Here is a 53,709-nt window from a genome sequence, read left to right as displayed (position 1 = left end):
TTGGCACAATTTTAGCCCTCCATTCAAAATAGACGGTTGGATAAGGGGAGGTATATAAGTTTTATGTTGTAAGGGAAGCATAGAAAGCTTGCCCTTATCTATTATGGTAAAGCAACTTAGTTTATTAGTTAATCTTTTCCTTTCAAAATTATGAGAATATTTAAAATATAAAGCGTGTCTACTGTCAAGATTTAAATCTAAAGAATGCCCAAAATGACTCCAAATTACTATCTTTTACTTGCATTTAGATATAAAAGGAAACGTATACAGCACGACCGTTTATCTTTTGTATAAAGATGTCCCAATTACTTTTATCTGTTAGATTTGAAATTGGAGAGCTAAAAATGTTTCATTTACAAGCTCAAAGTCCATAAAAAATTTCTCGAACTTTACAACATCTTCTAAGCTCTCCGACCTGACTTTTTTTTGAATCGTTTCTGACCTTACCTTTGATAGATAGGATTGATTATTCCAATGATAAACGGTCTTATATTAGAGAATCCCAAATATAAAGCTGGTACATTTTCAAGCTTTAAATCTACAGCATATCCAAAATGTTTCTAAACTAACTTACATTTTAATGGGAAAATTTAGTAGTCTTCCCTAAAAATCAAAACAACCAAAAAATACTGACCTCAAATGATCTCTCTTCTTTGTGTTATCTTTCATTGTAGATGAACTTTAATATCATGAAATTTTTAACGAGATCATTTGTTTCTATTGATCATTTCAGGACTACTTGCTGAGATAATTGTGGAGCGCCTATTAATTTTGTTCAATTCGTTTTAACATTGCATTCTTATATGCTAACCTTTTTTTACAATGAAAGTTTATTTATCGCATCAGATTTGTCCATTCAATTGGACTCATTACGAAATTCCCAACAAAACAAAGCATAATCTAATTTCAGAAATATAAAAAAGTAAAAAATAAAGAAAAACATTTCCCAAAACTCAAAAAACATAGTATCAGGCATATAAATAGGGCAGTTGAGAGAGAGAGAGAGAGGTTATTGGGAGGAGAGTAGGGAAATATGTGACGCGTGATTCCATAAAATTTAGCTTTAGATTCAGATTCTTAGTGGAAAACATGGTGGGCCCAGCAAATATATCGTTTCCCACCGTACTGATATATGGATTGGGTGGGGTAAAGATGTCTTGTACGGCATGATTGAGAGTGGAATGCGGATTGTGTTGGCCACTGAGAGAGACAGAAGGTCCAAAAATATGGGTTGAGAGGGGGCATTTTCATTTTAAATTTTTTTTTTATTATTAGGAACAATTATTTCATGCGGGCTTGATCTCATTTATATATATGCTGTCCAGAGATCTAAAGCTTCCATCATAAGATGTAAACAGGTGCTTTATCTAATGGTCCAAATGTTTTTTTAATACAATTATTATTTATAATTTTTTTTTAAAAAAATCAAGATGTAAACAGGTGCTCTATCTAACGGTCCAAATGTTTTTTTAATATAATTATTATTTATAATTTTTTAAAAAATAAATCATATTCTTGATCTCCATGTTAAAGATTATATATACTCTAAAAATTAGGATCAAATTATATTTTAAAAATATATTTATTCTTAAGCCTGCGTTTCTAGTATATATGAGCTGGCCACATGCTAATCGCGTCCTTGATTTACTAATGTAGTTTAAAAAATATTCGGGATGGACACCTAGAAAGTTGGGTGGAGGGGGCCATCTACAAATTTTCATTTTGATTTTTGATTTTCTCTATATAAAACATCAAAAATAACCCGTGAACATGATTAGAACTAGCTGAGTCAGCTTGGTTCAACTGGTAACCAATTCGGCCCACTAGTTTAATTTTTAAAACAATCTTTTTTGGGTGGCTAATTGGAGCTGTTCCACCAACAGAGTGAGCTCTGTCTGACTTGAGCAAAGGTGGAACTTATGTCAAGAGTCCTATGATCACAATGAATGCGTGGTTTTTACTCGACTTTCCATAACAAAGTGCTCCTTCATATGTGGTCTGTAGGATATGCTGCCACATTTCATGAGGTTATCACCGTTTCTCCATCACGATGGTTGGTGATGGAGGGGAATTGCTCGGATATCTCAGTTCAATAAAAATTGATTGGTTACAGTACCATGACATGATATCGTAGTTCTATTCCTATCATAAGTAGGGAATCCCTTTCTTATTGATTCACCTATAAAGAAAATATAAGAATTTAGAGCCGTACTTTTTCTACCCAATGGGAAAGTGTTTTGTGTTGAGAGATAGAGAGAGAAGAATGAGAAAGAGAAAAAGAAAGAGAAAGAGAGAGGAAAAGGGAAATAAAGAAAATGGAAGAGAGAGAAGGAGAAGAAAAAAACAGAAAAAGAAAAAGAAAAAGAAAAAGAAAAAAGAGGAAAGATAGAAGAAAGAAGATGAAAAAAAAAAAAGGGGAGAGAAAAGAAGTGAGAGAAGAAGAGAAACCAGAAGAGAGTAAGAGAAAGGATAAAGACAGACCAAGTACCTAGGTACGTAAGGTATGGCCTCGAATCCGCCGGCTAGGTATGCTCCCAAAGTCTCTTGAGTGCTCTTGTGAGGCTTAGGTCATGTGGTCAAAGGCTAGGGTGAAGGCTAACTTACGTGGGCTAGGGTAAAGGTTAGCTTAGGTGGGCTATAGGGTATGGTTGAGGGGGTGAGTGGATAGACTAAGTACAGGATATGGTGTGGTGTAGGGAATATGGTATGATGTGCTGATCTAAGGAGTAGGGCATGGGGTGGTGTAAGGAGTAGGACATGGTGTGCTCTAGGGTTGAGTGGATTAGGATGGGTGATCTATGGTGTAGGGTATGGTGTGGTGTAGAGAGTATGGAATATGGGAGTAGGGAGTGGGAGGTTTGGAAGTCTAGGGCATTAAAGTTTGGGAGTCCAAGGGTATTCTTCTCAACGCAAAAATATTCTCTCTCCCTTCTCTTGAAGTAAAAAAGTAGTAAAAGCTCGAGCTCAAAGGAGCAAAGCTTATAAATTTCTATCAACTTTCTAACTTAGGGTACAAATGAGCATAAAGAACTTATATATGATCACCACAAAATAATGGGGGATGGTCAAAATACAACAAAATTGCTATAAAAAAAAAAAAAAACACTAAAATGAATAAATATAATCAATATCGTTTTTATAAAAAATTACCATTTTGCCCTTGGCCAGAATCTTGGAAATGATGAAATCATCCCCCTAAAAGGTGCCTCTTGCCATAGCCATGCCTCAGGGCTTTTTCTGATGCTTTACGACGGCTTTTTGGACGATCAAACACCATAAAAATGACAATCGTCTCGAGAACATCGATTTGATATCCATTATTAAGTTTGAATCGAACTTTTTAGGTTCATCTCAAAATCCGACCAAACCCATATTCTTAAAATTTTGGTTCTTCAAACTTGCTCGCTTCTCTATATTTTTTGTCGCTTTCTTTATCACAAATCGCAAAGGAGCTCGTTGTGATTGTTTTGCAATGAAAGCCCCTCGATTTGAGTGTTGATTGATCATGTTCTTATTTTGGGTGGTTGCCGAAACATGGAATTTCAACGCCGAAATATCGTACCTTCTTGCGAGCTAAAATAAAGTATTTTCCCGGCTTCAATCTTGAACAAAATTTACTTTAAATCGAAGCCCTTTAAGTCGCGATCGCAACGGGGACTTGAGGCTATCTGATATCGGGCCTTTGAGAAAATACCATGGGAGTGAGTGTATGTTTCTTTTAAAAAATTTACACGTTATGCATTTTTGCTCAACTTCTCTCTAAGATTTCTTATGTTTCAAGCATTGTCATGGGTTGTCATATATCAAAACGAGTGTCTTACTGAAACATACTACATATTGAAATTTGAGCATGATTGGACTCAGTATGAAAAAGTTATGGCCTCCCAAAGAATTCTCGTTTAAAAAAAAAAAATTACAATTTTCATAAATGGAAACTAGTCATTGAGGCTGCATGGGAATAGTGTAAAACTTACCCATTTTGGGTCAGTTGGCTCTAGAATAGTCTAGAAGTGTCCAAATGAGCTAAAACTTGATATTTGAGGGATTTTGGACCTTCTGAATCCAATGGTAGTAGTTTGGTATTAATCTGAGACCTTCACAATATAGCTCTAGTTATAAGAGACTATATAGTATGTTAGAGAAGGCATTACGAAATGTAATTTTCGTCCTAATCTACTTTATCTTGATAGAATTGGGACGAAACTTGACAGGTACTCTTAAAACATCAAATTTCACCCTCCCATGCGTTTTGGGACCAAGGGGAAACCTTTTCAAAATTGCTCAAGAATCAGGCTTATTGGCACGAGCTTCCCCAATCCACAGGTGTGACTGGCATCTAAGGGCCTGGATTGTAACCGCCTCCTCTATTATTCAACCCGGGGTGTTAGTGCATCAAAATACACTTGATCAATGGGACCAGAGATTATAATCAAACTAGATCCCTTGAGGAAACAAATAATAGAAATCCAATTTAACTTGCCATGACAGATTTCAATAATTTTATCTTATCCAATGCAATGATAAATCTTAATCTAATTGGGACAACATATACTTGGACTAATAATTCCTCAATGGCACCACAAATGTCATATATTGATAAAGTTATGATAGCACTTTAGTGGGAAGACTTATTTCCAAAGGTTATGGTTAAAGTATTGCCTCAATGGACCTCTTATCGCGTCCTTTTAATTCATATAGACGGTGACAGATTTGGCCCTATCCGATTTCCATTTGAACGAATATAATTAGATTTGAATACAATTATTTAGCCCAAGAAGTGAGATCTATTTGGCAAAACACACATATACATGGCTGGATAGGTTGTGATATCCAAAAAGCTTAAAATAATTGAAACATCGGGAAATGGGAGATTTGGAAATATTAGTAACCAAATACAGTGTGGCAAGGCAAATTGAAATGCTTAACCAAGTAGATTAATTAATTACTAGACTATTAGAAATGGAAAAGAAAGAGAGGGACTACCGGAGGGAGGTTATAGAAAAGTTGTTTCGATATGAGGAAATATTCTAGTGTCAAAGATTCAGATCTAGATGGATCAAGGAAGGAGATAATGACAAGTATTTTTATGCTATAGTAAATTCTGGAAAAAAAAAAAAAAAGAAGAAGAAGAAGAAGGGTCAGCAACATTTTCGGCCTAGTCATTTTGGGGGTGGAGGAAGATGACCAGGATGGGAAAGAAAATGCATTTGTGGATACTTCAGAAAGGCCTTTACTTCAAAATCTCGCAAGTCTTGTTCTTTGGAACATACACCCTTTAAAAGCTAAGTAATAGTAGTGTAGTGATTTTGGAATAAGAATTCTCAGTGGAAGAAATTAGAGATGCCATTTTTGAACTAGCAAGAGACAAGGCAACAAGACCCGATAGCCTTCTTTCAAAAAATTTGGGAGATTCCAAAGAAAGATCTCATTTCTTTTTGTAGACAATTTGATCATTATGGAGTAGCAAACAAGGCTTTAAATTCGACTTTCATAGCTTTGGTCTCTAAAATGCAGTCTCTTGAAAGTGCACATGACCTAATAGCCATTAGCCTATTATCGTCTATCTATAAGATTTTGGCAGAAGTCCTTGCAAAGAAACTTAAAAAGGTTAACCAAGAGGTAGCTAGAGGAGCACAAACAACACTCATAAAGGGAAACCAAATAATGGATGGAGTTCCTGTAGGATAGAGGAGCACAAACAACACTCATAAAGGGAAACCAAATAATGGATGGAGTTCCTGTAGGATAGGAAGTTATGCACAATACCGGGAAAAATGGAGTCAAAGGAAAACTATATAAATTAGATTTCGAGAAAGCTTATAATAGGGTGGAATGGGGCTACCTAAATGAAATCATGAAATTAATGGGTTTTGATAAAACATGCATAATATGGATTATGGGTTGTCTGACCTTGGCCGATTTCTCTATTTTAGTTAACGAAAAGGCTTGTGGCTATTTTCAAGCCTCTAATGGATTAAGACAAGGTGATTCTCTCTCCCTTCTTGTACACTTTGGTTGATGAAGCTTTCAACCTTATACTTAAGGAGGAAATCAATGGAGATATTTGAGGGCCTGGCTCACTTTTGAATCAGTAATCACAATCTCCTACCTACAATATGCAGATGATACTTTAATCATCAAAGATACAAACCATGAACAAGTGCGGAACTTGTGGCTTTTCCTCAAATGTTATGGAATAATTTCAAGGGCCAAGATCAACATGAAGAAAACTAAAATTATGAGGATAACTTGTATAGAAAATGAGTTATCTGGTTGGGTTGCTATTTACACTTGAATTAAAATTATGAGGATAACTTGTATAGAAAATGAGTTATCTGGTTGGGTTGCTATTTACACTTGAATTTGCGCTGATCTTTGAGCAAGATCAACTCAAATTTCTTGCAGTACAAGTTAATTTTAAAAATAAGTAGAGAGTGTGATTACTCAAATTATAGGATAAGGGGCATTACTGATCTTTATAGATCTGGTTCTCCTCTAAACCTACTGGCAGCGCCAACTCCATTATCCATTTATCAGACTTTAAAAGCTCTCTAATTTCTATTTATTTTAAGAAATAAAAAATAATAAGAAACTAAAGAATAAACAAACAAAATAAAAAGAAGAGAGAAAAATATCATATACTTGGAAAACCCGGAGTTGGGGCCCGTATCAAGACTACGGTTTGATTTACACCTTTGAATGTATTCTCTTGCTTTATTAAAGTATGACTTTAAGGTTTTGGATCTAGGAGAATTTGTTCCTAGACTTTGATCTTGATCTCATACAGATTTTGAGATGATTTAGGCTTAAGGGCTCTAACCAAATGTTTACTAGGGATTTTCTCTAATTTTCTAGAGCTTTTCCCTAATTTTCGAATTTTCCTAGGCATTTTAGATTAATTTCCTAATTTTCTAGGTTTTTTAGGATTTTTCCTAATTTTTTAGGGGTTCTCCTAATTTTTAGAATTTTTTGAAAATTTTATAATTATCTATGAATTCTTTTAAGGATTTTTGGACCATTTTTTTATGTGATTTTCTTGGGAATTTGAGGGGGTATTTATAAGTATAAGCTAGGGTTAGACTTGAAATTAATTGATCTAATCTCCTAGTCCTTTTTTGACTAGAAATAGGCAAATTTTCATATTTGTCTGAAATATTATAAACAAAAACTGCCTTAAAAACCTAATTGGAATATGAGTGGATCCATAGGTCCGCTTTGAGTGATTCTTAGACTGTTGGAAAGCTCTCATGGTCTACTACGGCTCGGGATAGGTTTTGGATGATTTTAGAAAAGTAAAACTGGGTCTAAGTTGATCATCACTCACTAGGGTTTGTGTAATCCTCGAGGTTTAAGGAATTCCTTAGCCATATTTTCGAGGTGGGTATCTATAGTTGCCCTTCTATGGCATTCACCTTTCTATGGCATTCACCTAGTATGCCAGGTGAATGGCAAAGTAATAGATAATCGAGACATGATGAAAAGAAATGAGTGATCATCCTTTTTAATTACCCGTACCCTTGGTAGGTCTTTTAACTATAGGAGCATAGAATTCAAAAGTCAAAAGATTTTATACCCTCGTGAGGATATAATGTTTATTTACTCCCACTAGTAAAACCGAATATGTGAGTCCTTTTAAGACTACAAATTTTAGGGATGTAGCCTCTTTAACCCATAGACTAACCTGAATAAAAAAAGAGGTCCTAATTGGACTCACTATGTACTAAAAAAAAAAAGTCTCAAGATTGAATAAACACCATCCAAGTTTTGAAAGACAAGATATAAATATAAAACAAAAAATCTCGAAAAATTAAATATTTTTTCTCTTGAAAATAATCATCTAGTGATTCTTAGATAGTTCCCAAACTTCCCAACCTAAAAAAAACCAAATAGGTCTTTTAACTGACGGGAGTGGATGCCAAGTATATGCTCTCACGGGGGCATAATATACATGTTGTTTCCAAAATGACTCCAGTTAGGGAAGCCCCCTGGATTAAAGTCGTACCTTTAAAACCTCCAGGCAATGGAAGAATCCACAATGGCCTCATGTTTAATTTTGGCGTCTCAATGTAAAATTTTTAATTTTAAAAATGGGAAAATGGATGGTCCAGATAATGTGCTATAATGTACACTCTTTTTAGAGTTTCAACTCCACTGTCTTAGATCAAAGGTCAAGATGATTAACTAATAGGTGTTAGAAGTACACTTTCAACAGGGTTTCACGTTGTGGCTTTACTTTTGAATCATAAGGTCTAGGGATACAAACTTTTTCTTTTGTACATAAAACCATGAGTTTTCAAAATGGCTGCATATAGTAGTTAGTGTACACGGTAGACTTTACAATAAAAGGCAAGGATGCGCATTACAATCCTACCACAAAATGCATTCTTCGCACCGGAAAAGTCTATAATGGTCTGAAAATCAATTTGACAGGTAACTATATTATTTGAAGCTTAAAAAACGGTGGAAACAAAATAAATCAGTGAATAATTGAGAGTCTAGATAACACATGTTCTAATATCCTTTAGGCCTTCAAATCTTATTCTTTGTAGAAAAAAGTTTATATAAGGTTGCAACAGAAAAATGTAGAATTAAAGATACACCTAAAATATCTATCGGAAAAGGTTGTTTTAATCTTGAAAAGCCCTCTAATTAGTTATCTCGACTTATAAATATGGAAAAAAAAAAAACGATTTTGAATCCTAGAAATAGTGTATCTTGCAACACATTATCTAAACCGTCCATTTTCAAGATTTTTATAGGTTTATAGATTTACTTGATTTCAACCATTTTTGGAGTTTAAAAATTTAGAAATAGATTTTGAGATACTCCTAAGAATTCATTGCTATGAAAAAATATGGAGGTGCACCTTAATTGGATTGTTTAAATTTGCGACCTTATACAAACCACACCCTTCTTTTTATATCCATAATTATTATCTGATCACTTTGAAGTTGTTTTTTTTTTTTTTTTGCATCATATCGGCCATTTCCTACAATTGTCCACGACTTCATCTATTATGGTAAAGCAAGGCTCTTAGTTTAGTTAACCTTCTCCTTTCAAAATTATTAGAATATTTAAAATATAAAGCATGTCTATTGCCAAGATTTAAATCTAAAGCATGCTACTCCAAATTTCTATCTTTTACTTGGATATAGGCATAAAAAGAAATATATACAACACGACCGTTTATCTTTTACTTGGATATAGGCATAAAAAAGAAATATATACAACACGACCGTTTACTTTTTGTATAAAGAGGTCACAATTAATTTTATATGTTAGATTTAAAATTGGATCAAAGTTCATAAAAAATAATTTCATAACTTTGCAACATCCTCTGACTTGACCTTTGATAGCTGCGATTGATTGCAACCTCTGTATTACAATGATAAACGGTTTTATAATAGACAATGCCAAATATAAAGCAGGTCCATTTTCAAGCTTTAAATCTACAGCATGTCCAAAATTTCTCTAAACTAACTTGCATTTTAGAAAGAAAATGTAGTAGTCTTCCCAAAAACTCAAAGCAACCAAAAATCCTGAGTGACCTCAAATGATCTCTCTTCTTTGCGTTATCTTTCATTGTAGATGAGCTTTAATATCATAAAATTTTTAACGAGATCATTTGTTTCTATCGATCATTTCAGGACTAACGCCTATTACTTTTGCTCAATTCCTGTGAACATTGCATTCATATATGCTAACATTTTTTCACAATAAAAGATTATTTATCTCATCAGATTTGTCTGTTCAATTGACCTCATTACGAAATTCCCAACAAAATAAATCATAATCGAATTTAGAACATATAAAAGAGTAAATTAATAAATAAAAACATTCCCAAAACTCAAAAACCATAGTATTAGGGCATATAATTAGGGCTGTTGAGAGAGGTTGAAGCAGTGTTCGTAAAATCGAACCGGAACGGTTAACCGGATATGGGTCTGGAAGCGGTTTAACCGGCCTAACTGGTAAACCAGCCGATTCAACCACTCTAACCGGGCAAGTCTCGGATGGTCAAAAAAGTGTTGAAAAAAATATAAAAATATAAAAAAAAATCTACTAAAATATGAAAAATATATAAATAATTATTAAAACAAAACACATTCAAATGAATTTGAAAATTAATCCATTTTATATTTTTCAAGGGCTAGGATTTTAACCTATTTTATATTTTTTAAGGGCTATTTTAAAATTTTTCTAAAAAAGATGGGAAAATATAAAAGTGAGAATGACCAAAACCATTTTTAATCTTTACCATATTGTAAAAATATTTAAAAATGCATTACAAATCAAAGTTTTTATTTTTTCGAATTTATATATTTTTTTTTTGAATTTTTTTTTTTTAAAATACCGATTGATCACCCTAACCGTCCAAAACCGAAATCAACCACAGACTGATTCCGATCTAACAGAACAGTTAGCAGTTAGATGAGATAATTTTGCGAACAATGGGTTGAAAAGAGAGCTATCAGGACATGCTCAGGGCAGTTGAGAAAAAGAGAGACAGCTATCAAGGCACATGATTGAGGTCGTTGAGAGAGAGAGCTATCACGGCAGTAGGGCACATGATTAGGGCAGTTGAGAGCGAAAGGAGAGAGGGATTATTGGTAGGAGCGTAGGGAAATATGTGATTTGTGATTCCATAAAACCTAGCCTCAGATTCAGATTCGTAGTGGATAACATAGCGGCCCCCGCAAATACGTTGTTCCTCGCCGTACGGATATATGCATTGAGTGGGGTAAAGATGTCTTGTTTGGTATAATTGAGAGTACAATACGGTTTGCGTTGGCCAGTGAGAGAGAGAGGAGCTCCAAAAATATGAGCTGAGAGGGGAGCATTTTCATAAGATACTTTTTTTCTTTTTCTAATTTATTTACGGGAAAAGTTTATATAGAGCCGAGGCTCTAAACAATCAAATTTGAACCCATCTCAAAAATTTCATTAGAAGAAGTTGTTTTGATGGTCAAATATCCTCAACATGATCATCTCGACATCAAGATGCATGGACATGAGAAAAAAATAGATTTCAAGTTTTGAAAATAGTTTATTTTGTAATGAATTTTTGGACTATCAATTTTTAATATTTTCAAGTTTTCATAAATGTGTCGATCTACACTATTTTTGAAGCTTTAAACTTTATAAATAGAGATGAAAATATATTTTAAAGCCATCACTAAGATTTCTAGTATTGAAACCACATTTCTTGATACTATTTAAAAGTAGGATCTAATTCGATTGTTTAGAGCCTAGGCTCTATACAAACCATACCCTTTATTTATTAGGATGTAGATGCTAAAAAAAAATTAGAAAAATAATGTAGGTTTACTGATGGTTTAAAAAATATTGGGGAAAAACATCTAGAAAGTTGGGTCAAAGGGGCCATCTACAATTTTCCATTTTGATTTTATTTTTTTATATATAAAAAATCTGAAATAACCAATGAACATTATTAGAATTAGCCGAGTCAGCTTGGTTCAAGTGGTAACCAATTCTGCCCGCTAATTTAATTTTTAAAACAAAATTTTTCCGGATGGCTAATTTGAGCTATTCCACCAACTGAGTGAGCTCTATTTGACTTGAGCAAAGGAACGGTTTATGAGAGGAGTGACTTTCCATAACAAAGTGCTCCTTCCTATGTGGTCCGTAGGATATGCTACCACATTTCATAGGGTTATCACCGATTCTCCATCATAATGGTTGGTGATGGAGGGGAGTAGCTCAATAGCTCAATTCAATATAAGGTTCGATTGGTTAGGTTAATAGGTGTTATGACATGACATTTTTAGTTCCATTTCTACCTTAAATAAAGTGACCCTTTCCCATTATTCCACCTACAAAAAAAAAAAATATAAGAATTCAAAGCACTACTTTCTCTACCGAATTGAAAAGTGTTTGTGGGTAGTTCCATTTTTCTCTTGTATGACATGTTGACATATCATTACACCTAAACACAAGTGTGTTTTGTATCTGTCTAAATTTTTCTAAAAAGGACACCATGTAATTGCCAAGCATATAGGATATGTCTACCATTTAGACACATTATATCTCTCATTTGTTATAACATATAATATGTACTCGCTGAGAATTGAGAATTGAACCCACAACCATTTGAAGCAATGCCCAAAATAGTAATCACTGTGTGATTCATTTTAATTATTTATTAAAGTGGGATATATCTATACTACATTATTGTGTGATTCATTTTAATTATTTATTAAAGTGGGATATAACTACACTACATTATTAAGCAGGTAAGAGGTTGGTGGACTCATGTCTATGTTAAGAGAGAAGATAGGGTAAGGAATCCTAGCGTTAGAGTATGGTACTTAAGAATGAAAAACAGAAAAAAATCTCCAATTTTCGAAATTCACATAGGAATGAGTTAGTAATTATATTTTAAAAAATCAAAATAATGAGAGAGATAGAGAGGTAGATGGAGAAAAATAGGAATATACTATAATTCCATTATTTTTGGAATTAGAAAAGGTGATAGATATTCTAAGTTTTAGAAATTTATAAAGGAATTACGTAACTAAAAAGAAGATAGAGAGAGATAGAGAGGTACATAATTATGAAGTGAAATACTAGGATTTTCATGATTTTTAAGAAACTTAGGGCCTGTTTGGGTACATGGATTCTAATGTATGGATTCCTAATATCTTGGATATTGTCAAAATCTACCGTTTGGATTGTTTAATGACTATGACACTTAAAATCAGGAAAATCAAATTCATGGAAATAAGACCTCCTTTTCCATGATGTCATTTCCACACTAAAACCGGTTTTTTTGCATTTCCAAGGCCCATGGATTTCATACATTGGCTCCCTTGACCCGAAACATAGGGAGCATTTGGTACGGATGAAAATTTTAGAGAGATAAAGTACCTAAATTTTTTTTTAAAAAAAACTATCTCAAAATTTTTAAAGAGAAAAACTATCTCAAATTTTAACTTTTAGAAAGAGAAAGTATGTTAAAATTTGAGAGAGTGAAAGAATGTTAAAATGTTAGAGAGAGAAAGTACCAAATTTTTTTAGAGAGATGAACTATCTCAAAATTTTAGAGAGAGAAACTATATCAAATTTTAACTTTTAGAAAGAGAAAGTATGTTAAAATTTTAGAGAGAGAAAGTATGTTAAAATTTTAGAGAGTGCAAGTACCAAAATAAATTATAGAGATAAATTACTTCAAAATTTTAGAGAGAGAATCTATCTCAAATTTTAAGTTTTAGAGAGAAACTATCATATTTTAGAGAGAGAAAGTACATACAAATTTTTAGAGAAAGAAACTATCTCAATTTTTTAGAGAGATAAATTATTTCAAAAATTTTAAAGAGAAAATTTCATATTTTAATTTTTAGATAGAGAAACTATATCAAATTTTAGAGAGAGTATCTAAAAATTTTTAGAACAAGAAACTATCTCAAAAAAATTTGGAGAGAGAAACTATATAAAATCTTAAGTTTTAGATAGAGAAAGGATTCGTAAAATTGTAGAGAGAGAAAGTATTATTAAACTTTTAGAGAAACTTTTATAAATTTTAGAAAGAGAAACCGCGAAAAAAAATTTAGAGAGAGAAACTATCTCGAATTTTTAATTTTAAAAAGAGAAATTATATTAAAATTTTAGAAATAGAAATCATATGAAATTTTAGAGTGATAAACTACCTAAGAAATTTTAGAGAGACAAAACTATCCCAAAATTTTTGGAGATAAACTATCACAAAATTTATGTTTTAGAGAGAAAAAGTATATTAAAATTTTTGAGAGATAAACTATATCAAATTTTAATTAAAGAAAGTACATGAAATTTTTAGATAGATAAACTAACTCAAAAAAATTAGAGAGAGAAACTATCTCAAAATTTAATTTTTAGAGAGAAAAAGTATCCCAAATTTTGAACTTCAGATGGAGAAAGTATATCAAAGTTTAGAGAGACACCATATCAAATTTTAAAGAGATAAACTATTTCAAAATTTTAGAGAGAGAGAAACTATCTCAAACTTGAAGTTTTAGAGAGAGAAAGTATCTTAAAATTTCAGAGAGTAACTATCTCAAATTTTAGAGAGAGAAAGTACATAAATTTTTTTATAAAAAAAAACTATTGCAAAATTTTTAGAGAGAAATTATCTCAAAATTTAACTTTTAGAAAGAGAAAGTATATTAAACTTTGAGAGAAAAACTATATTATATTTTAGAGGGAGAGGAACCACTTAAAATTGTTTAGAGAGAGAAACCATCTCAAAATTATTGAAGATGGGAACTATCTCAAGTTTTAAGTTTTAGAGAGAGTATCTTAAAATTTTAGAAGAGAAACTATGTTAAATTTTAGAGAGAGTAAAGCACCTAAAAATTTTAGAGAGAGAAATTATCTCAAAATTTTTAGATAGACAATTTCAAATTTTAAATTTTGGATAGAAAGTATATTAAATTTTAGAGAGACAAACCATATCAAATTTTAGAGATACACTATTCCAAACTTTGAGTTTTAGAGAGAGAAAGCATATAAAAATTTTAGAGAGAGAAATTGTTTCAAGTTTTGTTACCAAACAATGGATATAGAAGTGATTGCAAGGAATCCATAAATTTTGTATAGTTTATCCAAACAAGAGATTTGAGGATTTCATGAGAAAAATCATTGGTATTAAAAATCCATAAATTTTCCCTGGATTTCAAATATCTAAGATTCCTAATTTCCTCCTATGCGAACGGGCCCTTAGATAATATTGTGTTTCCTATTCTTTTTATCTTATTTGTAATTTTCATGGAAGTTTAGTAAACCTGATCCATCTTAATCACATAAAGGGGAGGCAAAGAAGGAACCGGTAGATAAGATGAGAGTGTGCTTCCCTATTCCTCGCTCTTGGTTCAGCTCTTACTGGGTTCAAGAGATTCAATTTTCCTGGATTCTTTTTGTTTGTTATCCCTACTTGATAATTCAAGGTTCCATAATTTGCATAATTAACAAATAACCGATGTAATGCATACTTTTTTTCAATGGTACAGTGGTAAAGATCATATGGCTTTTTATTGGAAGTGGTTTTTCAGGTTGTTATTTTATGTTAGTGTTGTAATTTCGATTAAATTTGATATGCTTTGAGTTAGGTACTCATTTGGGTAACGTTGGATAAGCAATCAGAGCCTAAATGGTAAAAGTAAGTTAGTTTTTTATTTTGAATAAATTCAATTAGTAAATTGTTTGATGTAGTAGAGCTATTTGTTAGGATAGTTTCCGTAGAAGCTATTAGCTGGATTTTAAGAAGATTTGATAGATATAGAAGGGGAGCAAAAAGTTGTACATAGAATCCAAAACAGTCAACGAAAAAAACACTCCTTGCTGTGAAATTGAGGTTACCCTCCTCGAATAGCGAATTGAACTGGTTTTCCTTATTATTTTCTGCAAAAAAGTTGCTTGATCATTATCATTTAGTATCAGAGTAGACTTTGAACCTGTGGTGAGAAATCACGCAAATGGAACTAGATAACAAGAAGCCAAGTGACTTGAAATGGAGATCAAACAAATCAAAGAGAACAATCAAAAAGCACGGTGAGGCTCTCTAGGAAATTCAGTAGTTGTTGCCTGGCATCAACCTCAAATATGAGCATCATCGGCTTCTCTAGCTAATCATCAACCTAAAATGGTGGACTTGAATGTGGCTACACCAGCGTGAATGATAACAACTGCTAGAATCGCTCCAACAAGGTATGCAAAAGTTGATTTTTAAAGTTTGATGGAGAGGAACCCTTGGGGTGGGTAGATAGAGTTGAACAATTTTTTTAATAAAGCACCCAAAAAGGGCAGAAAGTGGCCTTGGCCTCCATCCACCTAGAGAAGAAGGCACTCCAGTAGTAACATTGGTTCAAAATGGTCACCGGATTAGTACCATGGAGAGAGTTCGTCAGGGTTCTATGCACAAGGTTTGGGCCCACCCTTATGAAAATTTTGTTGGTACGCTTTGCAAGCTAAAACACACCTCACCTCCATTGTTAGCGCGTACCAAAAACAATTCGAGCATATCTGATGAGCAGGACAATGGGACTTCCTGATGACTTCAACGTCAATTGTTTTATCAGCGGAGTTAGGGAGGACTTTCGGTTAGGAGTGTAGATGTTTCGGCCTACAAATGTCACGCAAGCTATCAACTTAGCACGACTACAAGAAGAGCATGCTGATATTTTGAACCGGTGCAAATGGTTCGGAATGGCCAAAACTAATGCCCCATTGGCTAGCATCGGCATCTCAAAAGTGGCTATCATACTAGCTAAACCACATTGTACGACGGGGCTCCACTGATCAGACAGCTCTAACTAGTTGAGATGAAGGAGCAAAGGGATCGAGGGCTATGCTACAATTTTAATGAAAAGCATGCCCCAGGCCACCGTTGCAAAAGACAATATACTTGCTTGATGTCGCAGATGTTGAGATTGTCCATGGAAGTGGTGATGAGGCCGATGTCGAACAAGAAGACGTCCCCATTGACAACGAGAAGGACCCAATTGTTTCCGTGAATGCCATATCTGGGTCAACTTCAACCCAAACCATGAGAGTGCAAGGTTTTATCAAACGGCAACATATTGTTGTTCTTATAGATTCAAGAAGCATACATAATTTTCTAGACCCCGAAGTTGCTAAAAGAACCGGTTGTCTAGTCCAAGTTGCCTCGGCCTTGGATGTAGTTGTAGCTGACTGTGGAAAACTAATTAGAAATGTCGTCTGCAAGGATCTCAAATGGGTGATGCATGACACCACTTTCCAAGCTGATATGCGGCTGCTGCCACTCGGCAGATGTGATTTGGTCTTGGGAATACAATGGCTAGTTACATTTGGCACCATACTATGGGACTTCTCACGACTACAGATGGATTTTACCCTTGACGGAAATAAATACCCCTTACGCAACCCTACTGCACACCCAAGTTTCACTTAGACCTAGGGTGAGTTGTGTTATAAGGAACGACTCGTGCTAGAAACTAAGTCACCCCTAAAATTTTAAGTGTTACAATAATTTCACTCTAGCACAGAAGGAGGACATTCAAGAGTTCATAAGATACAACAGAGGGTGGCAAGATCATTTTATTGGTGAGTGATGCAGCACGATGTTTGCAAGTTTTTGCTGAGTGTGATACTTGTCAAAGGTACAGGGGGGAAACTGCGGCTACAGGTACAATGCAACCTTGCCCATTCCAGATCGAGTTTGGACATAAATCTCCCTAGATTTTATAGAAGGGTTGCGGGTCTCTTTTGGGAAGAGTGGAATTTATGTTGTGGTTGACCAATTGAGCAAATATGCACATTTCATTCCGTTGTCTCACTCGTATTCAACTATAACAGTAGCCCTAGCCTTTCTAGACAACAATTTCAAGTTACATAGGATGCCAAGGTCAATCATGAACGATGATGATCCTGTCTTCATTAGTCAATTTTGACAAGAATTCTTTCGATTGCAAGGGACACAACTACAAATGAACTTGTCTTATCATCTGTAAACTAACGATCAAATAGACTGTCAGTTGTTGTCTCGAGACATATTGGCGATGTGTCACTAGGGACAAACCTAAATATTGGGCCAAGCGGCAGCCATTAGCAAAGTGGTTGTACAACACTGCAACTCACATCTCCACCTAAATGTCTCCATATGAAGTGGTTTATGGCCAGCCACCTCCGGCAATGATACCGTATGTCGTAGGAGCTACTAATGGTAATGATGTGGATAGAAGTTTGATAAACTCAAGAGGTTGTTCTCCAACTTCTAAAACAGAATGTGGAAGGGACCCGAAACTGTATAAAGCAACAAGCAGATCGTCACCTTTTAGAACGCGAATTTGAGATTAGAGACCTAGTTTATCTTTGTTTACAGCCATATCGTCAATCTACGATGGCAGTTCGCCATGCCATGAAGTTATCGGTGAGCTATTAAGAAGGGAAATGGTTTGATAGGGCTACAACCCTATCAAAATAAATAAATATTTACATAATAACTCATCAAATATTGGAATTCCAGCATTAGAAAACCTTTATATCGATCATCTCAACTTGAACATTATAGTTGTGAAAAAAATTAGGACTTCAAACTCCAAAAAATAGGATATATACTAACAAATTATCTTAGACTGTCCATTTCACACTAAAAACAAGTGTTTAAAGATTTACAAGATCTATACAATTTTTTTAGTTTCAAATTTTATTGTCAGTCTTGAAGATCGATTTTAGAGCCATCATGGAGATTTTTGTTGCCGAAAGTGCTTTCTAGACGTGGATTTGAGGTGATGCTTTCCGTTATTATGACTATACTTGTCCTTCTCAGCATTAAGGAAGAAGAATTTATGCAAAGATTGGATACCAATTTTAAAAAATTTCATACGTATTTATTAATAAGATTATACTTTTCAAAATTATTAGTGGCCAATGCTTTAAAAGTTTTTATTAACAAAAGCTTCGTCTTGTTTAATGAATTTTGGTAAGGTTTGATTTATTATTTCTCAAATTTTATGAACTTTTTATTTATAATTACTATACTGCAAATTATTTTTAAAAGTTTTAAAGAAATTTCATATTTTGAATTACAAACTTTTATGATTTTAAATTTTATTTTAACTTTGCTAGAGACGATTGATATTAGTACTTCACAACCTCAATGAATTTTCCTATAATCTAATGCAAGTGAGTAATCATTGTGCCTATTTATATGGTTTGTAATTTTTTATATTTTTCAATGGGAAAATATCTTCCTAACCCCTATTTTGAGGTTCCATTTCTCAAGAAACCCAAGAATTTAAACTATTTCTTGTGGCATAAAGTCTCTATCTTTTCTATCTTCCTACCCCCTAGACCCTTTTGACCATACATTATTGACCTAAACATTTTGTAAAATGACACCATCTCTATCTCTGTCAAAATATGTATCTCTCCCCTCTCTCTCTCTCAAACTTTGTCTCTCACCTCTCTCATCCTCTCTTTCTTTCTGTTATTTAGACAAGAGGAGCAAGTAATCTTTTTCAATAAAAAACTAACCAACACCAAACCTTACTTCCAATTCAATCCATTCTCTCTCTCCTGACCCACTATTTTTTTCTCTCTTTCTCTACAACATCCATAAGCCCACTTTGAGGTGCATGGGGCCTCTGTTATTTGGGCAAGAGGAGCAAGTAATCTTCTTCAATAAAAAACTAACCAGCACCAAACGTTACTTTCAATTCAATCTATTCTCTCTCTCCTGACCCGCTACTCTTTTTTTTCTCTCTTTCTCTGCAAAGCCCACTCTATTATTTTATTTTATTTTTTTCTCCCTTTCTCTACAACATCCATAAGCCCACTATGAGGTGGATGGCGCCTGAAAATTCAAGGAGGAGGGAGCATGTCACCGCCTCTGATAGATCAGAGAGAAATTAGGAGGAAACAGGTCACGACCTCTGATATATCAGAGAGAAATTTCAGAGGTCGTGACCTGTTCCCTCCTTACTTTTTTTTCTCTCCTTTTCTCTGCAACATCCACTTCTCTGCAACATCCACAAGCTCACTTTGATGGCTCCTAAATATTTAAAAAGAGGGAGCAGGTCACTACCTCTGATCGATCAGAGAGAAATTAAGAGGGAACAGGTCACCGCCTCTAATCTATCAGAGAGAAATTGCAAAGGTCGTGACCTGTTTCCTCCTTTCAAAAATTTCAGGCGCCATCCACCTCAAAATTTTTAAAAAGAGGGAGCAGGTCACCACCTCTGATAGATCATAGAGAAATTAGGAGGGAATAGGTCACGACGGCTATATATCAAAGAGAAATTGCAAAGTCCGTGACCTATTCCCTCCTTTTAAAAATTTCAAACGCCTTCCACCTCAAAATTTTTAAAAAGAGGGAGCAAGTCACCGCCTCTGATAGATTAGAGAGAAATTAGGACCCAATAGGTCACAGACTCTGATATATTAGAGAGAAATTGCAGCGACCGTGACCTGTTCCCTCCTTTCAAAAATTTCAGGCACTATCCACCTCAAAGTGGGCTTATGAATGTTGCAGATAAAGAGAGAGAAAAATGACTTTATAACCAAGAGACCATATATCAGAGTCCGTGACCTGTTAAAAATTTCAGGCGCCATCCACCTCAAAGTGGGCTTGTGGATCTTACAGAGAAAGAGAGAAAAAAACGATTGTACAACCAATAGACCATATATCAAAGGCCGTGACCTGTTCCCTCCTTTTAAAAATTTCAGGCACCATCCACCTCAACGTAGGCTTATGGATGTTGCAGAAAAACAGAGAGAGAGAGAGAGAGAAAAAAAAAAATAGTAGGTCAGGAGAAAGAATGGATTGAATTGGAAGTAAGGTTTGGTGCTAGTTAGTTTTGTATTCAAGAAGATTACTTACTCCTCTTGCCCAAATAACAGAGAGAAAGAGAGGATGACACAGGTGAGAGAGATTTTTTAGAGAGAGAAAGACGGAGTTTTCAAAGAGAGGGAGTTTTCAGAGAGAGAGGAGGGAGAGATACGGAGTTTTAAGAGAGATAGAGATGATGTCATTTTACAAAATGTTTAGGTCAATAATGTATAATCAAAGGGGTCTAGGGGGTAAGAAGATAGAAAAGATAGAGACTTTATGCCGTAAGAAATAGTTTAAATTCTTGGATCTCTTGAGAAATGGAAGCCAAAAATAAAGGATAGGGAGATATTTTCCCTTTTTCAATCTAGAGAGTTCTTTTTTATAGTTGGTGCTTTTGATCCGTGTGCAACACGTTTCTTATTAGTGGAAAATAAAGCTCAAGCTATATGGGAAAGGGTGCACTTTGTATGGAGCCGAGGCTCTAAACAATCAAATTTGAACCCACCTTCAAATAGTATCGAGAAATGTAGTTTCAATATTGAAAATCTTTGACTAGCTTTAAAATATATTATTATCTTTAAATATAAAATTTAAAGCATAAAAAACCGTGTAGATCAAAAATATCTATGAAAACTTGAATAACTTAAAAATTTACAGTCCAAAAATACATAACAAGATGCACTATTTCTAAAACTTGAAATCCATTTTTTTCTCAAATCTAGGCATCTTGATGTCAAGATGATCAATTTAAGTATATTTGAGCATCAAAACAACCTCTTCTAGTGAAATTTTTTTGAGGGACGTTCTAATTTGATTGTTTAGAGCCTAGGCTCTATATAAACTTTTCCCTAAGGGAAATGCAAAGCATTATTGCAAGTGCATTATTTCAATTGAGTAAATATTAGTCAAAAGTAAAAAATTATTGCATTATTGAAGTACAATTACTGAAAGTCAAAATGAAATAATTCTTTAGTACACTGACGTTGTCGCAGGTGCATTATTGTACTATACACAATCATCTATTTAAACCCTTCCCATTTCAACTGATCTACCCCAAACAAAAAAAGAAAGAAACCATTTTCATTTCCTCTCTACACAGTAGTTCCAACCATGGCTGCGGCATTCTCAGTACCTTCCCTGGTGAGCGCAAAAAGCTTTTACTTCTCTGTTTTGCTTCTCTCTCTCTCTCATGTGATGTTGTTCAGCAAAGAAAATAGTTAGGGTTGTAGCTAAGTGGAGGGCTTTTGATACCTTGAAAGACCAGCTCTCATTGTAAACCAACAATGAGAGATTCAGAAGCAAGTTTATCAATTTCGCCTGTTGGGTAGTCAGGAATCATATACCAAGTCTACTCCTATTAGATCATATCTGCTTGTTCTAAAGCCATGCATTGAACTCTGAGCTAGCTGTAATAATGTATTAAATTTGAAAGATTTTCTGTACCAAATTCTTCGTAAAAACAGACCATCACATCTATTGAGATGATGGACAATAATTGCTAGGGGATGCAACCAGTCTACAACTGGTTCTAACATATGAAAAAAAACATACCATCACATCCATTAAAATGATGGACAATAATTGCGATCCATTAAAATGATGGACAATAATTGCGAGGGTATGCAACCAGTCTACGAGGTAATTGGTAATGGACAGGGTGTCTCATCATATTTGGGTGGTCTATGAAATTTCGTAGTCCCTGGATTATTTACTATAAATTCTCATAAATGTACGTTGGACTTCGACAATGACCTATACGAGGATGGTCTTGAGGGTCAGACTGTCTAACTCTTTTATGAAATTGTACATCCCATGGTCCCTCCATCTTTTTCCAACCTGCAAATTGGATGATGCTGACACTTATGACCATACAGAACAATGACCATACCGATCATTCTTTTCCTATTGACATGCATGATTTTGATTTCAAATCATTCTTTTCCTATGATTTGATTTCAATGTAGGTGATGGTAAGTTTTTTTCCATATGTTAAAGCAGGTGTTTAAAAATTCACCAATCCGGTGTTTAAAAATTCACCGATCCTATCCAGTGTGATCCATATCAAGATATGTGATCCATATCAAGTATCTGGACACAAATTCTTTCTACACGAAATCAGATATGTGATCCATATCAAGTATCTGGACACAAAAATTCTTTCTACACGAAAGCATTCATACAGCTTGCTCACGACATGTTCATGCATCTCTAATGGGTAAACTTCATTATATATTAACTTAACCTTCCTTGTATTTTCAATGTGGGACAATCTTTGTTCCGGGTCTCAACCAATCAAATTAGCGTGCATATTAAATGAATTGAGCGTGCATATTAAAGTCGCGTGCAACAAGTCATTTTATAATAGCATATCTCGTAACCTTCATTTTAAATTAATGTGCATATTAAATGAGCATGCCATTAAATTTTATGAACCTTAGAGTCATTTTAAATGAATGTCATTAATTTATAAACATTAATATGTCTTGATCCCAAAAGCGTGTCATATCGTCTCACTAACACTTTTTTCTTAATTAAATGCTAGCGTGCCAAATTTTTTATTGCCTCATCAACACATTTTTTTAATTAAATGCTAGCGTGCCAAATTTTTTATTGCCGCATCAACACAATTTTTTAATTAAATGCTAGCGTACCAAATTAGAAAATGGCCACACAAATTTTTTTGCTATGTCCTAGTAAAATGGTTTTTTCGATAGATTTTATTACCATTTAGTTATTATTATTATTATTAGTTAGCTATTGCGCATGTTGTTGATAGGCTTTTTTTATATTTTTTTAATTTTGATATCTTTATTTTTCATTTTGTTGGGTGATTTTTTTTAATATCATAACAACAAAATTTATTAAATTTTGGGGTTTTATTTTTAATTTTAATCATATGATATAGAAGTATTTTCTAATAATTTTTTTAATCGTGTTTATTATAATATTATAATTAATAATTACATGATACCCAAATCTTGTATTTTATTTATTAATTTATTTACATTATAAATTATGTAATGCATTATTTTTATTATAGTTGTAAATAAGATTTTTAAAATTAGATGACATTATAAAACATTTAGATTGGTTCTTATTTTTTAAATCATATACTTATATTGGTTTTTATATAAAATATTTGCATATAGCTAAAAAAAAAATAGAAGTTATTAATGTAATATCTCCATTTCATATTGGATTCCTAAAAAACAATATTTACAATGATTTTAGGCTGAATCCAATCGTTTCGGTCGATTCCCAATCTGAATCGCTGATTCACCGATCCGAGGCACCGATCCGTTTTTTAAACCATTGTTTAAACGATTTTGTGGTTTTTGTTTAACCAGTGGTTCAAAAAACAGATCGGTGCCCCAGATTGAGCACTCCAAAAACCCATCTGGATCGATGAATCGACGGCTTGGATCTGGAATCGACCGAATATGTCAGATTCGGCAATAAAAAAATCCAAAAAAATTATCAAAAATCATTATAAATGTTTTCTAAGAATCTAATAAAAAATGGGGTACTACATTATTAACTTTCATTTTTTTTATCAATATGCGAATATTGATATGTTTTTTCCCTATATGAACTTATGTTAACCACTAAATTTACATCACACAAAAGAAAAATCATAAAATTGTCATAGATAAAGTATATAATCAAAATGGATTAAATCGATAAAAAAATGGCCACCAAAATATCGAATCGGCGGAAAAATCTAATCCACTAAAGAAAAACCCAAATTATTACAACCTAACTAACTAAATCCAAAATTATTACAACCTAACTATAATATTATATACTGAAATTGAAATTGTTAGTTTACATTTTATAATTATTTTACTGTACAAATAATAACAAATCGAAAATATCTTATAATATCATCTAATTTAAAATATATTATTGACAATTGTAAAAAAAAATTAGTACATTACATAATTTATAATGCAAATTAATTAATAAATAAAATACAGGATTTGGTTGTCAATGTAGAATTTATTAACATGCATACCAATTTTCAAAATAACAATTTAATTTTTCAAAAATCTAATTTTTTAGGTTCCTAGAATAAATTTAGTGGAAGAGATTGTTAGTAGAGAGAGAAGGAGAGATTTCAAAAGGCCTCATTATATGAACCCTATCTTTAAATTAATATTCCTAAATTTATGTTAAAGATCACCATGTTATAAAAATAAAAAAATATAATTAGACGATTTATTCCTAAATAAAAAAAAAATCTAATAGGCATTTATATATGAGAGAAAAAAAGCTAACATGCTTCAAGCCTATATTGTATTACCATGTATTACCTTTTTCAAGCCTATATTGTATTACCTTTACCTATCTAATTTAAGCTTGCGATAATTGCAGCTCAAATACGTGCTTGAAAAACATGATACCTGTTGTCTTACCTTTTATTTATTTTTTGACAAAAAATACTTGTATTACTTCTTTTTTTCTTTTTTCTTAAGAAGATCGTGCTGCCCAAGTACGTTCTATTTTTTTTTTGATAAAAAAATAAGATGGTACTGCCCAAGTTCGAACTAAGGACCTTTAGGGTGTAAGATGCACATGATAACCGACTACACCACAACACCACTTGTATTACCTTTTATAATAAAGGGCTATATTGTATTACCTTTTCAAGCCTATACCATATTATTTTTTATTCACAATATGTACCATGCTCAAATCCCACTTCGAAAAAATAAAAGAAATTTAACGTGAATAAAGCCTCCTCAATACATTATTTTATAGCATGCTTGTAAAGCATGATGAAGCATGTGAGAGCGTACCCTCCCAAGGCAATACTCGGTTTTATGACACCATAATACCGATTTTGTGTGCAGGCATGGCCGGATCCCGTTTTGTAGTTGGATTCGGAACCACCCAGCCGATACCCGATTCCGGATCGAATTGGCGTTTTTTTTTAACACTGGTTAAAACATAGGATCATGTATAAAATCCCCACATGTGCATACGAGTAGATAAGATGATTCTCTTAAGTTCTGAGCTATATGCATATATTTGTAAATAATCCTAGTTTTTTGAAATGGTTGCTAGATGACAGACGAGGAGGGGAGGTTCGAGGCAGAAATCGCTGAGGTGCAGTCATGGTGGAGCTCTGAGAGGTTCCGGCTGACCCGCCGCCCCTACACTGCGAGAGAGGTGGTGGCATTGAGGGGGAGCCTGAGACAAACCTATGTATCAAACGAGCTCGCCAAGAAGCTTTGGCAAACCCTAAAAACCCACCAAGCAAACAAGACAGCCTCGAGGACCTTTGGTGCCCTTGACCCTGTCCAAGTAACCATGATGGCCAAGTACCTGGACACTGTGTACGTGTCTGGGTGGCAGTGCTCATCCACCCACACCTCAACCAATGAGCCTGGCCCTGACTTAGCTGACTACCCCTATGATACGGTCCCCAACAAAGTTGAACACCTCTTCTTTGCTCAACAATATCATGATAGGAAGCAAAGGGAGGCTCGTATGAATATGAGCCGAGAAGAGAGGGCTAGGGAACCTAACATAGATTACTTGAAGCCTATAATAGCAGATGGAGATACTGGGTTTGGTGGTGCCACTGCCACAGTGAAGCTTTGCAAGCTCTTTGTGGAGAGGGGCGCAGCTGGGGTCCACATTGAAGACCAAGCATCTGTGACCAAAAAGTGTGGCCACATGGCTGGGAAAGTGTTGGTCTCAGTAAGAGAGCACATTAACCGGCTTGTGGCTGCTAGGCTCCAATTCGACATAATGGGGGTTGAGACTGTACTCGTGGCTCGCACCGATGCGGTGGCCGCCAACCTCATCCAAACAAATGTGGACCCAAGGGATCACCAGTTCATATTGGGGGTCACAAACCCTGATCTTAAGGGGAGAGCCTTGGCTACTCTCCTAGCAGAGGCCATGGCAGTTGGGAAAACTGGTTTGGAGCTCCAAGTCATAGAAGACGAGTGGTTGGCTAAGGCCGGCCTCATGACTTTCTCTGAATGTGTCATGAATGTGATAAACAGGTTGAATATTGGAGGGGAAGAAAGGAGGAGGAGATTGAATGAGTGGGAGATTGTCTTGGGGTATAATAACTGCCTCTCTAACGAGAAGGCTAGAGAGAGAGCGGAAGAGTTGGGGTTGAATGACCTGTTCTGGGACTGGGATCTGCCAAGGACCCGAGAAGGATTTTACAGGTTCAAGGGCTCAGTGATGGCGGCAGTGGTTAGGGGGTGGGCCTTTGCCCCTCATGCTGACCTCATATGGATGGAGACCTCGAGCCCTGACTTGGTTGAGTGCACCAAGTTTGCACAAGGGGTTAAGTCACTGCAACCTGAAATAATGCTTGCATACAACCTCTCTCCTTCTTTCAATTGGGATGCATTAGGGATGACTGATGCACAGATGAGGGATTTCATACCTCAGATTGCAAGGTTGGGCTATTGTTGGCAGTTCATAACTCTTGCTGGGTTCCATGCAAATGCACTAGTCATTGACACTTTTGCCAAGGATTTCGCAGGGAGGGGGATGCTTGCTTATGTGGAAAGGATTCAGAGGGAGGAGAGAGACAACGGGGTTGATACACTCGCGCATCAGAAGTGGTCTGGTGCTAATTATTATGACAAGGTGCTCAAGACAGTTCAGGGCGGTATTTCCTCAACTGCAGCAATGGGCAAAGGTAAGTACCCCACCAGCTCAAAGAATAGTTTTACCCTTCTCTTATCAAATCTCAAACTAAATTTCAGAATAATTAATTTCTTAAAAGGAGTTTTTCTTTTTCAATTGTGAAAATATCGATGGCTGATATGTGGAATTTCAGTAGCACTTCGATCTTCAATTTGAAGAATACTGGCACTACAAATATGCTAAAAAACTTTTCTTCAAATTTCAGTCAGAAATCATATCAATTCCATCCATAGTTCATTTTAAAACAGCTAATCAGTATATACGTGCTGACTGGAAATGTGATATTCCAAATCATGCTTTCACCAAAGGTTGAAATCTCACATCAATTTGTCTACGCAAGCAAATGCTCACTGCTACTTTAGAGACAGCAATAGTTCTATTTATGCCACTTTAAACTGTTTCTATTTATTTTGATCATTGCCATTTTCAATTTAATTATCGGTAATTTGCATGCAGGGGTAACTGAAGAGCAGTTCAAAGAAACGGGAACTAATAATGGAGCCATTTACATGAACGGAAGTGGAGAAGTGACTAATACCGGAGCCATTTACATGAATGGAAGTGGAGAAGTGATTGACTAGTCAAGAAGGTAGCAAGACTGATACAACCAAGATATTAGAGCCTAGGTTTAGTTTCATGTATTTTATCAATGGGTGGCAGAGATGCCGTTCTCTATTATTGTCACCGAGCCACCAATTGTTGACTATGGAAATATTATCAGTGCACTGAGCAATTCCTTCTTTTCATTTGGTCGACTCACCCATGTAAAACTGAGCCTCAAGTTTTACTTGCACAGCCAAAGACAGGGATTGTATAATAAGTAAATTGAGGAAATGCCAAAAGCACCTAAATATTGTTTGTGTGTGCATGTGTAGGGATTGGTAGCATAATCTATGCCACTTGCATCCATTATATGGTCGCTACCATCTTCTCAATGAGGTACCATTCGTCTGCCATTGGAAATGGTTCACACATTGAAGGATCCTTTCTACTAATTGTCATAAGAAACAGCCATTGGAGACCAACATGGGAATACAAAAAGTACATTGTACATATATACCTCTAAGAATAGTAAATATACAGAAAACAATTCAGCACAACCAGGTGACTAATACCGGAGCCATTCTTGGATCCTCTTTTATTTGAAAATAATGATTTGAATTGTGCTAGCCTCTGAGGACAGGGTACCTTAGAACACAATAATGACCAATAACTCCCAAGGGCGGCAATGTCAAACACGAATGAACAGTAAGTAGAGAAACTCTAATAACCTAATACATGAATTGAAACGCGTCACAATAGCATAAATTATCCTCAAGGAGATTATTGAAACCTCAAATCAACCTTTCAATGTTCTAACCAAGAGTGAATCGTCCATGACAAAATAGATTTACTTTCTTCTTTTCCATCATAACTTGAAATCCTAATATTGCCTATGAGTGCAACTGATGACTTAATCACATTCCAAGTTGCCCAAAGGACCATCTATTACACTACCACTATACTTCACACTTTAGTCACAAAATCAAAACAACATTTCATGACGGCTAAGATCAATGGGAACCATCCAAATACTAGAACGACAGGAGTTTCTTTACAAGGGATCATAGACCAGAAACAAAGTAGAAAAAGTGATTGTTGCAAGACTTTATTCCAGTTGATGGATATAATATAGCTAGCAAACCTACCATAGTATCAATGGGCGTAGAATCAATTACAGAACATTTTCTTACACAATACAATTTCAATAGTTAGATTTTAAGGAGCAAAGGTAGGCCAACCAGTTATAAAATATATTGGCCAATAAGGGAATGACAAGAACATAGAGAAACCGGTCAGTGTTTCTTATTATTTACAGTCACCATTTTACTATGTTGTTATAAAAAGTGTCCTCATGGCTTTTTCCTTTTTTATCCTTTCTGGGCAGGTAAGCTGGAACTTGGAGGTTGTCATGTTGCAAGCCCTATGCCAGGAGCAGAATCCCAAGTTCATTAATGCCAACCTTTCACACCAACTTTCATAATTAGTACCTAACAGATAAAGAAAGATCCTATAAAATTAATCAATGTTTTAAAATGTGGGATGCGACCGTATACGTTGGGGGAGTCGATGCGAAGATGTGGCTCGATGCGGTCCGGATGAGGGTGTATCGCTGCGATGTGGTCAATATATATAAAAAAATTCTAAAAAATCTAAAAAATTAGCTTAATACATAAAAAAATATATGGAGGTGATATATGTGATAGTAGGTATTTAGTTTATTCATTAACTCCAAAAGTATTATATGTCAGAGATTCTGTATCCACTATCCCCTAATAGAAACTAGAAACTTGAAACTAGCTTCATAAAACACTCAACAATCAACAACCACAAGCAAAAATTTGTATCGATTTCTTCACGGCTCTTGAAACCCTCGATTTGTTGTCACAACTTTGCCTAAACTTCCACAAATCAACACCCAAAGGATACAAATCAACACTCAAAAGGTACAAATCAACAACCATGCATCAATCAATACAAAAATCGAACAACTTCACAAAACAAATTTTCCACCATTTTTTTTTTTTTTATTCATTCAATCCAAAAAAAGCCAGGGATGTAGCTGAAAAATGAAGTTTGGGGGTTTACTACCCCCCCTTTTCGAGGGTCAAAAAGTCCTAAATACCCCTGCCTGAGGGGTTCATTTTCATAAAATTGTCAAACCGCATATGAGGGATTATGTGCCCTTTGCGGGATGCAGCCGAGAGATGTGGTGCATATGCGAACGCATCTCTCCAGAGAGTATATGCGGGCATTTGCAATGTGATACCCAGCACATTATGCCTGATGCGGCCGAATATGAGGCGATGCGGCCACCGAGAACGTACCAAAGGGGGCTAGAATCCATACCATGGAGTCCCTCCTTTGTGAAGAGGTGAAGATGGAATGTAAAACTGTCGATAGTGATAGGAAGTGGCTGGTTTCCTCGTCTGAGAGGTTTTTTCTAAATGAGGGGTCCCAGACTCTCGGCCTCCTGACAGTACCATTTCATCTGCAATGGTAGAGTCTTTGTTGGAGAGAAGAGAGGAAAGGGACGGAAAAAGTTTCCTTAGGGGGATATGTCCTAACCAGAGATCTGACCAGAAGCGCACTCTTGTTCCTTCTCTTGGATGGAATCTGATGAATTTATTGAACTGTGAGAAGGAGGAGGTGAACAACTTCTACGCTCCTAAAGCTCTACTATGCTGCCTCCTCTCAGTCACCCAAACTTCTTCAGAAATCCTATATTTGTTGCGTACAACTTGAGCCCAGAGGGAATCTGTTTGAGTGGCTAGGCGCCACCACCATATCCCTAGGAGGATCAGGTTATGTTTTATAAGGGTCCTAATCCCTAGCCCTCCTTGGTGTTTGGGTAAGAAAATCTTGTCTCAAGGTATTAAGTGCTATTTGGTTCTCTCGGCCTATCCTAACCAGAGGAAATTCCTCATAAGTTGTTCAAGGCAGTTGGCTACCAAGGTTGGCATGTGCAAGAGAGACATGAGGTAGATCGGAGCATTTGCCAAGGTTGTTTTTATCAAGGTGGTATGGCCAGCCATGGAGAGGTATCTCCCTTCCCACCCTGCCAGACCCTTGTCAACCTTATCAATCACGTGAGACCACTGTCTCTTTTTTGGTTTCCCCAATCCCAAGGGTAAACCAAGGTATGTTGTGGGAAGTTCCTCCACTTTGCATCCCCAATTTGGAATAAGTGCTCTGATTTCAGCATCCGTGAGTGCCACTCCCATCATCTTTGATTTTTCCATGTTAACTTTGAATCGTGTAACCACTTGGAAGCCTTTGAGATAGAGCCTCAGATTATCAATTTCTACTAGAGAGGCCTCAAGGAACACCAAAGTGTCATTTGCATATTGCAGATGAGACACTATGGGCCTTGGGGACGGCTCTTGAATCCAGTGAGGAGACCTTCCTGGTATAAATGAGACATTGAACAATTGAAGACTTCTGCTGTAATGGCGAACAGAAAAGAGGAGAGAGGATCCCCTTGGCGCAACCCCCTCGAGGATGGGAAGAAACCTTTAGGGGTTCCATTGATGAGAATCGAAAAGTGAGGATGAGAGTAACATACTCTCATCCACTTTCTCCATAGGTCCCGGAATCCCATTCTAGCCATTGAATTGTCAAGAATCGACCAATTAACATGGTCGTACACTTTCTCCCAGTCTATCTTGAAGATAAGACCAAGCTTCTTGGACATGTACCTTGAGTGAATGCACTCGTGTGCTACTAAAGCTCTGTCTAGGATTTGCCTATCTTTGATGAAAACTGTCTGTGACGGTAAGATGATTAAAGGAAGGACTTGTTGTAGCCTTGAGGCCAGAACCTTGGCCAGAATTTTGTAGGAGGAATTGAGCAAGCTGATTGGACAAAAGTCCTTTAGTTTCTCCACCCCTTTGACCTTGGGGACTAAGGCTATGAAAGTGGCATTTATGGCTTTGTGGAGGACTCCCCAGTGGAAGAATTCATCAAGTCATATTAAAAGAGTTTGAAAGAGAAATTGTGTCATTTTGTATTAGCAATAAGAAAAATAATATTTCTTATGAAGTGATATAAGATTCATATTCCAAATTCACATGTAGAAATGACAAAGTAACCCTGTATAGGATGTTTATAGACAGAAAAACAAACACCATAAGAAATAATGATACCCACACGTATACATATTCAATACATAAGTCACATGCAGGCACGCACCCACACATGCCCACGCACACACACACACAGAAATGGGGACCACTTACTCAAACCATATTCATATGCATAATACGCATACATGAATTTATATGTGCGTGTGTGTGTACATGTAAATGTACATAAAACACACACACATAAGCAAGTGCATGCACACACAAATAAAAAGGATCTTGACTCCAATTTATTATTGAGTATGGTATCATACAATGGAGTAAAAATAAGGCAATGCATCCATGGTAAAATTGTATTATTTTCAATCAAGAGAACTAAAAAACTAGTGGATGTAAAGCATTACTTTTAACCATGTATAGGATAAATACCTTAAAAAAATAAAGCACGAATAGGATAAAATATATGCAACCAAACAAAGAGAGATCCTGTTTCAGAAGTTCACATAATCAGCAAAGTCATAGCATTGAATATACTGTAACCAAATAACTCACATAAAAAGGTGTATACAATTTTACTTCGAAGTTCAGAACCTTTAAAATGAACCAGAGTTAGCAAAAATAAGATTCTGTACATAACACCAATTTAAGTAAAAAGACTTTGACTGGTTAAGTCACCAAGTCATTGAAGTTAATATATTAGAAGTGCATGTTTATGTGTTGTAATGGCTCTGCATGTGTCTTGCACCTAAACATAGGCAATCCGGCATGAGTACAAGTGCAGATGTTTTTATTTATTACTTTGTTTGATTCCTTGTATTTACCTGTATACAGCCAAACTCTCTGAGAATTTCAAATTAAACTCTCTCTGATTCGTGCTTTCAACTTAAACAATTAAATTTCAGTGGAGAATGTGGAGTCCGTCGAATTAAGGTTCAAATACAAATCCTGATCTCAAAATATCAGCTCTCCCTGAGAACTGCCAGCTTGAAATCACGCAAAACACGAAAGAAAGAAACCAAGAAAACAGGAAAAGAAAAGAAATAAACTAGAAAATAAACTCAAAGTAAACTAAGGAAATTAAAGAAAGGAAAACTTACTTGGGGACACTAGAAACCCAGAGTTGAAGCCTGTATAGGGACTGCGGGTTCACTTACACCTTTGTGCCTTCTTTCTCTTTCTTGAAGAATCTGGCTTAAAAGGGGTTTTTGATTTAAGGCTTTTGGAAATTGTAGAGAATCCTGATGGTAGAGAACTAGGATTTTGGCTTGGGTTGAGTCTTATAGGGTTTTCTAGGTTTTCCTAGTTTTAGGGTTTCTAGTCAATAATTTTCTAAGAGTTTTCCTATGATTTTTAGATTCCTAATTTCTAAGTATGTTGCTAAGATTTTCTAGGAATTTTTAGGTTATTTTTCCCAAGAATTTTCTATGATTTTAGGTTGTGTTTTATGGAGGGTAAGAGGGTTAGAGGATTTTATAGAGGCTTTGATTCGGGGAATATTCCTTGAAGATTACGAATCCTAGGCTTATCTTTTGAGTTCTAACTCAATTCAGATTAGGTTTGATGGATTAAGATTGGGCCAAATCCGGAGTCAAAACTATGTCCAAGATGATCAAATTACCCTTTAGAACCTCCATAATCTTCTCGAACTTTCTAAAAGAACTCTAAAGACAGAAGAGGGCAGCAATGCCAAACGCATTGTTGAACCTATCGGGTCTAACGAAGCACCCTGCATTGCTAGATTAGATCAACCCCTGACTGGCGCAGGGAACCCTGCTGAATCCAACGTAGATGGCATGGTCCAATTTTGACGCATCTTGGGGTTTGATTGTAGCAATTTTTGGATTTTTTTGTGTTGATCTCGATAAGACCGGACAGAATCTGGTAAGATTTAGTTATTGGGTGGGCTTTGGTATGATTTGAGGATTTCCTAAGGATTATAGACTACTAGGTATGGCACACTAAGGTAGCGTGGTTCCTATGTTCCAGGGTTATAGGTTTTCAGGGAATTCCCAAAGTCAAAATTTCAAGGGGGTGCTACAATACAAAACATATATTTATATATCAGTCTAAGTCACAGAGCAAGTAAGTCATAGAGTAAATCAACTGCACAACTATATTGAGTCAACTCAGTCCAACTCCAAGGCTACGTAAAGGTTATTCCTTTTAGAATTTAAGAAAGGCAAAGTAAAAATAGGTGAGCAGAGAAGTTTGAAATATGAAGTAGTCAAAAAAATTAACCAAAAACAAATAAATAAATACACAGGAGAGAGAGAGAGAGAGGCAAGGCAAGTCATGATTGCAGATATTGACAATTTCACATACATGAGTCTATGAATCAACGTAAAGCAAATCAATCATGTCATACAGCAAGTCGGATAATATGCATGTATTGACTCCACAAAGCCAAGTCAAGTCCACAGTTGGGTCATGTGCTTCACCAACTCATGCAAACTATGGAATATCTTTTCTCAGAATTTTGTTTTTATTCTGTTAACTGATTTTCTTGGAAATTGTATGGCGATGAAACACAGTTAGCCTAAAACTTATTTTAGATGTGCATCCCCTGCACATGGTTTAAAGTTTGAGGTACAGCCATTAAAGCGCTAAAGCATTGCAGGGATCTTTCCAAGAATGCTACTAATATACAAAATTTCGATGAATTTATAATAAAAACTCATCCCATATAAATTAGAAATATGCCCTAAGTCCTAAACTGATAGATATTGCCCCAAATATTTTAGAAATTTCTCCATATTTAAATTGTCACAATACATAAAAAAATGTTGCTCCTGTGATAAACTTAATATTTATTCGAATAATAATTTTCTACGCCTTTTGAACTTAGATTTGTCATGAATTTGCATGGATTTACAAAAGTTAATCTTTGGACATAGTATGGCTAAATTAAATTGTAAAGAATAGAAATCTGCAGATAACTACCATGGAGCACATCTCAATTGATCATTATTACCATTTCTAAAATTTTTGCTGCAAAAATGCAAAAAGTGCATATGAACTCACACCATCTTTCTTGAAACAATACCTGATAGAATATACCCAAGACTTAGCATACGGATACCAGTTCACATACCACTAGGTGGCAAGAGACAAACAATGCTATTGAATGAACAAAAACAAAATAGATAAGATGTCAAGCTTAAGACCTGGTACACCGAGCAAAAGGCAATTTTTTTTAATATATGCAATAAGATTGGACACCTATACAAGTTAAACAGGATTTTCTCCACATCAATATATAGAAAACCATCTCAAAGATGGAAATATTTGTCCAATAAACTTTGAGAGCAGGGATTTCTCAACAGATATAGTTCAGAAAAGAAATTCCATTCCTGTGACATGCATGCATTGAATTGTTGATGCCAAATTCCTTGCATCTGATAAGAAGCGAAGTCACGTAACACTGAGCATCAAAACTCAAAAAGTAGTACATGGAATCACCTTGTTCCTTGAGTTCCTCAATTCTACTTTTTCGGCAACCAACATGAAGGAAAAAAGAAGGATCTCTCTCTAGATGCTAAATAAAATAGATAAAGTGACAGGAGACTCCAATTGCTTAGATCTGTCCTTAGTGCCTCTGCATCTACTGGATTCACTTTTTGCTACCTGCCAGTACATGCTACATGATTGAGAGACTTCAACATAACTTTTTGTGGGCTGGGGTTGCTGAGAAAAAGGGTGTTCACTTTGGAAAACCATTTTCTTAAAATTTAATGACGATGACATTGGCTTGGAGGATTGTTGCCAACCCTTCTGCTTTGGTTTCTCGTTTTTCAAGAACCGCTATTTTATAAAATCCCCTATTTGGCATGGGCAATCCACCGGTTGATCCTTTGCTTGGAAGGGGATTTCAAGGGGCCTTAGCTGCCTTCAACATAATATTCAGTGGGTTCTTGGCGATGGTTCTACGGTGGATTTTTGGGCTGACCGTGGCTTTATGAGCTGTCTCTTTGGATTCCTATGATTCGAACATTCACAAAGATCTAGGTACATTAGCTAAACCCAAGGTTTCTGACTACTTACATGGTATTCCTCAAACTTGGGATCTCCCTCCTCCTACCTCGGGCTCCCTCACCCATGCTTGGGAAGAGATCCAGTCCTTTAAGGTTCCCCTACATCCCAGTAAGGATTTCTTGGTATGGATTCATTCCTCCCGCAGCTGATATTCTATTAAGAATATTTGGGAATTAATCAGATATAGGGGCACTTCTCAGCCCACTTTTACGGCCCTTTGGTCGTTCCCCTCCTATCCCAGAGCCAAATGTTTTATTTGGGTTGCAATTCTCTAGCGGATACCTACTACATCATTCTTCCAGTCTAGAGGGTTGGCCTCCATGTGCCCTTTCTACCAGAATATTGATGATTGTCCTAACCATCTTCTTTTAGAGTGTGTTTTCGCACAGGTTCTCTGGTGATCCATTGCCTGAAGGTGTAGCAAAAGCTCTCAATAGTGTCTTATGTGATGCTCATGCTTAGCAAGTGGATTAAGGTCGGCTTCAAATCTAATGGCCTCAGTCATGTCTGGATTATGCTATCTTCTAATACAATATGGATGTTGTGGGAAGAGCACAACAATAGTCTTTTTAGGGGTAGAGCTACTTAAAGAGAGGATTTAATTGCACGCATCACCTATCATGTAAGAGAACTTGCCGATGCTAAATCATGGACTTTCCACCCCTCTGAAAGGCCACTAATACAAAATCTTGCAATACAATGGTGTCCGGAAAAGGCTGGCAGCATGGTTTGTGTCTCTTGGACTCCCCCTCCTCTTGGTTTCTTTAAGCTTAACATCGACAGGGCTTTTTACTAGAATCCAGGTATAGCTGGCAGTGGAGGAATTCCGCGTGGCGCTAAAGGTCTTTTTATTGCTGCTTTCTCAAAGATTCTCGGGATTGTAATAATTTTGCTGAGTTCACTGTGTTGGAAGCAGGTATTGATCTCACTATTCAGCTCCATTGCTTTCCATTTATTATTGAGAGTGATTCTTTGCTCTTGGTGGATTCTATTCGTGGCCGTCACAAGCCTCCTTTGTCACTTCAAACAATTACAGCTAACTGCATCAATAGACTTTCCTTGTGCGGTTATCCTTGCCAGATTTCACATATTTTTCAAGAGCCTAATATGGTTGCTGATGCACTTGCAAAGAGGGCCACATCTATCTCTGCCGCAACCATATGGAGAGTCTGCCCTCCAGATTTTCCGAACTTTATCTCTTTGTTACTTTCCTATGATGTAGTGCAGGTGCCCTATGAACGGGTTGTATCGTGATACGATTATAATATTTTCTATCTTATCTATTAATGCAAAATACAGGTAGGGGGCCTTCTCCCCCACTGATTTACCCAAAACAAACTAGATGTAATATGTTTTAATGATAAAGTAACATAACTACAGGACACCCAGAACCGTAACAAGGGTAGCTAAGCCTAGTCACCCATGAGATATATGCATAGTCTCATTGTGCATTGCATTCATCAGCACCCACATGCCCTATAGGCTTATCTTAAATAACAGCTACATGGCTGGGAAATTCTCACATGAAACCACATGGAAAATCAGATTGGCAGCTAAAGTTATTCCACTCTTCATACTAATGAAAACCAATTACAACTAGAAATCACGAACAAGGGTTAGTTTTGATTATCAAGGGAATCGCTACAAACTTGGAATACAATCAAAGCATATGACTATCTATCTGATGCTCCATTATCACACTGAAGTAACTAGAATTTGGTAGCAATGTAGCAATACCTATTTACAGAGACATAACTCACTTTTAAGAATAAATTGTACCTGAAAATGGCAATCAGATGTAGTTGAAGAGGTACGAGGCAGCAGATATTCCAAAAAAGCAATGACATGCCTGGGCCACCAAACTGCTTCATCAGACCAAAAAAAGTAGAAAAAATATAAATTCTCAAAATAAATAACATCAGTTACAATGCAAAAAAATTATTCTTAGGCAGAGTGAAGCAGCAAAGCAAGACATGACTGACATCATTTGTACAGTCAGAGGGAATATATTGCTTTAAGATTACCAATAACTCAACAAAATTATTTCCAAATTGTGTTATAGTGTCCCCTAAGGATGTAGGACGATTTATTCAGATACTCAAGCGTTGTTTCCACAAGTTGGGTCATATCACATGTGCCTGCTTCTGATGCTGGGAGTGGAGTAGGAACTTCATTCATAAGCCATGACATGCTCGCACCCTATTGATAGATCCAGATCTCTGCAATTAACAATAAAGGTTCATTTTCTGAGTTCCACAGAATCCAATCAGTAGAAATACCAACTGAGCAATTCTTTCCAAATCCGCACCTCCTGGTTAAAGGTCATGAAGTTGTGCGCTTTTCAAAATATGCAATGGGGATCAAGGTTTTAGCCCCTCTCTTCACCTTTAGCAGACCCAGATGGTATCAAAGGGTGCCCCTGCCTTGTTAAGAAAACCCAGATAAAGGGTGCCCACTGCCTTGTCAAGGAAACCCAGATATGAGACGTTTGTAAGTAGCTTCATCAGGCTTAAGTCCCTTCTTCAACATTTCATCATGCATCTTTCTGGCCTCGCTAAATTTCTTTTCTCGACAAAACCAACTTATCATAGTCATGAAACTAGCACTACTCGTCACATCTTTATTTCTCATATAATCAAACATCCCGCTTGCCTCCTCTAATTTTCCTTCATTATAGAGCCGGTTCAGAAGGATGTTGTAAGAAGGTGCATTGAGAACATTTCCCGATTTCGCAAATTTTTCATGCAAAGACAGGGCATAATCAAGATGGCCATCTTCACAGTAATGCCTGATGAATGAACCCCAAACAAACCCATCAGGCATCACTCCTCTTTCCAACGTGACCCACAAAAGTTCATTTGCTTCCTGCCACCCACCTTTGCTACACTGAGCAGATATATATGAAGAAATAGCCAAAGGGTCTGGATAAAATCCCTTTTCAATCACACTTTTAATTACCTTATTGACTTCTTCTGATGGTTCTTCCTTGAAAAGTGCATTCAGGAGAACATTGCATTCACTAATATTCATAGCTATATCTCTTTGCAGTAGCAAAAAATACATTCTCACAGCTTCCTTAATCCTTCTATCTCTAGAAAATGCCTTCAATAAAGCAATATAACAAGCGTTTTGCAAGGGAACCAGAGCACTACGGGCTATCCCAAAAACCAATTCTGCAGCATGGGTCATTCCTAATTTACAGAGTTTGCGAATGAAAGCATCATAGTGTAAATAACTAATGGCTGCGACTATGCAATTGTTATCGTTTAATGTGAAGCAATCATTTGGGCTAAATTCACCCCCAACAGTTGGCACCAATCTCTTCTCTAGCATAATTCTAAGAACTCGAACAGCAGTGCCCATGTTCCCAAATCTGCACGACCCATCAAGAATTGATCCATAAGATGCAAAATCAGGCTCCAAACCTTTACCATAAATCCTCTCTATAACTTCAAAAGCAATGACAAAATCCCCATTTCTACAGTAACCGTCTAGAATCAAGTTATAAACAACAATATCAGGCTTATATGATTTACCCTCCATGCCCTGCAACAAATTAAGAGACCTGGCCACCTTCGCTTCTTTGTGAAATAGGCGGAAAATCAGTAGAAAGGTTCCCTCGTTAGTCGACTCGGCTCCGAACCATAATTCCAAAAGTTTCCCAAGCTAATTTAATTTCACCCAATTCATGAATTAAATTAAAAAATGCATTGTAACACTCCACATAAGGGATGTAACCATGAATCTTCATAAGCTTGAATACCTCAATAGCGACAGTACTCCTTCGCTTCCTGGAATGAGCCTCTAAAAGCAGAGAAAGGGCTAAGGATGAAGAACTCCTGCAACTAAATGCTTCAACCATGGTTCTGAATACCAAAGAAGCTGGCCATAAACGGATTGTGTGAAACAAAAGAGGCCTTGCCGGTTCTATGACTCCTGACCTTGTTAGTATTTGGATCATGAGGCAGTAAGATCTCACATCATGACAACAGCTTTTGTTGGGTCTTGGCCCAATTGAAGAAACCAAGGGAAATTTGGGGGTGATTTAGGGTTTTCCTGAGAACTTGGGCCACAAGGTCATGGGTGAGTTGAGCAGAGAGGTTGACCTGGTTAAAGATAGAGACCCAAGAATGTCTCTGCAACAAAATGGAGGAGATTGTGCTGATAAAGTTTTCGCGGTTGAGTTGTTCCCTCCATTTGATGGAGGTTGAGGAGCAGGAGTGGGTCGAAAAACAAGGCGAATTATGAAGTGAGAGAAAGCGTTTGACGTTTCTTGTGAAAGAGAAGAATATTATGGGGATTAAGTGTTTGTGCATTCGCGGTTGTTTTGTGCAGGAATGAGTGAGAATAAATAAAACGCAGAGCTTTGACATGAGAAATCAGAATATGAAGGAAAACCAGCGTTAGCAAAATAGCAAGAAGGAGTTTTAACCGGCCTAAGCGGTAAACCGGCCGATTCAATCGTTCTAACCGGACAAGTCTCGGGTAGTCAAAAAATTATTGAAAAAAAGTTAAACAAGCCGATTCTACAGTTCTAACCGAGCACGTCCCGAGCTGTCAAAAAATTGTTGAAAAAAATAAAAAAGATTCAAAAAATTGGTAAAAACCATCTTTTCTAACTAATACCTCCAACCGAAAAAAGTGTATTTTATTTGACAAAAATACCCCTTCCCGTGCCTTGAACGTACGACCAAATTCTTCGGACGGACCCCAATAAACCTTTCACCGAACTGAGTTTCTAAACTACCCGAGTGCTTATAAGACAACAATATACCGAATCGAATATCTAAAACGCCAGACTGAAGCACTCCAATAGTAACATTATCGGAGTTATATTACAAATCACCGGTCTGCACATTAAACAAATCGCCAAATCGCCTAGAGACATGACCGGACTGACCCACCAGGAACGTAATTGCCGAATTGAAGCTCCAAAACTTCGGACTTTTTGACATAGCCATATTCAACTATGCTGGACTATTTTAGTGTATACGTTGGAGTGCTTGTGTTTCCAGGAAGGATATCTCCGGGGTGATACGGTGAATCGTCAGACTGCAAAATTTATAGGGAGGATACTGTAGGTTCGATGTTCTTCACATGTCGACGCGCTCTTCACAAGTGCCGGAGTTGTTATTTTGCTGTGAACTACCCGCTGGAGCAAGTTCACTAAATGCCGGAGTACATTCTAATGGTGCCAGAGTGCGTTTTACAAGTGCCGGAGTACCTATTTTACAGTCAACTATTCGCCGGAGCGAGTTCATCAATTGCCGGAGTGAATTCTAAAGATGTCGTAGCGCGTTTTATACGTGTCGGACTTCCTATTTAACGATGAACTATTCTCTGGAGTGCATTCCATACGTGGCGGAGTGCCAATTTGTCAGGCCAATTTTACAGTGACCTAGTAATACCGAAGCGCTCTTCACAAGTGCTGGAGTTTTAATTTTATAGTGAACGACCCACCAGAGCGAGTTCACTAAATGCCGGAGTGCATTCTAATGTTGTCGGAGTGCGTTTTACAAGTCCCAGAGTGCCTGTTTTACAATCAAGTATTCATCAGAGCGAATTCATCAATTGCCAGAGTGAAATCTAAAGATGTCGGAGCGTGTTTTACAAGTGTCTGACTACCTATTTAACAGTGAACTATTCTCCGGAGTGCATTCCATATGTGCCAGAGTGCCAATTTGTCAGGCCAATTTTACAATGACCTAGTAATACCAGAGCGCTCTTCACAAGTGCCGGAGTTTTAATTTTATAGTGAACTACCTGTTGGAGCGAGTTCACTAACTGCCGGAGTGCATTCTAATGGTGCTGGAGTGCACTTTACAAGTGCCGGAGTGCCTGTTTTACAGTCAACTATTCACCGGAGCGAGTTCTTCAATTGCTGGAGTGAATTTTAAAGATGCCGGAGAGCGTTTTACTGGTGCCAGACTGTTTATTTAATAGCCTGGAATGCATTCCATACGTGCTGGAGTGCTTATGCAATGATCCAAGAAAAATGAATCCTTCAACAATTTTATCAGCACTATCCTACTCGTTCACCGTATCATATCAATCTTTACAATGGATTAATTTCCAATGGATTGGCCTATGAATTGGCCTATAAAGATGAAGTGCTTATGCAATGCAAAGATGAAGTGCTAATGCAATCATATCAATATTTACAAACCCATTCATAAAGAATACATTGGCATATACTTGACCAAGTTTCAAAGCAATTTCCATTAACATAATGACAACAAAAAGAACTTAAAAAGGTATTGATTCCATTAACATAATGACAACAAAAAGAATGTACATTTTATTAATTGGCCACTATGATAGAGTAGCTTCAATTGTACAAAAATAACTTAACATTAGTTTCAATCTCGATACTCAACTTTTGTCTCAAAAAAGATTCATACTTTTTAATTTACATTTGTTTCAAAAAATTACATCGTTGTTCACTTTCTTGGCCTCAACCATTTCTCTGACCAACTTGCAATACCCTTGCCCTTATCATTTTTGCTTTTTGTTCTCCTTTCATTTTCCTCATCAGTTTCGCTCTCTCTTTCCTCATCTCCACCCTGAGTTTCTCCTTCCTCATCTCCACTATCTCCCTCTTCAGTTTTGCTTTCCTCATCTTCACTATCTCCATCATCGCTCTCGTTATCGTCATCTCCACCATCTGTCTCCTCGCTCTCACTTCCAACATCTCTCTCCACCATCTCCTCGGCATTATCTATAAGAGTGTTCTGCACTAACAAATCGTGGGTCGCCTATGCTAAACGTCTAGATTCCTCTGCTAATACTTCACCACCAAGTGCAGCTTGTAGCATCCCTATACAGGTTAATCGCTACAAGTTGACAATAAAAATAATATAAATAACTGCTTTAAATAGATAATTATTTTAAGTCAATAATAACTAAAATTCAAAAATGAAATAATATATCATTCTCCTCTCATCATCATGGCATGTGGGGGGGGGGGGCACATTTGATTGCGACTATGGGAGGGAGGCACATGGGAATACTTCCATATCTATGAGTGAACATGTTGTATCATGTCATATAATCTTTTGTAGGCATTCCTCCATATTTATCTGCGGCTGCCTAGACAACATTGTGTTCTCGTTGCCGCCAGTGGTTTATCTCACTAGCCAACTCATCAATCCAACTAGTGGGGTGTAGATCCACCTTCTCCCTCCTCTCCCGTTTAAGAGGCTCTACGGGAATAACTTACAACTTCTTAAATTGTCGTCGTACACGATCCGACATAAAATACTCTGCAATGTGAAAACTTATCAGATATGATCGCCAGAAGACATTTTCTTTACTGAGCGTATCTAGTGGGGTGTACTCCTCATATGGTTGCCAATTCACTTACAATAATAACATAATACAACAACGTTAATAGGTCTTTGCATTAAACACTATCAATTGAGATGTCATAAAAACAATATACTAGCCATGTCAATTGAGATGTCATCAAACGTTGTAAATGGGTCTTTTCAGCATGGTTGTTTCTTCCACTTGCAAGCTCTACGCATTTCTATGGTGATAGTTTTAGGTTTGGTGCCTATGGTTGGGAAATGCTCATAGATCCAACACTGTACAAAAAAAAAAAAAAAAAAACTGTAACAATCCTAAACTTTCAATATATATATATATATATATATATATATATATAATAAATATAAATAAATAAATAATTCTTGATAGTGTGATGGTCCATATAAGTATTATGGTCCTTAGGGACCATCACCACTTTTGTTAACTTTTCCTTTCATTACCACGTCCTTTAGTGGACGTGGGCTTTAAACGTCTCATGTGTAATATAATTGTTACACTTCATGTATGAGGTGTAACTTAATAAAATAATATAATAAGGTATCTTAAGAATTTAAATAGGATAGATGAGGACTCCCACCCTAAAAAATTTTTGAGATATTTCTCTCTCTAGTCGAAACGCAGTGAGCTCCTCTCTCTAGCCGAATTTTTATCGAAAGCTCCTGCTCAAATATTTTAAGTAAATGACTTCATTATCTTGAAAAATAATCCGTTCTTTTGAAAAATGAAATGAAATAATTACTTCTGCTTATTTTCATGAATTTTAGGCGTGATAAATTTTACGCGTAAGTGACCTCATTATTTTGAAAAATAATCTTTTAATAAAAGTGTGATATTTTATCTATGTTAGAAATTTTAACTGCTGTAAATTCTTAGAAATAAATTTATTTGCTTGTCTATTGTTAGAGAATTTTAGATATTGTACAATTATTAGAAATAAATGTGATATTTCTGCTTTTAGTAAAATTGTGAGATTTCTTTCTACTGTTTTTGAATATTTAGACATTGTAAATTTCATGTGCAAATGTTTTCCTTATTATTTGAAAATTTATATTTTTGCATTTGATTATAGCATTGTCTGTGAAATGTTTATTTGCAAATTGACATCCCATAAATTGTGATAATTCCGTATTCTTGAATTTCTATAAGAATTTTTCTATACATATTAGATTGGAAATTATGCTAACATGTCTTTACGAACTGCTACCTTTCTAAATTTGAGCCCAAAATATTTGACTGGTTATTTTTGAGATGTTATTGAAAGTGACTGTTATTAATGGTTTCGGTGAAATTCATATTAATAATTTCAGTGATATGCTGAGTACATGATATTGCTGCTTTCGAATGTTTAAAGAGATTTAAAAATACTTTAAGTATGCAAGTGGACTCATCTGGTTCGCCGGTGAGGTATAAGTGAACCTATCCGGCATGCCAATAGGGATTAAGTGGACTCATCCGGTACGTCGGTGAGGTATAAGTGGACCTACAGGGATTAAGTAGACCTATCTGGGACGCCGATAGGGATTAAGTGGACCCATCAAAACGCTGATGGGGTATATAGGTGACCTACTTGGAACGCCAATAGGGTATTTTGTGAAATCTTTTGATTTATGCACTGTCGTTAAAATGTTATACGCATTTCAATTATTCGAATTATACTTAATTATGCATTTCTGTTAATAGATCTCCTTTTTGAAAATATTGATATCTTTTAACCACGATTATTTTTAGGATTATGATGATCACTTACTGAGTAACCAAACTCATCAAATTATGGTAAACATTTTTTCAAGATAACTGTGGTTTCATTTTGAGTGCTCGTCAGAATCAACTCTGGAATATATTGTAGTTGTGCTTAAACGTTCTTTTGTTACTTTGTAAGAATTCGCCACTGTAAATTTGTCCTATCAAGAGATGTATATATGTTTTGACTGTCACATCTCAGGAATATCAGTATTGTAAATTCTTGGGGCATGACAAATACAAACATTAGTTTGAAGCCAAAAAGACACAAATATGTAAATATTGACTAAATAAAGGTAAAAATTATTTGTAGTAGTGTTGTTGACCCACTAAAATGCGTATCACCGTCTACGACCTTAGACAATTAACAATACAAGAAGGCAAGTGCTGCTGCACCCCATACATATTTCTCTGCCTCATCGAGATCTCGAAACAGTTGTAGGTAACTTGTAAGCGTGAACCCTTGAGATGCATCGACAAATATCGTTGTGTCGACTAAATATAAGAATAAGTTGTCGCCGTTAGGGCAATCTCCCAAATGCTCCATGATGAAAGCCTTGTCATCTGTAGGTTTGATGCTGGTTACAGCTCTCCTGTCACAAGTATCCTTAATATATGACACACGTTGTACAAAGTTGGAGTCATCTCACCAACAGTCAAATGTGCGGTATTTATCGCCTTGCACCGTTTCCCTATAAAGGCTCTCAATAAACTACAATCGATATTTAAGACCCCAATGTTCATCAAAGAGCTCAATTTTGTCTTTTCGACCAAAGCTACCTGTCGTGGATCTAGCTCCCATTTTCCTAGGGTCTTAGTTGATTCATTAATACAGAAATTTTTCTTCTTCTGAAATGAAGTACAACAATAAATGGCATACATTAGTTATAAACAATATAAGAATTATCTAATTAATGTAAATCATGAAGTAAAGTAAATAGACTATGACATACATTAGTTATAAACAATACAAGAATTATCTAATTAATGTAAATCATGAAGTAAAGTAAATAGACTATCGTACATTTCCCCTTTGATCAAACGAAGTGGATGGGTCCCCTGTTCCTCTTGACTGTTCTGGGTCTTGCATCATTAAATCTATTTATATTATCAGAGTTTTACATGTGCACATCATATCAATTAAAAGGATATGTACATATGCATTGGCAATAAAAACAAAAAAAAGAATAATGAATGTGATAACAATGGATTGAAAAATAATGAATGTAATAACAAAAAAGAGAATAATATATGTGCCCAAAAAAAGCAAAAAAATAAAATAAAATGAATGTAATAACAAAAAAGAGAATAATATATATGCCCTATAAGCGCAAAAAAGAGAATAATGATTGTAATATCAAAAAAGAGAATGATGAATGTAATAACAAAAAAGAGAATAATATATGTGTTCCAAAAGCGAAAAAAAGATAGTCATATATGTGCCCACAAGCGTAAAATTTACATAAATACATCAAACTCCACTATTTCCCACAAAATGGTCGCTACAAATTAAAAAGACCAAATAAACAAAAAAAGTACAAGCATATGCCTTCAAGTATGTGCTTTATATGTTGCTTTGTTATGACCAGTTCCTTTGCAACAACTACAATGTATAGGTCGCACTAGTACTTCTTGCGACTCAATGCGCTTCTTTTTATGTCGGTCAGGGGGTCGTCTTGAGTGAGGTGGAAGCACTCTTACTTCCTCTAGAAGAAGCTGTCCACATAACCTACGCCCAGACAAGTCGATCAACGTAACTAGCATGATAGCTACGAAATTTGTTTCACGAAATTTTGCAATTGTGAAATATTCTTGACAATAATAAATAGGGTCCCTATTCATTACTTGAAGGGCTTTACAAGCATGCTTACAAGGCAAACATGTTATCTGCCAACCCCGATATTCATATTCTCGTGTAATAATATTTACCATATAATTCATGCGATCCCACCCTTGCTTCATACACTGCTCCATTTGATGTCATAGTTACCCTCATGAATAGGGATTGCTTAATGAATTTTTTAAGTTCGTTTTGAGCTTTCGGAATAAGTGTTGTACTCCAGGTTTTAGCTTTCAAACTGCGAGTGGCCATTAGTTCCATGATTTTTCTTCTAATCAAGTCAACACACTGGAGAATTGGCATATCTTGTGCTTTTAGAATCCACTTATTATATGACTCAACTATATTAGTTGTTACTTGGTCATATCGATTACCTCCGAACTGTGATGTGACCCAACAATTTGGTGACGCTTCCATGAACCACTTGAATGCGTCATCAGAAAGTGATCTAATTTCCATCATCTTATCAAAATACTCTTGTTGTGTATATGCTCTACATGCTCCGATAAAGGCACTTACAACTGTCGTTTTAACGTTATTAGGTATGTGTTTGCATTCTTTCTTGAAATTCTCCGCTAAATGACGCTCACAGAAGAAATGATGAGCATTATAAAAAACTTGACAAACAATATCAACTAAACCAGGGTGTCTATTTGACAAAAAAATGATTTCACGATCCGTCTTAATAGCAATCTTTAGAGATTTCATAAATCATAACTAGTTATCGGTACTTTCGGTATCCACAATTGCGAATGCAACAGGAAACATTTGACCATCCCCATCGAGTGAGTTTACAACAAGTAGAGTCCCAAGGTATCGTGTCTTTAGTGATGTCCCATTTATAAATAGAAGTGGACGATATCCATTTTTAAAGCCATGTATTGACCCATGAAAGCTTAAGAACAATCGACGAAATCTACTTCCTGGCCATACTTATCCTGTCGCGTAACTACCAGGATTCGTCTCCATCATACAGTTCACATATACTGGTAACTGGTTGTATGCCTCCTCATGCGAATCATGTATATCTTTAATGGCCATTTCATTTCCTTGCCAGGCCTTTCAATAGGGTACCTCTAACCCATAATCTCGAGATAAATCGGTCATGATTTCTCTAATCATGTAATACGCAATGTCACTTAATTTATCCTTGATTAAGGATGCAACAAAATTCGTGATGCTCTTCTTTGTACATCATTGCTTGTCCCTAAATTGCATGAGTGATCTTTTTTCCATGTTTTGATTTGACAAACATTCATCATGCCAAGCTTCGCACAATATATCTCCCATTTGCAGCCATCACCCTTGCATTTTTCCCTTATGCGATACCCCTCATTTTTAACGAGACGGTATGCGAAATGGTTTGCTATAGCAAACTTGCTAAGGGCTTTTCAGAAATCTTCTAAAGATTGAAACTATTGTTCTACCCCAACGAGTACATCCTCCCATGTGCTAAGCGATGCATTGCTTTGTTCAGAGCCAAATACTAAAACATTATAGGGTTCTGGGGGTCTGACCTCTTCGACTGTCATAATATTATTTGAAGAACTTCCACCGCTACGTTCACTCCCATGAAATACATACACGAGCACTTTATTCTCGCATTCATGGGCGTTCAACGTCCTAATAATATCATCATCAATGAATAGGTTTACCATAAAGTTTCTATTTCTCGGGATAAAATTCCTCAATGATAGCAAGTGTATGTCAAGTGAGAAACGCTCTGCTACGTATTTTCGCAGCTCATCTAGCTTAGTTATACAATCAGTGAAAAAGGTAAATGTATCACCACCGATATAACCTAAAGTCTTATCGCTACTTGTTCGGAGTTCTCTATCAAAATGCAATAAATTAATCTACTATCACCCATTTTCTTTTGTCGTGCACAATATTTCTAGTAACTTACTTCACCATCAATATACTAGCCTTGAACTTGCCCTATGCTTATTAAGAAAATTTTTGTAACAAGAATTGGTACTAAAACTTAACAAAAGATAGATGATGAATCATCATTTACAAGTTCAACAAAATGCAGTTAAAATAACCTAAAAATTATTACCATCAAGGACATCCATACATTAAAAATTATTTTTTAACAAGAGCTCGGCAAATTTTAAGAAAGCTTTTGTAATAAGAATTTGTACTAAATTTTAATCAAAAAAAGATGATGGATGACGAAAATGCAATATAATAATATGATATAACCCTTTTGTTTTGTCCTACACATTATTTGTAGTAACTTACTCCATACATTGCATATACAACATATTAAATACTAGCCTTGAACTTGCCCTATGCTTATTGTGTTTTAATGACCATTTATATTTTAACAAGAGCTCGGCAAATTTTAAGAAAGCTTTTTGAAATAAGAATTGCTACTAAATTTTAACAAAAGAAAGATGATGGATCATCATCTACAAGTTCTACAAAATGCAGTAAAAATAACCTAAAAATTATTACCATCAATCACATCCATATCTTAAAATGACAAATACAGATAAAATGACAACATCCATAATAAATTAAGAAAAAAAATACATCTTAAGCCATTATCAATCCATTCCTTCAATTGTCATTGACAAGAGCTAGGCAAATTTTAAGAAAGATTATCATAAACAAGAATTGATACTAAGTTTGAACAAAATAAATATTGTGGATCAACATCTTTAAGATCAACATAATATCGAAAAAAAAAAGCCAAAAATTAATACCACCAATAACATTCATACCTTAAAATGGCAATAGAGAGACATTGACAATACCCACAACAAATTAACAAAAAAAAAATCAATGCATCTTAAGAATTACCTATCCATTCCTTCAATTGTCAATGACAATTTTAATACAGCCAATATGGCCAAATAAAATCCCAACATAAATTTTCTTCAACACAAGTAACAAACTTTTGATTCACATTTTTACAACATAAATATTAAAAAAAATATTTTAAAATATTTATTTGAACTATTCTTTCATAGCTGTGCCTCAAAAATCGAACTCGACCTGTGATGGGGCTCGTTTCAATATAGTTGTGCTTTGTGGGACCTTCGTAGAGACTTGTGGGACCTTCGATTAGAGAAAGAGAGAGAGAGAGAGCTATGTGGGACCTTCGATTGTAGAGAAAAAGAGAAAGAAAAACCTTGAGATGGATAGTGACCCCTACGATTGTAGAGAGATATTCAATTTTAGAGAGAGAGGGAGATAACAAAGAGGTACTTTGTGGGAGAGAGTGAGTAAGAGAGATTGAGAGAAAAAGAGGTAGAAAGTGAGTGAGTGGGGCCTTGGTAGGTCGTGAGAGAGTGAGTGGGCCTTGTAGAAAAAGAGAGAGACAAGAACTCACCTTTCAAGATAGAGAAACAAAGAGGGAAAATTTGTGGATAGGAAATGGGAATACCGTGAGTGAGGAAGGAAAAGGAAGGGAGAAGGGCTTGAAGGAAAATCGTGGAGAGGGAAAACTGTGAGGAAGCCAATGGAGAGGGAAATCTAGTAAACTCAGTGGAGAAGCCAATAGGGAAACTGTGAGGAAGAAGAGATGAGGAAAATGAGAGAGGGAAACTCAGTGAATGGGTAAACTACTGAGGTAAATGGGGAAACCGTTAGGAAGAAACCGTGAGGAAAACGGGAAAGGAAAGCTCAAGGAATGGGTAAACTAGGGTAAAGGTAAAAATGGGGGTAAATTAGTCTTTATTTCATCTTTTTTTGGATTGGGGGGTAATAGTAAGAAAAGTTGGTTTTTAAATAAAAGAAGTAAGGAAAGATTAGTGTGGGAGTAGAAGGTTTAAAAAGTTTAATTTTGGGGGGTTTTAGCAATTTTCCTAAAAGCATATAAATAATGATCAAAACAAAACACATTCAAATGAAGTTGAAAATTAATAAATAAATGAATAAAATGTTTTTAAAAGTGAGTATGAATGACCAAAACAATTTTTAATATTTACCATAATTTTAAAAATATTAACATATATATATATATATATATATATATATATTACAAATTAAATTCCTTATTTTTGGAACTTTATATACATTTTTTTGAAATTTTTTTTAAATACCGATCGATCATCAAAACCACCTGAAATTGGAACTGGCAACAGGCCAGTTTCGATCTAACTTGGGCGGTTACCGGTTAGATCGCATGATTTTTCTAACAATGAGGAAAACCCATCCATCGCCGAGCAACCAAACCTAAAAAAAGAAAAAGAAAATAAAAAGAAGATAGTTTATGCGGAGCGAAACATACCCGTTTATAAAAAGGTACGGTTTGTATAGAGTCTAGGTTCTAAACAATCAAATTAAAGCCTACGTTAAAATAGTGTCGAGAAATGTGATTTCAATACTGAAAATCTTTTTGATAGCCTTAAAATATATTTTCATCTTTATTTATAAAGTTTAAAGCTTCAAAAATAGTGTAGGTCGAGAGATCTATGAAAACTTGAAAATCTTGAAAATTGACGGACAAAAAATGTGCTACAAAATACACTATTTCCAAAACTTGAAATCTGTTTTTCTCTATGTCCATTCATCTTGATGTGGAGATGATCAATTTGAGGATATTTGGGCATCAAAACAACCTCTTCTAATAAAATTTTTGAGGTAGGCTTTAATTTGATTGCTTAGAGCCTCGGCTTTATATAAACTTTTCCCATTATAAAAAGTAAATGTGATTGATGTAAGTTTGAGGCAGCAAATAATTTTGTAAATGACAGAATATTTGGAGGAAATAAAATTTTGGAAAAAGTCTATATAGGGCCTAGGCTCTAAACAATCAAATTAGAGCCTACCTCAAAAATTCCATTAGAAGAGGTTGTTTTGATGCCCAAATATCTTCAAATTGATCATCTAGACCTTAAGATGTGGGCATGAAAAAAAAATGGACTTCAAGCTTTGAAAATAGTGCATTTTGTAACGCATTTTTCAACCGTCAATTTTCAAGATTTTCATGGATCTACTCAATCTACACTATTTTCTAAGCTTTAAATTTTATAACTAATGATGAAAATATATTTTAAGGCTATCTCAAATATTTTCAATATTAAAACCACATTTCTCAACACTATTTGAAGGTGGGTTTTACTTAGAGCCTCGGCTCTATACAAACCGCACCCTAAAATTTTTGTTGTAATAAATTAGTAATAATATTTTTTTGTGAGAATTATATTTTATTTTTATGTTGAGGCATTATTGTATGGGAAAAGTTATATAGAGTTGAGGCTGTAAACAATCAAATTTGAGCCTAGCTAAAAAATCTCACTAGAAGAGGTTGTTTTGATGCCCAAATATCTCAAATTGATCATCTCGACATCAAGATGCATTAACATGAGAAAAAAAATGGATTTCAAGTTTTGGAAATAGTGTATTTTATAATGCATTTTTTGACTGCCAGTTTTCAAGATTTTCAATTTTTCATAGATATGTCGATCTACACTATTTTTAAAGTTTTAAACTTTATTAATAAAGTTGAAAATATTTTTTAAGGCTATCACAAAGATTTTCAATATTGAATCCACATTTCAATATTGAAGTTTAGAGCTTAGGCTTTATATAAACTTCACCCTTATTGTATTAGATGGAGAGGTTCCATTTTCATGTAAAATAACAAATCAGTCAATCGATTTGTAACGTTTTTTAGTCCTTTGTATTTTGTATTTTCAATGCGTTTACCGTGCTGGTAATTATGAAAATGTGATTTTTGCATTTCTTGGGAACTTTGAGTTTAGGTGGTATTCTGGTAATTCATAAAATGTAGAAGCAAACTTAAATATAAAAACACAAAAGAGCAAATGTAAGATATATACATAATATTAAATTTAGGGTATTTCTACAAAATTTAAGAGTTCGTGTTAGTATTGGCAAAGTATTTTATCAAAAAGGTCATTTATGGCCTGGCAAAATTTTATTTCTAGTTTACATATCTTCTTGATGATATTGTTGTTTTTGTTCTATACGTTTGTTCATCTGTTGTAGCAGACGTCTTTCAATTTCTAGGTCGTATGGCATTGTGTCTATATCATGAGCTGCCAGCATGTTGGATATTTTTTAAATTTCCATATGATTGCATAATGAATAAATGAATCAGGGACAAAGTATAAATATGAAAATAAATCCCAAAAAAAACTATTGTTATAGCTATTTTATTTTATTATACGTATATGGGGGAGAGAGAGAGTATATGTGTGTGAGAGAGCGATTGAAATATTTATATTTTGATTTCGCTTGGTTCGGTGCATCGAGAAGAGCTTGTCTTCTTTTTGTTGAATTTCATTGAAAGTATCATCTTTCATTGTTAAAATGTGAAAGTTATATCTTAATTATGGACAAAACGTAAAAGATGTACAAGATAAAAGATAGATACAAATAACTCTCAAACTCATGAATGACGTGATGAGATAACAACAAATAGTTATAACAATAACAAGATCCCATTTTGAATGAGTCTTCTAATTTTGAATTGGAATTTGAAATCATCCCATTTTGAATGGGTCTTCTAACTTTGAATTTGAAATCGAAATCAAATCCTCAACACTCTGCTTTAAGCTGGTGCTTGAAAACACATAACGCCCAGCTTGGACAACTACAAATGAAACTGCGTACATCCGAAGGGCTAAGTGAAGATATCTACAAGTTGAAATTGTGATGGCACATAAGAAGTGGAGATGAGGCTGGATTGTATCTTTTCCCAGATAAGATAGCAGTCCAATTCTATGTGTTTGGTACGGTCATGGAAGACAGGATTGACCGCAATGTAAAGAGCAGCTTGGTTATCACAATGGAGATGCATAGGTCGAGAGTGAAAAACTTCAAGATCAGCAGAGAGAAACTTAAGCCATGTCAATTCACAAGAAGATGTGGTCATAGACCGATACTCAACCTCGATTAAAGAGCGTGCCACGATGTTTTGCTTCTTAGTGCGTCAAGAGATTAGACTTGCGCCTAAAAAGATAATATATTCAGTGGTAGAACGACGAGTCATAGGACAAACTTTCCCAATCTTAGTCAAAGTAGGCTGTGACTTTAAGTCACTTACAGATAAAAGCAGAATGCCATGCCTTGGAGTGGCCTTCAAATATCATAGAACTCATTGAGCGGCATCAAGATGGGGCTTGTGAGGTGTCTGCATGAATTGGCTAAGTACATGCATTGAGTATGTCATATCCGGGCGT

At 35.5% G+C, this 53,709-nt stretch overlaps 2 protein-coding genes across 6 annotated transcripts; one reads left to right on the top strand and one right to left on the bottom strand.

Moving 5' to 3' along the window:
* The first annotated feature begins 21,363 nt into the window (after positions 1 to 21,363).
* Positions 21,364 to 27,854, top strand: LOC18421679 (isocitrate lyase). Its single transcript, XM_006826421.4, has 3 exons — positions 21,364 to 21,448; positions 25,376 to 26,978; positions 27,443 to 27,854. Exons 1-3 carry the CDS (start codon positions 21,419 to 21,421, stop codon positions 27,565 to 27,567), a joined length of 1,758 nt encoding a protein of 585 aa, XP_006826484.2. The 5' UTR covers positions 21,364 to 21,418; the 3' UTR covers positions 27,568 to 27,854.
* A 680-nt stretch (positions 27,855 to 28,534) lies between these two features.
* Positions 28,535 to 40,029, bottom strand: LOC18421678 (pentatricopeptide repeat-containing protein At4g21170). 5 transcript variants are annotated; one of them, XM_088860036.1, is made up of 5 exons: positions 37,949 to 40,029; positions 37,665 to 37,859; positions 37,420 to 37,502; positions 29,083 to 29,138; positions 28,610 to 28,988 (listed from the first exon to the last, which is right to left on the bottom strand). In XM_088860036.1, the coding sequence occupies exon 1, from the start codon at positions 39,181 to 39,183 to the stop codon at positions 38,104 to 38,106; it is 1,080 nt and encodes a 359-aa protein (XP_088716162.1). In that variant the 5' UTR covers positions 39,184 to 40,029; the 3' UTR covers positions 28,610 to 28,988; positions 29,083 to 29,138; positions 37,420 to 37,502; positions 37,665 to 37,859; positions 37,949 to 38,103. The 5 variants fall into 5 exon arrangements, with proteins under 5 accessions (XP_088716161.1, XP_088716163.1, XP_088716162.1 ...); XM_088860035.1 differs by lacking the exon at positions 29,083 to 29,138 and having other exon boundaries at positions 28,535 to 28,988; XM_088860037.1 differs by lacking the exon at positions 29,083 to 29,138 and having other exon boundaries at positions 28,535 to 28,949.
* Positions 40,030 to 53,709: the final 13,680 nt, after the last annotated feature.

The sequence above is a fragment of the Amborella trichopoda genome, chromosome 2 (assembly GCF_054954075.1).
Source record: "Amborella trichopoda isolate Santa Cruz 75 chromosome 2, AtrichopodaSantaCruz75HAP2 v2.0, whole genome shotgun sequence".
In the NCBI taxonomy this organism is placed as follows: Eukaryota; Viridiplantae; Streptophyta; class Magnoliopsida; order Amborellales; family Amborellaceae; genus Amborella; species Amborella trichopoda.
Note: the sequence above shows the minus strand (reverse complement) of the source record. Positions and strands in the feature narration are given on the sequence as shown.

Excerpts from the sequence above, each read along its gene's own strand:
- LOC18421679 (XM_006826421.4), top strand. The coding sequence starts at position 21,419 with ATGGCTGCGGCATTCTCAGTACCTTCCCTG. Across the intron at positions 21,449-25,375 it reads CATTCTCAGTACCTTCCCTG|ATGACAGACGAGGAGGGGAG; the intron begins GTGAGCGCAAAA and ends AATGGTTGCTAG. Across the intron at positions 26,979-27,442 it reads AACTGCAGCAATGGGCAAAG|GGGTAACTGAAGAGCAGTTC; the intron begins GTAAGTACCCCA and ends ATTTGCATGCAG.
- LOC18421678 (XM_088860035.1), bottom strand. The coding sequence starts at position 39,183 with ATGGAGGGTAAATCATATAAGCCTGATATTGTTGTTTATAACTTGATT.